Source organism: Miscanthus floridulus, chromosome 6 (assembly GCF_019320115.1).
Source record: "Miscanthus floridulus cultivar M001 chromosome 6, ASM1932011v1, whole genome shotgun sequence".
NCBI lineage: Eukaryota > Viridiplantae > Streptophyta > Magnoliopsida > Poales > Poaceae > Miscanthus > Miscanthus floridulus.
In genome coordinates this window covers 76,200,012-76,272,100 of record NC_089585.1, presented here as the reverse complement: position 1 = coordinate 76,272,100, position 72,089 = coordinate 76,200,012, and the positions used below count along the sequence as shown (strand labels likewise).

At 44.0% G+C, this 72,089-nt stretch overlaps 2 protein-coding genes across 4 annotated transcripts; both read right to left on the bottom strand.

Annotated features, from left to right (window-relative positions):
• Positions 1 to 4,871: 4,871 nt before the first annotated feature.
• Positions 4,872 to 6,499, bottom strand: LOC136458400 (1-aminocyclopropane-1-carboxylate oxidase 1-like). The gene is made up of 2 exons (XM_066458346.1): positions 6,048 to 6,499; positions 4,872 to 5,937 (listed from the first exon to the last, which is right to left on the bottom strand). Exons 1-2 carry the CDS (start codon positions 6,165 to 6,167, stop codon positions 5,104 to 5,106), a joined length of 954 nt encoding a protein of 317 aa, XP_066314443.1. The 5' UTR covers positions 6,168 to 6,499; the 3' UTR covers positions 4,872 to 5,103.
• A 34,684-nt stretch (positions 6,500 to 41,183) lies between these two features.
• Positions 41,184 to 47,303, bottom strand: LOC136456159 (beta-galactosidase 2-like). Of its 3 annotated transcripts, none has more exons than XM_066455938.1 (19): positions 46,626 to 47,303; positions 46,376 to 46,471; positions 46,177 to 46,289; positions 45,782 to 45,848; positions 45,586 to 45,678; positions 45,359 to 45,502; positions 45,078 to 45,166; positions 44,692 to 44,797; positions 44,516 to 44,603; positions 43,873 to 43,991; positions 43,615 to 43,779; positions 43,263 to 43,432; positions 43,074 to 43,183; positions 42,892 to 43,001; positions 42,688 to 42,798; positions 42,505 to 42,606; positions 42,214 to 42,419; positions 41,812 to 42,130; positions 41,184 to 41,713 (listed from the first exon to the last, which is right to left on the bottom strand). In XM_066455938.1, exons 1-19 carry the CDS (start codon positions 46,791 to 46,793, stop codon positions 41,603 to 41,605), a joined length of 2,487 nt encoding a protein of 828 aa, XP_066312035.1. In that variant the 5' UTR covers positions 46,794 to 47,303; the 3' UTR covers positions 41,184 to 41,602. The 3 variants fall into 3 exon arrangements, with proteins under 3 accessions (XP_066312035.1, XP_066312036.1, XP_066312034.1); XM_066455939.1 differs by having other exon boundaries at positions 42,892 to 42,980; XM_066455937.1 differs by having other exon boundaries at positions 42,892 to 43,183.
• Positions 47,304 to 72,089: the final 24,786 nt, after the last annotated feature.

The following is a 72,089-nucleotide window of genomic DNA, read 5'->3' as shown; positions in this document are numbered from 1 at the left end:
AACATCCCAATAAACACACTTGCAACATACGTCTGTGGGGGTATGACCCCCGGGATCCTCAAGACAATACATGGGCCGCACCATCAGAGGTGACCCGATCCATAAAATCAAGGCGTGCACGACGCTGATCGGCGTGCACCGCAAGACATTGTATAGTACAAAATAGGATACTTTACTTATAATCCTGTCTCTCCAGACTATATAAGGAGAGGCAGGGGTCCCCTAGCGGACAAGATCCATCAAGATCTATCTACTACATCTCAATACAATATACCAAAGACACAAGACGTAGGGTATTACGTCGATCAGACGGCCCGAACCTGTCTAAATCGCTGTCTCTGCACCTTGTGTCACCATCCGATTCTTTATCACGCGCACCCCCACCGACAAATCTACCATCGCGGGATACCCCTCGGTGGACTGCCGATGATATTCTGTCGACAGTTGGCGCGCCAGGTAGGAGTGTGCGCTTGATCCATGGCAAGCCAGATGGACCTCAACTCAACAGCGCGTTCTCGTCATCAATCTCGTGGAGATCCATGCTGGTCCACGACGACGATTCATCGCTGGCTACATCAGCACCTGCTACAGCAGATCCGATCTCGGAACCACCTCCGAGGTCACCTTCATCAACAACTCACCGCCCGCTTCCTCGCTACCAAAGGAGGCAAATCAACGACGACGATCTAATCATATCCATCGATCGGGTCGATCTGAAGTTCGTCGATTGCCTCTTCGTCGCTGAATCGGACCTGGACACTCTGGTTCAGCGCCGACCACCCTCCGATCCAGATCTATCGGAGGCTGCTCGGGAAACTCCAGGGGTTACGGCCCTACCCTTCGGGTTCACCAACGCCACCGCCGCTTACCAACATGCCCTGAGGGGCAGATTCATCGACCAGGTTGAAGACGTCCATCCTCTCACCGACCAGATAGCGCCATACGACCAGACGCTCCATCTAAAGCTAAATCACGCTTTAATATTCTTCTAAATATTCTTCAATCTCCGTATATCGTCATAATGTTTCTCTAAACTGTTTTCTCCATGTTTGCTCTCCAAACAATTTTCTGAACCCTCGAACAGTCCTATTGATGCTCGGACGCCTCCAGAGATAGCCCTATCTCTGGCTCCTCCCTACACGTGCACGAGCGTCTGCCCTCTGCGTTATGGGTGGTCGGCAGCGACTCCTTAGCGACGCCTGTTCCTCCTACACGTGCACGGGCTTCGCGCTCGACGTTATGGACTATAGGCTAGCTAGGGCTGGAGACTTAGCTACACATTAACTGTTCGGGCGATTTATATTAAATATAAATATATTTTCACGCCAACTGATTGCCGAACTGCATACGCCGTTTCATCACTATTGCTGATTTTTCTTCAGAGTTTATTTATTTGTGCGTCATGTAGTACCCGTTCTACATGTTTGCATTGCAGGATCATCGTCCAGGTGATCGAATCACCTGGTGCTCGAGCTTCCCCACCGATCAACTGGTCGGACCGCTCGGTTCATGGACTTCGTCGCCGACCAGTTGATCGGACCGTTTGCCGCTCATGCTTTATCGTCAGCTACGCCGGTTACTCCTCAGCGCTCGGATTCTTCATGCTCGAGGACTAAGTGGGCACACTTCACCGCACGGACGTCGTCAACTACGTCGGTGCTCAGACCTCGCCGCCTATGCCGGGGATTCCTCACTCCTCGGTGCTCGGTCATCGCCAGCGACGCCGGGGACTCCTCGCTCCTCGGTGCTCAGACATCGCCGCCTACGCCGGGGACTCCTTGCTCCTCGGTGCTCGGTCATCGCCAGCGACGGCGGGGACTCCTTGCTTCTCGGTGCTCGGTCATCGCCAACGATGTCTTGGACTCCTCGTTCCTTGGTGCTCGAACATCGCCGCCTACGCCGAGGACTCCTCGCTGCTCGGTCATTGCCAGTGACGCTGGGGACTCCTTGCTCCTCGGTGCTCGGTCATCGACAGCGATGCCGGGGACTCCTCGCTCCTCGGTGCTCGGTCATCGCCAGCGACACCGGGGACTCCTTGCTCCTCGATGCTCGGTCATCGCCAGCGACGCTGGGGACTCCTCGTTCTTGGGTGCTCGGACATCACCGCCTACGCCGGGGACTCCTCGCTGCTCGGTGCTCGGTCATCGCCAGCGACGCCGGGGACTCCTCACTCCTTGGTGCTCGGTCATCGCCAGCGACGCCGGGGACTCCTCACTCCTCGGTGCTCGGTCATCGCCAGCGACGCCGGGGACTCCTCGCTCCTCGGTGCTCGGTCATCGCTAGCAACGCCGGGGACTCCTCGCTCCTCGATGCTCGGTCTTCGCCAGCGACGCCGGGGACTCCTCCTTCCTCGATGCTCGGTCATCGCCAGCGACACCGGGGACTCCTCGCTCCTCGGTGCTCGGTCATCACCAGCGACGCCGGGGACTCCTCGCTCCTTAGTGCTTGGTCATCGCCAGCGACGCTGGGGACTCCTCCCTCCTCGGTGCTCGGTCATCGCCAGTGACGCCGGGGACTCCTCGCTCCTCGGTGCTCGGTCTTCGCCAGCGACGCTGGGGACTCCTCCCTCCTCGGTGCTCGGTCATCGCCAGCGATGCCGAGGACTCCTCGCTCCTCGGTGCTCGATCATCGCCAGCGACGCCGGGGACTCCTCGCTCCTCGATGCTCGGACATCACCAGCGACGCCGGTGACTCCTCACTCCTCGGTGCTCGGACATCGCCAGCGATGTCGGGACTCCTCGCTCCTCGGTGCATGGTCATCGCTAGTGACGCTGGGGACTCCTCTCTCCTCGGTGCTCGGTCATCGCCAGTGACGCCGGGGACTCCTCACTCCTCGGTGCTCGATCATCACCAGCGACGCCTGGGACTCCTTGCTCCTTATTGCTTGGTCATCGCCAGCGACGCCGAGGACTCCTCGCTCCTCGGTGCTCGGTCATCGCCAGCGACGCTGGGGACACCTCACTCCTCAGTGCTCGGTCATCACCAGCGACGCTAGGGACTCCTTACTCCCTTGGTGGTCGGACATCACCAGCGACGCCGAAGACTCCTCGTTCCTCGGTGGTCGGTCATCGCCAGTGACGTCGGGGACTCCTCGCTCCTCGGTGCTCGGTCATCGCCAGCGACGCTGGGGACTCCTCGCTCCTCGGTGCTCGGACATCACCAGCGACGTCGGGGACTCCTTGGTCCTTGGTGCTCGGTCATCGCCAGCGACGTCGGGGACTCCTCACTCCTCGGTGCTCGGTCATCGCCAGCAACGTCGGGGACTCCTCGGTGCTCCCTTGATGGTCGGATCTTGCTACGTCTCGTCAGGGTGCTATCAAGCTGCTCCATGTTGTTCAGATTAGGGTGCTGATCTTGGGCAGCACGTCTGGGGTCTTGATACACGCATGTCAAACGACGTCAGCAAGCTTTTAGACTTCTTTTTCTTTGATCCTGCTACAAGATTGATTCTTCATCTTTCAGTAGGCTCGAGGACTAAGTGGGCATACTTCACCTTGCGGTGAATGTGCTTGTTCTCATCTCGAGGCTACGCTCGGGGACTGGCTACCTGCTCGGCTGGTCTTCTACTTTCTGACCCTAGCGCCACGTGACTACGTCACCTATTGTCAGGCTCAGGGAATAGCTGTGGGGGTATGCCCCCCGGGATCCTCAAGACAAGACATGTGCCGCACCATCAGAGGTGGCCCCGCCCACAAGATCAAGGCGTGCATGGCGCTGCTCGGCGTGCACCGCAAGACATTGTATAGTACCAAATAGGATACTTGTAACCCTGTCCCTCCATACTATATAAGGAGAGGCAGAGGTCCCCTAGCGGACAAGATCCATCAAGATCTATCTACTACATCTCAATACAATACACCAAAGACGCAGGGTATTATGTCGATTAGACAACCCGAACCTGTCTAAATTGCTGTCTCTGCGCCTTGTGTCACCATCCGGTTCCTGATCACGCGCACCCCCACCGACAAATCTACCATCGTGGGATACCCCTCGATAGACTGCCGACGATATTCTGTCGACAACGTCTGAAAAACAGATGAAACATTTGGAACGGACGCTTGCAACATACGTGTACAACTATTGCAACATGCGCAACATTGGATCTAATTTTGCAACATTCATATAAAACACTTGCAACATACATATAAAACAACTGAAACATAGGCTTCGCAACATGCGCTTTTAGTACAACATCTCCTTACTGCTCGGGAGAATGGAGACTCGTGGACATGTGGAGTCCACCGGAGGCAGTGGGCCAACGACACTTGTAGGAGGCGGGCCAGCGGCGGCGACTGCTGCACGACACAGAACGGAGGCATCGGCCGCGCGACGTGGCGGGGAGGCAGCGGCCGCACAACTGGAAGAGAGCAGCCGCACGCCGCGCTAGGCAGGGCCGGCAGCCGAGCGCCGCGACTCGGAGGCGGGCGCACGTCGTGCCTGGCAGGACTAGCGACCGAGTGCTGCGCCTGGTAGGAGGCAAACAGATGGGAGTGATAAGAACGAGTGGATAGAAATGAGCGGGATAGGAGCGGTATGAACGAGAGGATAGGAATGAGTGGATGAACATATATTTTCTTTTGAGAAACTTAGGAGCAGGTGGTTGTTGGGTTAATGTCACGGCCCACTAACGGTGCGCCCGCCCGTCCGGGCGGGGCGCCCGCTTCCCAGCATTACCCATCTAGGTAAGCAGGAGATTCGCGTCTAATGGACACCGTTGCCAACTTGCCGTTAATGTGTGTTTTCCTTGATTTGCTAGTGATTTGTGACGTTGACTGTTGACTATAGACGTATCACCATCGAGGCACATCACACTGTGCTAGTGATTTGTGACGTTGGCTGAACAAAGCGGATCGTCGAATGGCATGTGCAAGTCCACCAAACGGGATGCGCCCTTAAGCTGCAACATTGTATATTCAACCTCAACCACAGCTGAATACGTAGTACCAGTAATGACTACGTAAAGATTTGCTAAATTTAAACACGCGATAATCCCAGTGCATACTACGCAGACAATGGATCAACAACAAGCAAGCTCGAAACTGAAACGCAATGCATAATCCACGAACTAAGCTAGCTGCCTGCTGGCAGCTGCTCAATGATCGCTTAACCGAGCAGCTTCTTGACGGCCTGGAACCTGGCGTCCTTGTCGCCGAACTTGGTGCCCTGGTAGTACTCGAGGTAGTCCCCGAACTTGTAGGGGCCGGGGTACGCCGCCGCCGCGGCGCCCTCCCTGGCCGCCGGCGCCACCACGGCGTCGGGGCCGGGGTTGTAGAACGTGGCGACGGACAGGCGGCGGCCCTGGTCCCCGGCCGCGACGCGGTGCACGATGCTCCGGTAGGCGCCGCCGCTGAGCACCTCGATCTGGTCCCCGATGTTGACGAAGAGCCTTCCGCCCCTGGTGGGTCCCACGGGGACCCAGTGGGTGCCGCCCCTGAGGAACTCGAGCCCGCCCACGACGTCGTCCTGGAGGAGCAGGATGATGCCGCCGGCGTCGGTGTGCGCGCGCAGGCCCCACACCCGCTCCGGGCGCGGGCACGACGGGTACATGGCGAACTTGGTGCCCACGAACGGCGGCGCGAAGGTGTCAGCGACGTGGCGGGCCGGGAGGCCCAGGTTCAGGCTCATGCACTCGCCCAGGCGCTCGGCGAGAGACACCATCTGGGCGATGTACGCGTCCAGCGTCTCCCTGCACGGCGGCGTGATCTCCGGGAAGTTGGCGACGTTGGTCTTGGGGCGGTGCTGGATGAAGTAGGTGGACTCCCAGTCCACCTTGTCGGAGGGCTCCTCAGCCTCGGCTTCGGGGCGGCCATCGTCGGTGTCGAGGCTCTTGGCGAGGTCGGAAGCGTAGAACTTGGCCTCGAGGTGCTCCTCGTAGTGGCCGTAGACGAAGCGCTTGACCTCGTCCATCAGCGGCGCGTCCACGCCGTGGTTCTCCACCTGCATGCGAGCGGCGCGGCGGCGACGCATGATGATTGATGATGAGAACGCATATAAAAAGAGAACTTGCCAATAGCTATGTATCATTCGGTGTTGCTTAATATAATTACCCAGAAGAAGCCCCAGTCCTTGCAGGCGTCGTGGAGCTCCGCCAAGGTCCGCGACCTCTCCTCCTCGCCGGCGTTGAGGCCGCCGAGATCGATCACCGGAATCTCCATCGGACCCGTCATTGCTTTGTTCTACTGCAAAGGTACGGCTACGGTTTCTGCTTCTGCCTTCCAAGTTCCGACACTACACTACGAATGTGTCTGCACTCTGTGTTGGCTGCATGAGAATCGAAGGAGGTATGGTAGCTGCGATTTATAGTGGAATTTGCAGCAACACACGCCTACGTGTCCCGTGAACGATCTAACTTGCAGGTGAATGAGTGAGTTGGATGGATGGATCCCACATTCCATGCATGTGGAATACATACAATTCTGCAGTTACTAGTAGCGAAACTTCGTCCCGCGGTTTCTGTGTTGCTTGGTTTGGAATAATGGTCGTTTCCCCGGGTGGACAGCGCGCCGGCCGGACGCGGCGTAGGTAGCGTCACTGATACTCTGATAAAGCCGGCCGGCCGGCCGGTCGATCGGCGCGCTGTGTTCCGTCCGGATTCGGTGATTATTCAATTCTTCTGGAGTCTGAAGCATCGAATCTGCCGGTGTGATCTATCTAGCACAGAAATGTCAGGACAGGGCAGATAGAGGGGAGATCCAATGGGCGGCTGACCCTGGCAAACGGATATTCCCATCAGATCCAGGCATGGATGGTGGATGGTGGCGTGGACCCGTGCAAGCGCGGCGGACGCGCGCAGGGAGGAGCGGAGCAGAGCACCATGCCATTGCCATGTGGAGCGATGCCAAGTAGACGGATCGGACTCGGTTTCGTACGCTGCACTCGACGCTGGTTCGCGCCGACCCAACGACCTGGCCGGCGGTCTGAATCAGGTGCAGGCTACGGCAGGCAGGCATCCGCTGCTCCATCCTGCCGGGCGTTGCGTTGCACTGTTACGACCAGCCGGCACCGGCAATGCCGTTGCTTTGGCTCCAAAGCATTTTCATTTCGTCGGCAATGCCGTTGTTGCTTGGATCCGCACGGATACCGCGGCGGCGGGTCTGCGCGGTTTCTCCATCGGCCCGCACGCTGAATTCGTCACCAAACCGGATTGCAGGATTCGACCTTGCTTTGTCTGCTGACATCCGACTCCAACGTGGTCAAAGCAGCAGCTCTGCAGCTTCTTTCTTTTTAGAGACGTGGAAAATCCCTCCTACTCCTAGTATAGGGACTAGGGAGTAGAGACCAGAGACCAGAGACCACACCAGACGACGACGACATGGAAAGCGATCGATTTCGGCCAACTCGACCGGGACCGGTTGCTGTTGCCTGGCGCCTTCAGTTGCATTGCATGCAGGTGTGGTTGTTGTTTTGGTCGAGCCTCCAGCCCACGGGTTAGTGGAAAACAGCGAGCGCGCGAGCACAGCCCCACAGCATCAGCACATGTTGCAAAACATCACACTAGCTAGAGCGCTTGCGTTCCTCATCAATCAATCAACGCCAACGGTCAGCAGCCCGCCAGCGCATTCAGGACCACGCAGAGTGACTTTTTGACTAGCCAGCTCTATCGTCAGTGCCACTTCCAGTAAGCGTGGTCCTGAATTCTTAAGACCAAGACACTCACCTCTATCACTAGCCAGCTCTATCAGTGCCTTCGTCATATGCAGATTTTTTTTTAATTTTAACCCTTTTTTGAATATAATTTTAAATCTAACGCTGTCGTTTTTTTTTAAAAAAACTAATATTTTTGGCCGTGCCTATTGTCCTGCCGCGGCCAAATGCTTGTGCTGCGCCATGCATGGTGGCGCGGCACAGGGCTGACGTGGCGTGGGCTGGCCGGGGGGCCGATGACGTGGCGGGTCCTACTGCGCCACCGACCTTGGCGCGGCAGTGCCGCGCCCTGAACCGTGGCGCGGCTGGACCAGATATATACCGCGTGCGAGCCCGCTCGCCCGCACGCACCCCTGCCTTGCCCCCCGCGCGAACGCTGCCGCCGCCGCCAGCCGCACGCGCCCCGCCGCCAGCGCCCTGCCTGTGGCCGCACGCGCCCGCGCCCGCCCGGCCTCGCCTTGCCCCGCCCTCGCCTGGCCACTCCCGCCGCGCAGCGCCCTAGCCGGCCACGCCATGAACGCCGGCGCGTCAAGGCCGTCCGCTCCTAAGGTACCTCCCTCTCGATTTCATATTTTTTTTATTATTATCTAGTATAGTTAGTATTTTTTGTATCCCTATGGTACCCCCACGTGCCCTCGCAATCCTCGAGCCGCCGGCGCAGAAGCAAAAGAGTTGATGATGGTCTGCTAGTGCTAGCATTTTTAGGAGCACGTAGGGGCATCGATGCTATTTTCATTGACTATTAATGTCTTTGCGATATCTTAGAACGACTATTGTTATGTGACGGAGGAAGTACCCCTTCCGTCCTAAATAAATGCACATCTCGCTTACTGAAGTTAAATTTTTTAAAAAATTTGACCAAATTTATATAATAACGTACTAATATTTATGATGCATAATAGATACTATTACATTAAGCATGGAGTATACTTTCGTAATAAACTTATTAGGAGATACAAATATTGATACCGTTTTTTTTAGTTTTGGTCAAACTTAAACATATTTGACTACTCGAGAAGCAAGATGTGTATTTATTTTGAGACGGAGAGATTACTTGTAATTTTAGAACCAAAGTTTTATATGGATTGATTATGTATTTATTATCTAGTATAGTTAGGATTTTTGGTTTAGGGATTTAGGCTAGTTAGGTTAGTAAATTTGTTTGTGATTTGTTTGTGAACTTACTAATGTTAACTTGAATTTTGTTAATTTGAATACTCTAACGCTTTGTTTATCAATTTATAATAGGATGGCCTCTCCCACGTAGCACCCGTTGTACCCCATTCTTGAGGTGGAGTACGACGACCAGCACCGAGCACACATCTTGAGTGACAACGACGCAGAGGTGTTATTGCCTCCTTTGAGGCCCCGCACTCACACCAGGACGCATCAGTGGGACGAGCGTTATACGCTGTACATACGGCGTGCCGGCTTTCTCGAGCTTATCCGTATTATCAACCACGGTCTTCCGCCCCTTGACCCAACACTACTTACTACAGCTGTAGACAGGTACGAGTGCATTCTTTGTACGTAAACTTTCTTGTAACAAATTAGAGGCAACTAACAGTCGTTCTATTCTTATAACAGGTAGAGGCCTGAGACCCACACGTTCTACCTACCTTGTGGCGAGATGACCTTGACGTTGTAGGACGTGAAGGCTATTTTCGGCCTTCGGTTGGAGGGACTTCCAGTGACAGGGATAGTTGACAACGATCACTGGAGGGAGCTGGTGGCTCAGTTTACTGGTTTTCTTCTACCGGACGACGATGCTTCCAAGAAAAATAAGTGAGTAATTCAAGCCTATTTAATACTTGCATTGCTTTACAGTTGGTATCGGGTCTCATTTTCTTTGATCAATTACAGGAAAAGTTCTGATGTTTCGTCGTCCTAGATCACAGAGCGCTTTAAGTACTTGGATCTACAAGCTAAGGAGGCACAGATCGACAGGTTCGCTCGAGTGTGGCTCTGGCACTTTCTTGATGCTTTCCTCTTTCCAGACGCCTTGGGCAACACCATCAGCTGGATCTTCCTTGACATACTTCGCCAGCTGTGGGAGAACATAGCGGGGTACAGCTGGGGCAGCGTAGTCCTGGCATGGACGTATCGACATCTATGCGTTGCCTGCCGTCGCACCTCAGGACATGCGAACCTTGGGGGTTGTCCTACCTATTCTAGGTTTGGTGTTGGGAACGATTACCCATTGGGAGGCCCCTTAATAATAGTTTACCGGTAAGTACTTTGGTTCATTATATTCTTCCAGGCAATTAGATATGATGAGATTATTTGTTGCTAATTCATTATCGTGTTCAATACAGCGATGGAACGGGCATGATACACTCCCTACAACTCTGTATATCTAGACGGAAGCACAGTTAGTTAGAGGGAATGCGTGGCGCAAGTACAGGGAGTATACGAATGGTCTCGACGTCTTGACACAGCACCAGGTTATGCTCTCTATACTATTGTAGCAGTGTCTTCTTCGATGTACACTATATCACAACCTAATACAATTACGAAATTTCAGGTATTTTGGTGTCCTTAGGATTCTCTGGAGCTCCAGGGCTATCTGAGTCCTATCACTAGGGATGAGTCACACGAGTATCGCTGCGATGTCCCTCTTATTTTCTTCCATGTGGTTGAGATTCACTTGCTCATCTAGGTCTGCAGATAGTTTGGAAGAATGACAGGCTGCCCACCACCGCTTTACTCCACCAATCAAGCATTGCACGGGTGCGTTATCGATTAATAACAATGCTACAATTCAGAGGTGTGTTTGGTACAACTAACAACGTTTTGTTGCCGGTTTGACCACAGGAAGAGGTATAAGACCAAGGATTGGCGCGTGACACATAGCTCGTACATCCATTTGTGGTAGACCAGGGTACCACATGCGGTCCTTGTGGGTCCTCCACACGATCAATACACCTTCGACGAGTACCTGCGGTGGCTTCATAGGTCTACAAGGACACATATCAAGCCCCCGTACACTGATGTGGCGATTGACGAGGACTTGGAGGAAGATGTCTTCGAAGATATGTACAACATTATCACTAGGGAGGACACACAACTACAGAGAGCTCCGCTTCAAAGATACGTGGTAAGATACTTGAGTGGTACAATTTGTTATCCTTTTGGTATTAAGTATGTATACTAAAATTGTCCAACCACATTTCTGTACCCAGGCGACACAATTGTCAAGGCTATCCAATGAAGCAGCGTTCTGGCTTCATGAGTCTAGAGGGTAGGGGCCAGGCGTTCTCGTGGCTTTTGTGGAGGTAAACATAAACCTGCCCGTTTCAAAAATATTTCTTTAGTGTATATGCGTTTGGGTAATGAACTAACTTTAATGTCTATTTATGCAGAAGGTGAAGAAGAGCTGTAGGAAGCTAGCTCAGAAGTTGAGCTGCATGGACACTCCTTATGAGGAACCGCCACTCCCCGCGCGGTCGGGTGGCACGTCTTCAGCCTCTTTGAGGACACCAGCCGGCTCTTCTCAGCCGATGATGTAGGGTGCCACTTTCACTATGCGTACACCACCACATCATAGTGCTGGGAAGAACCCTGCAACCGAGGACGAGGAGGGGGATGACGACGACGACGACGAACCCCCAGGCTTCCGCGGATAGCACAGCTAGTGGGATGAATGGTCGCAGCACGAGATCGGCATGTCTCAGCTAGGTGGAGCCTCACAGGTACTATCAAAGATAGTTTATTTAAATATGTAGGCTCCATGAACTAATGATCATAAAGAATTATAAGTAATCGTGCGTATCATATACCTACAGGGTACGAGCCGTACACACCGTCGATGCGACCATACCGACGTTGGCTACACTCCCAATGTGTTGCCAACAAATACGAAGAGGCAGAGGCGTCTGAGGGATCCTTACACTCCTGGGTCTTAGTTTGTTAGGTCAAACGAATATTGGCATCCAAAACTTGCAGGGTTATTTGGTTATGTTATCTCTAACTTATGTCAAGACAATGAATATGTTATGTGGCACCTTGTCAACTTACTTCTTATTTGTTTCTTTGAGTCGCGGCAGCACTGCCGGCGAGATTAAGTACCTTGCGTTCGGGAACCGACAGTACCGGCGTATCTGGACGCCGGTGGTAATTTTTTGTAATTGATTAGTTAAAATGGTGCATAACCGTATTATGAAAGACAAAAAACTAATCATTGGCTTATCAAATTCTCTATTCGGCCGTGAAAAAAACTCAACAAAATACGAGCACGGCGCGTTTTGATTCTACCATCTAGGTAGCCTAGGCCGGCGACAGGCACAGCGGCCAGGTGGTGTGGCTGCTCGTGCGGTATATTTGGTCCAGCCATGCCACGCATTGTGGCGTGGCACTACCGCGCCAGGGTCGGTGGCGCGGTAGGACCTGCCATGTCATCGGTCCCCCAGGCCAGCCCATGCCACGTCAGCCCTCTGCCATGCCACCACGCATGGCGCGACACAGGCATTTGGCCACGCCAGGGCAATAGGCGCGGCCAAAAGTGTTAGTTTAAAAAAAACCGACAGTGTTAGATTTAAAATTATATTCAAAAAAGGGTTAAAATTAAAAAAAATCGCTATGCACATCCAAAACCCTCTAAACACTTGGCTCCTAAGTTCTTCTGAAAAGCAATCTATCAGAGTAACAAGTTTTCTAGTTTCCAACTCAAAAAACCAAAGCAGGAACACCGGTAGCACTCAAAGCTAACACTCAAATTTCACTTGATAATCTGTCAAGGTCACACAGTCCTTCGTACACTACCCCAGATCTGAACATCATTGTCGGTTCAAAAACCCCCTTCACTGCCGGATTTTAAACCGATAGTGGCATACCGGCAGTGATGGAGGGTTGACATCACTGTCGGTTCTTAAAAACTAACACTGATCTATAGGAAACAGTGTCGGTTTCTGGCTCCACCCGACAGTGTCTAGTTGAACAACACTGCCGATTTGTAGTCCTAACTGACAATGATGGTTGCTTCAAGAGTGTCGGTTCTTGGCTCAAGCCAACAGTGTTGAGCAAGCCTACACTGTCGGTTCATGGTTCAAGCCGGCACTGTTGAGCTAGCCAACACTGTCGGTTGATGGTTCAAACCGGCAGTGTTGAGCAAGACAACACTGTCGGTTCATGGCTCAAGCCGGTAGTGTTTTGCAAGACAACACTGTCGGTTTGTTGATAATTGGCAGTGTTTTGCAAGACAACACTGTCGGTTCGTTGCTAACCGACAGTTATGGCCCATTCGCATTTTATTGTTTTATAATTAATTTTAATTTATATTTTTTCGTGGAATTGGGTTTCGCTTTATATACGCTACGTAGACGACAGATCCATCAATATTAAACATTACAAATGTTACGGTTACAGTTCAAATGTTGTTATCCAGATCTTGATCCCTCAAAATAAAAAAAAAATGTTCTCAGACTTCACAGATTGTGCAATGCTTCTCGGACTTCTTACAATAATCTGGCAAGCCACTCAAGGCCATACTGGTCCTTGTACCTCATGGATTGTGCAATGGAAAATACTCCATCTTTTTCTAATACCTCGGCTAAGATGAATTTTGCGAGCTCTGATTGTAGTGCGACGATCTTCATGTCTAACAGCCTTTGGTGGTTATATTTCTTGCGCTGTTGTTTAAAAAAGATGATATCCAAAGAGGAACAGTAAATCATTTTTTTGAATTATTAACAGACATAAATGAAATGGGGATTATACACACCAACTTATCAGTTTCTTCTGATTTCCCGCTGATGTAGCGAAGCATTGCCCACATTACATAAAATCTGCATTCATTGTTTTTCATCGGCTATGACAGGTACTTCCCCTCCATTTCGACAACCTTGAATGGGACCGGCGTCCCACCGATATGTCTTCTTCGGACACTGAGCAACATTAAAGGGAGAAACATTAGAAAGTGGTATGTGTGATTAGAAAATAATATGTTATTAGGATCGCTTACTAATTCAACACTGCCACCAGTGCATCCAGATGATGAAATGGTTTTTTCTTCGAGTCCCACACCTTGATCAGATTTTTGGCAAGATTGACATAAATGAAGACAAAATGGTTGCTACAATCATAGAATCCTAATTATTGAATAATCTTAACGAAAAAGAAGCATAAAATTAAAAGCCGAGAACACATACTCGTAGTTGTAGGCTAGAAGTATGTGGGTTTTCTTCATCATCATGAATTCATTGAAAGCAACAATCAATCTCTGTTTTAGGTCTTTCACGTCACATCCATTGAGGCCTAGACATGTCTTCTCATTGACTCGCAAGGGGTCCAAGAAGCCTATGTAATCCCATTTGCTTTTTAGAATGCAAAATTTTGCTATACACCTACATAAAATCATGGGAAGTGCTCAAAAGTTAACAATTTGTCTCGAGAGAGTAGTTAATTGTAATATTGTGCATGTAGGGTACTTACATAGTCCATAGTGTCAACATTTGAATATCGAGAGAGCGTTTCTGGTATAGCTGGAACAAGCACTCCCGCTCAACATCAAACTTCTCTTCTTCAGGATAATGGAAAACATGTGGCGAACGAATAATAACCTCAAAACCAAAGTTGTCTGTCTCTGTTGCTTGAGCCATGTAATATTTATGCAACTGGCGCATATATGTTGTCAAATTTTTATACTCGTCATCGGGAACCAAAAGATTGCCCCTTTCATACTTCATTACCGGTGTTCCCGTCCCTTATACATTATAATAGATGTTCGTGACCTCTTCCATGGTTAATCCTGGATTGTCTTTGACGTACTTCTATATGTTCCTTAAATCTTTATTGTGTATTTCTTCGTCTCTTGTTGTAGCGTATTTATTCTATGTTTGCCTTTTGAATTTGGACTTCAACAAATACGAAGGCTGTGAGGCACAGAGATTGAAGAAACTAACACAATCTTTCTTCAAGATGTGTGCTATAAATTTTTCTTTCATCAAGGTTGTAACACTGCCACTGAACAACCTTTTTCTTTTCTATTGGTCCACTTTGGAAGCATTAGCGACTGAATCCAAGGACCTTTTATGCGACTGTGAGGATGTCCTTGATCTTGTTTTAGGCTGAGGTGGAGGAGGAGGATGACGACGAGAATTATATTTTCCCAGTGCTGATCAAGATGGAGGAGGAGGAGGAGGAGGAGTCTCTTTGCTTAGAGCTAATGAAGATGGAGTCAGATGAGGAGGAATAGAAGGAGACCTCTGTCTTCTCGGGGGTGATGGCTTCGGATGAGGAGGGGAGTGATCTCTGTTGGGAGATGGTGAGTGATCATCATGGGTGGGCAAAGACTCGTAGTCGTCCTCATCATTAGAGGACAATTGATGGTCAAGCTTAATGAAGCGCTTGCGCCAGGCCACTTGAGAGCCCTTGTTTTGACCAAGTTTTAGCCTGTCTTCCGCTATGGGGTACTCAATGGGTATCTTGTTAAACTTCTTATCAAGTATTTTGTCAATGGTGATGTGAGCGTACCGCTGTGGAATTGGATGGCCATTAATTGTCCCATCTCCCATAGGTCAGGCTTGGCCAAGCGCCACCTTGTCCTTTGTCCATTCCCGATGGATGTACAACTTGACATTGACAGGTTCAGTGATGCCATCCACTAGATGAGGCACATTCACCTCTTCTTCGTCGAGCGGGGTTGATCTACAGCTGCTGCGACCCCTAAACTGTGGGCTAAAGGCAGTAGGAGTAGGGTTTTGTGGTACTCCTGACCCCTTGGACAATAAAATTTGCTTGACTCGTGCTTCAACAGTCGCCTCAATCCGTGCTTCCATTCTGTCTTCCATCTCTTTTAGTCACCTCAAATACTCTGCCTCCTATTCCGCTCTACCCCTTGAGCTGCTCCGGTAAGTGTTAGATTCTTGGGGGAATGCTAGTTTTTAAGGAACAACACTAGTTCCTCTAGTGCGACTAGGGTGCTCCTTGGTTCTGAGTGCTTGGGTGAGCACGTCTTTCTCCCTATTAGAAGTGCGAGTCCCTTGGCTCACCACCTTAGTTACTTGGGAGATCCTCTGGATGAGTTCGCTCATGGGTTCATTTGTGGAGCTAAAGCTCTCGTCCTCGGCGTGCCGGACATTCCTCCCCATTGAAAGCTCTAGTTTGGTTTTGGTGAATTGATAAAACCCTAAGTGCTAACCTAGTTTATCAAGTGATCATGATATAGGTAGCACACTCCAAGTTGCAAAGCAAACAAAGATCATAGCATAATGAAGATGATGCCATGGTGATGATCAAGTGCTTGGACTTGGAAAGAAGAAAGAGAAAAACAAAAAGCTCAAGGCAAAGGTATAAACCATAGGAGCTATTTTGTTTTAGTGATCAAGACACTTAGAGAGTGTGATCACATTTAGGATTGATAGCCGTACTATTAAGAGGGGTGAAACTCGTATCGGAATGCGGTTATCAAAGTGCCACTAGATGCTATAACTCATTGCATATGCATTTAGGATCTAGTGGAGTGCTGACACCCTTGAAAATGTTTGTGAAAATATGGTAACACATATGCACAAGGTGATACACTTGGTGGTTGGCACATTTAAGCAAGGGTGGAGAAGTTAGAAGTGAAATAGAGTTGGTCGCAATGATGCTAGCATCGGTCAACTGACCAGATGCTGGGTCACTCTACAACCTGACACTGAAGGGCTACGTCTGGTTGTGTTGTCGGTCGGCATAGTGATTAGGGTTAAGCACCGAATGCTGGGCTGTGTCTGGTCAAGCATGACCGGACGCGTCTGGTCAGCAAAAACATGTTTTGGACCCTTACTATAAATGACCGGACGCTGAGGGTCCAGCGTTCGGTCAGCTCTGTCGGAGCGTCCGGTCAACATTTTGACCATTGAGATCAAACGATCACCGTTGAACGCAAGAGACATGTGGCCGCCATCGGGCGACTGAACGCTGAGGAGCAGCATTCGGTCAGCCCGTGTTATGCCCAGTGAAGGGGTATAACGGCTCTATTTCATGGGGGCTTCTATTTAAGCCCCATGGCCGGCTATAGCTCATAACCTTTGGCCATTTTCATTGACATAGCAACCTTGTGAGCTTAGCCAAAGACCTCCCACTCATCTCCATCATTGATTCATCATCTTTGTGAGATTGGGAGAGAATCCAAGAGCATTGCTTAAGTGTTTGCATCTAGAGGCACTTGGTGTTTGTGTTTCGCTACGGATTTTGCTTGTTACTCTTAGTAGTTGCTGCCACCTAGACGGCTTGGAGCAACGAGGATTGTTGAGCAGAGTTTGGTGATTGTCTCTGGCTCTGATCGTGGTGATTGTGAGGGGTTCTTGACCTTTCTCCGGTGGAGTGCCAAAAGATACTCTAGTGGATTGCTCGTGGCTTGTGTAATCCTCATCTTGTGTTGGTTGTGCGGCACCCTATCGAGGGTTTGGCGTGTGAAGCCAATTAGCACATGAACCTCCAAGTGAGTGAATCGCCACAACAAGGACTAGCTTGCTGGCAAGCAAGTGAACCTCGGTAAAAAATCATTGTGTTTATCATTGATTCTGAGGTGATTGGTCTTCATTGTTATTCATCCTTGTGATTGATTGGTTCTTTCATCTATAAGGCGGTATAACCTTCTTGATCACTCTCTTTACTTTATCGTAAACTAGTTGACAAGCTCTTTAGTGTAGCTAGTTGTGAGAGCTTGCTTGCTTAGTTAGTGTGGCTCTTTAGTTAGACTTTGAGAGCACACTAACATAGGGTAGTGTCATAGTTCTTGTGTGAATCAACACTATCTAAACTAGAATTGTGGTAGGTGGCTTGCATTTTGAGTAGGCTAGCACAACACTTGCTTCGCCTCATAATTGTCTAACTATTTTGTTAAGTGTTGTTGTAGAAATTTTATTAGGCTATTCACCCCCCCCTCTAGCCATTTGGACCTTACAAGTGGTATTAGAGCCGAGGTCACCGTTATTTGAGGCTTAACAACCTTCAGTATTAAAATGGCTCAAATCAACAACACCAAGAAGCCACCCCAATTTGATGGTACAAATTATCCTTTTTGGAAGTCAAAGATGACCACACACATCAAGTCAATCAATAGAAAAGTGTGGAAGGTGGTAGAAACCAAAATTGAGATTGGTGATCCGGAGAATCCCACCGTGGCTGAAGAAGTACTTCTCCAAAACAATGACATTGCTCTAAGTGCTATTCATGATGCAATTGATGAGAGAACATTTGAGCAAATCAAGAATATTGATGGCTCATGAGGCTTGGAAGAAGTTGGAAGAATCATTTAAGGGCACTCAAGTGGTGAAGGGTGCAAAGGCTTACATTCTCATGGAGAAGTTTGCAAGCTTCAAGATGAAGGAGGATGAGAGTGTGCCAGAGATGTTCCATAGGCTTCAAGTGCTTGTCAATTATCTCAAAGCACTTGGAGAAGAGGTGAAGGACAAGGACTTCTCCCACAAGTTCTTGAGATGCTTGCCTTCAAGATTTGGTACATTGGTCACCATTCTAGTGAGAAGCAGTTTGGACACCATGACACCAAACCAAGTGTTGGGAGATATAATGACCGATGATACATATAGAGATGATGATGAGAAGGAAGAAAAGAAGGAGAAGAAAGATGAGAAGAAGGATGAGAAGAAGAAGAGTGTGGCATTCAAAGCCACATCATCCAAGGGCAAAGCTAAGCAAGAAACATCAAGTGAAGAAGATGAATCTTGGGATGATGATGATGATGAGAAGATGGCTCTCTTTGTCAAGAGATTTGGCAAGTTCATGGTGAAGAAGGGCTACCATGCTAGAAGAAAGAAGTCTTCATCCAAGAACAAAGAAGAGTCAAGAAGGTGCTTCAAGTGTGGAAGCAAAGATCTTCTTGTTACTTAATGCCCATACAATAGTGACAATGATGATGATGATAACAAGAAGAACAAGAAGAAGGACAAGAAAGAAAAGAAAGAGAAGAAGGACAAGATGGCATTCAAAAAGAAGAAAGGTGGTTCATATGTAGTCACTTGGGATAGTGATGCCTCCTCAAGTGATGATCATGATGATAGTGATGATAACAAGACCACCAAGAAGAAGGTTCTTGCAAGCATTGCCATCAATGAGAAGCCTTCTCTCTTCGAATCTTCATCATGCTTCATGGCTAAGGCCACTAAGGTACAATCTTGTGATGATGAAAGTGATAAAGAACATGATGATGAAAATGAACATGAAAATAAAAATGATAGTGATAGTGATAATGATGAACCCACTAAAGATGAATTAATTGACATGCTAGAAGATGCTAGAGAACACTTTGACATCAAAAGAAGGGAATGCAAAAGCTTGCATAAGGAACTAAAAGACCTTAAGCAAGCCTTTAATGAGCTCAATGCATCTCATGAGAGGCTAGAGAAAGCCAATAAGAAGCTTGGCAAAGCTCACAAAAAGCTTGAAAAGGCTCATTCCTCTTTGCTTGATGAGCAAAATAAAAAGAAGCATGTTGAAACTTGCAATATAGGTTTAACTTGTGATATAATTGATGAATCACTATCTATGCCTATCATTGTTGCTCCTACTAACCCTTCTTATAGCACTTCCACTTCTACCTCATCTAGTAGTGATGGTCTCACTTGTGATGCCTCACTAGTGGTTGAGAATGAGAACCTCAAGAAGGAGGTCACTAAGCTCACTCACACCTTAGCTAAGGCTTATGGTGGTGAGGACTGCTTGCTTATGTGCTTGGATAGCCAAAGAGCTTCTCTCTACAAAGAGGGATTGGGCTATACCCCCAAGAAAGGCAAGGCGGCCTTTACTCCTCACAAGACTAGTTTTATGAAGAACAATGGTCGATTTTGCACTAGTTGCAAGCAAGTGGGTCACAAAGAGCAAGAATACAAAAACAAGAGCAAAAATGCTAATGTATCCTCCATTAAGCTTGGATCATGCTATATGCTTACTAAGGGTACAAATGGTGTGAAGGCTAAGTTAATTGGTAAACCATGGATGGGCTCAAAGAAGAAAGCCATTTGGGTACCAAAGAGCTTAGTGACTAACCTTCAAGGACCCAAGCAAGTTTCGGTATCTAAAAAGAATTGATCTTCTTTTGTAGGTTAATTACAAAGCCAGAGGAAGACATTGGGTTCTTGATAGTGGGTGCACTCAATACATGACCGGTGATGCAAGAATGTTCAACTCAATCAACACCAATGGCAATGATGGTTATGATAGTATCACATTTGGTGACAATGGCAAAGGCAAGGTCAAAGGGCTTGGTAAGATTGCAATATCCAATGACATGAACATATCTAATGTGTTGCAAGTAGAGAGCTTGAACTTTAATTTGCTATCCATGGCACAATTGTGTGATCTTGGATTCAAATGCATATTTGGGGTAGATGATGTAGAGATCATAAGTGTAGATGGCTCTAACTTGATCTTCAAAGGCTTTAGATATGAGAATCTATACTTGGTTGATTTCAATGATAGTGAAGCTAAATTATCTACATGCTTGTTCACTAAGTCTAGCATGGGTTGGTTATGGCATAGAAGGCTTGGTTATGTTGGAATGAAACAATTGAATAGATTGGTTAAGCATGACTTGGTTAGAGGCTTGAAAGATGTTGTGTTTGAAAAAGATAAGCTTTGTAGCTCTTGTCAAGCCAGCAAACAAGTTGGAAACACCCATCCTAAGAAAAGCATGATGAGCACTAGTAAAGCATTTGAGTTATTGCACATGGATTTGTTTGGGCCAACACAATACACTACTATCGGTGGAAACAAATATGGCTTTGTGATAGTGGATGACTACACTAGATACACATGGGTATTCTTTCTAGTGGATAAAAGTGATGTGTTTGCAATATTCAAATCATTTGTCAAGGGCATTCACAATGAGTTTGAAACAACCATCAAGAGAGTTAGAAGTGACAATGGTACTGAGTTCAAGAACACTAGAATTGATGAGTTGTGTGATGAATTTGGAATTAGATATCAATTCTCAGCCAAATACACACCTTAATCAAATGGCCTTGTTGAGAGGAAGAATAGAACACTCATCGATATGGCAAGGTCTATGCTTAGTGAGTACAATGTGAGTCAATCTTTTTGGGCTGAAGCTATCAACATGGCTTGCTATTGTAGCAACCGCCTCTATTGTCTCCGATTGAAAGAAAAGACACCATATGAGCTCTTGAATGGTAGAAAGCCCAACATTGCATATTTTCGGGTTTTTGGTTGCAAATGTTATATATTGAAGAAAGGCACAAGATTGGGCAAGTTTGACAAGAAATGTGATGAAGGATTCCTACTTGGTTATTTCACTACAAGCAAAGCATATAGAGTTTGGAATTTGGATAGTGGTACTTTTGAGGAAGTTCATGATGTTGAATTTGATGAAACCAAGGGTTCACAAGTAGAAGATGAGAACTTGGAAGATGTTAGAGGCATTCAACTTTCAAATGCCATGAAGAACATGGATATTGATGAATTGAGGCCTAGACAAGTGAATGATGATGAAGATGATCAAGTGCAAGTGCTCTCTAACTCAAATGTGCAAGATGATACAAATCAAGTTAGTACAAGTGGATCTCATGATAATGAACAAGATCAAGTGGCTAGTACATCATCTCAACCCAATGATCAAGCAAGTGCAAGCAATCAAGTTCCAATCCTCCAACCAACCAATGTTGCAAGAGATCATCCATTGGACACTATCATTGGTGATATTTCAAGTGGTGTACAAACAAGATCAAGATTGGCATCATTTTGTGAACACTTCTCATTTGTGTCATCCATTGAACCTAAGAAGATAGATGAAGCATTGAAGGATGTTGATTGGATAAATGCTATGCATGAAGAATTGAATAACTTCACAAGAAATCAAGTATGGGAGTTGATAGAAAGACCAAAGGGACACAATGTGATTGGAACCAAATGGGTCTTTAGAAACAAGCAAGATCAAGATGGGATAGTAGTAAGGAACAAGGCAAGATTGGTAGCACAAGGATATACACAAGTTGAAGGTCTTGACTTTGGAGAAACATATGCCCCGGTTGCTAGATTGGAAGCAATTAGAATCTTGCTAGCCTATGCTTGTTCCCACAACATAAAGCTCTATCAAATGGATGTTAAGAGTGCATTTCTCAATGGCTACATCAATGAAGAAGTATATGTTGAGCAACCTCTCGGTTTTGAAGATGACAAGAAGCCCAACCATGTGTACAAGTTGAAGAAAGCATTGTATGGCTTGAAGCAAGTACCTAGAGCATGGTATGAGAGATTGAGAGATTTCCTACTCTCTAAAGGGTTCACAATGGGCAAGGTTGACACCACTCTTTTCATCAAGAAGATTGGAAAAGATCTATTTGTGTTGCAAATATATGTTGATGACATCATATTTGGATCAACCAATCAAGACTTTTGTGATGAGTTTGGTAAGATGATGGCTAATGAGTTTGAAATGTCCATGATTAGAGAATTGAGTTACTTCCTTGGTCTTTAAATCAAGCAATTGAAGAATGGTACATTTATGAGTCAAGGCAAGTACATCAAGGACATGATCAAGAAGTTTGGCATGTGTGATAGCAAAGTCATTAGCACACCAATGGGAACCAATGGCAACTTGCATAGTGATGAAAGTGGAAATATGGTGGTTCAAAAATTGTATCGGTCTATGATTGGAAGCCTACTCTATGTGACCACATCAAGGCCGGATGTCATGTTTAGTGTATGCATATGTGCAAGATTTCAAGCCTCACCAAGAGAAAGTCATTTGAAGGCTACAAAGAGGATATTGAGGTACTTGAAGCATACACCAAATGTTGGTTTGTGGTATCCCAAAGGAGCAAAGTTTGAGCTAGTTGGTTACTCCAACTCAGATTATGCGGGATGCAAGGTTGAAAGGAAGAGCACCTCGGGCACATGTCAATTGTTAGGAAGGTCACTTGTTTCATGGTCATCAAAGAAGTAAAATAGTGTTACATTATCAACCACTGAAGCCAAATACATATCCGCCGGTAGTTGTTGTGCACAAGTACTTTGGATGAAGGCCACTTTGAGTGACTTTGGAATCAAGTTCAAGAAAGTGCCATTGCTATGTGACAATGAGAGTGCAATCAAGCTAACCAACAATCCGATTCAACATGCAAGAGCAAAGCACATTGATGTCCACTACCATTTCATAAGAGATCACCAACAAAAAGGGGACATTTGCATTGAGAGTGTAGGCACCGAAGATCAACTTGTCGATATATTCACCAAGCCATTGGATGAGAAAAGGTTTTGCAAGCTAAGGAATGAGTTGAACATATTGGATTTCTCAAATATGTGTTGATGCACTCCCCACTCATATGACACACCTCTCCTTCGAGCAAACCAAGGTAAAAGTTGATTGGCATGACATACATCTTTGCTAAGGACATGATTAGTGCATCTAGTCACATTTTCAATTTTATTATGACCTTTCAAGTGATTCTATTTTATTAGGCTCATTCATGAAAATCAAATGATTTTGATGTCTATATGGTATCACTATTGCTTCTATGCTTGACTTGATCTAGTGGTAGCATATGACATGTTTATGGGCTTGTAAACCTAGTGTTTGATCTAAAAAATGAGCTCTAAGTATTTAACTCAACATGGTACAAGATAACCCTTATTTGGAGGTGTGAAGAAGCTTGTCCTTAGATCAAACTGAGTTAAATATCTTTGGCAAATGATCGACCAAATTTGGGAAAATGGTCCTCACCCCATTGATTGATATTGAAAATCTCGACCCTACAAGTAATACTATCTATATTTAGAACCTTTGTGGTCATTGATGACAAAGGGGGAGAGAAACAAAGATAGTAGTAAAAATAGTGAAAAGGTGAGAAATATCATAAAGGGAGAGAAACATAAAGATATACTTGATATATGACATAGGGGGAGAAAAGTGAAAAAGGAAAGGGATCAATTAAAATTTTGAGCACACAAGTAGGGGGAGCAAGCTCATGAACTTGTATGGTGCATTTGAATGTGCATTTCATATGTTTGCTTGCATGGCACAAGTTTTAAATTTCGATATCCATGCTTGTGTGGTGTATGCTAGTTGTAGATTTGAATGATGAAATAAAAAACTAGCATGCATAGGTTATATAGTGATTTCATCTTCAAAATGTAGTTTCCAAGTGGTATCAAGCTAACCACGATGCCAAGGATGGTATATTGGTGTACTCTAATTGGTATCACGCTTCAAAGGTCCATCTTTTATACCTTAGCATCATTTGGTAGACATTGACTCCTATATTTCCTATCTAAGCATATGTGCAAGCTACAATCCAAACTCTAAGCACATATGTAGGGGGAGCAATTGCTACCATTTGGAGTTCATGAAACTTGTCCATATCCTTTTACACATGGTAAATATGCTTGGGCAAGCAACATGGATTCAATTGAATTTTAAATCATATCTTTGTACAAGGGTTGTCATCAATTACCAAAAAGGGGGAGATTGAAAGCTCTAGTTTGGTTTTGGTGAATTGATGAAACCCTAAGTGCTAACCTAGTTTATCAAGTGATCATGATATAGGTAGCACACTCCAAGTTGCGAAGCAAACAAAGATCATAGCATGATAAAGATGATGCCATGGTGATGATCAAGTGCTTGGACTTGGAAAGAAGAAAGAGAAACAAAAAGCTCAAGGCAAAGGTATAAACCATAGGAGCTATTTTGTTTTGGTGATCAAGACACTTAGAGAGTGTGATCACATTTAGGATTGATAGCCGTACTATTAAGAGGGGTGAAACTCGTATCGAAATGCGGTTATCAAAGTGCCACTAGATGCTCTAACTCATTGCATATGCATTTAGGATCTAGTGGAGTGCTAACACCCTTGAAAATGTTTGTGAAAATATGCTAACACATGTGCACAAGGTGATACACTTGGTGGTTGGCACATTTAAGCAAGGGTGGAGAAGTTAGAAGTGAAATGGAGTTGGTCACAATGATGCTAGCGTCAGTCAACTGACTGGACGCTGAAGGGCTACGTCCGGTTGTGTTGTCGGTCGGCATAGTGATTAGGGTTAAGAATCGGACGCAGGGCTATGTCCGATCAAGCATGACCGGACGTGTTCGATCGGCAAAACCATGTTTTGGACCCTTACTGTAAACGACCGGGTGCTGAGGGTCCAGCATCCGGTCAGCTCTGTCGGAGCGTCCGATCAACATTTTGACCGTTGAGATCAAACGATCACCGTTGAACGCAAGAGACACGTGGCCGCCATCGGGCGACCGAACACTGAGGAGCAGCGTTCGGTCAGTTGGACCGGAGCGTCCGGTCAGTCCATGTTATGCCCAGTGAAGGGGTATAACGGCTCTATTTCATGGGGGCTTCTATTTAAGTCCCATAGCCGGCTATAGCTCATAACCTTTGGCCATTTTTATTGACATAGCAACCTTGTGAGCTTAGCCAAAGACCTCCCGCTCATCTCCATCATTAATTCATCATCTTTGTGAGATTGGGAGAGAATCCAAGTGCATTGCTTGAGTGTTTGCATCTAGAGGCACTTGGTGTTCGTGTTTCGCTATGGATTTCGCTTGTTACTCTTGGTGGTTGCTGCCACCTAGATGGCTTGGAGCAGCGAGGATCATTGAGCAGAGTTTGGTGAATGTCTCTAGCTCCGATCGTGGTGATTATGAGGGGTTCTTGACCTTTCTCCGATGGAGCACCAAAAGGTACTCTAGTGGATTGCTCGTGGCTTGTGTGATCCTCATCTTGTGTTGGTTGTGTGGCACCCTATCGAGGGTTTGGCGTGTGAAGCCAATTAGCGCGTGAACCTCCAAGTGAGTGAATCGCCACAATGAGTTCTAGCTTGCCGGCAAGCAAGTGAACCTCGGTAAAAAATTATTATGTTCATCATTGATTCTGAGGTGATTGGTCTTCATTGTTATTCATCCTTGTGATTGATTGGTTCTTTCATCTACAAGGCAGTATAACCTTCTTGATTACTCTCTTTACTTTACCGCAAACTAGTTGACAAGCTCTTTAGTGTAGCTAGTTGTGAGAGCTTGCTTGCTTAGTTAGTGTGGCTCTTTAGTTAGCCTTTGAGAGCACACTAACATAGGGTAGTGTCATAGTTCTTGTGTGAATCGACACTATCTAAACTAGAATTGTGGTAGGTGGCTTGCATTTTGAGTAGGCTAGCGCAACACTTGCTTCGCCTCATAATTGTCTAACTATTTTGTTAAGTGTTGTTGTAGAAATTTTATTAGGCTATTCACCCCCCTCTAGCCATTAGGACCTTACACCCATATAGTATAATACCGATCTGGGCTCCCAATCGGCTGTCTCAACTTGAATGCCTTCCTCAGCAAGGCGATCCATCTTTTGAAGTTCTGCTTCAAATTCTAGCATCTTTTTGGCGTAGCCACGAGAGCCGAGATGATGAGGATTCGTCGCTTTCTACGAGTTCTCCTTATTCTTCTTGCTCAGTGCTAAGTACTTCTCGGATAACCTGTATTCCTTGAAATGCTGCCAGAAGTCCTTCTGCTTGCTAAACTATCTACCATCGAAATCTGGTTCTTTATTTTGGAGGACAAAATTCTTGTACAATGTCCCCTTAAAATTCTTAAAGCATGTCCCCATGATTTCTTTTGCTTTTTTCTTGACTAACTCCCTATCATACTTGGTTGGGAAAGTGAAATACTCTGGGATCTTGACATGCCATATGTAATCCTTCTCACTTTTGGGAACCCTCCACGGATCATCATCTTTCCCAATCCACTTCCTGTACCTAATCGGGACGAAGTCCCTAACAAGTAACCCGAGGATAGTCTTGTATTTGGTCAAACCTATAGGCGGTGAGAGTGAATCCCTGAATTCATCGAACTTAGTAATGTGCCAGTGTGCATTCCTACCAATAGGAATCTTTGACATGCCTCGCTTGGAGCTAGCCTTCCTGCTACCTGAACCCTCTGGCTCCTCGGCCGGCGGAGGCTCCTGCTAGAGACACTAAGTAAGCTATGACCCTCTTAATTGATTAGCGTGTGTGGCTACATAGTCACATGATACCAAAGTTACCTAACCATCTTGGTCATTTTGACCTAGATCGAGTAGGCCGGACGGGGTCCATGGCTGCTCATTCTCACCGACCTGATTGACACCATCACCGTTTGTCGGATCATGCAGCTCTCCCATCCCAACGATATCAGCCGCTTCTTGTTGCCGATCTGTTCTTCGGCGATGGGGTAATAGGCGATGATGAGTCATGGCTGTGACATGATCATGGTTAGTTTTGGCCATGGACAACTACTAATAGCATATGTTCATATATATAATATGTTTAATGCAAAGTCTAATAATAAGTCCACATACAACAAAGTCAAATAATAGCATATGTTCACCTAGAACAAATTCATTGTTTGATTGACCACATACAACAAAGTCCACCTACTGTTCTATGAAACTAAGCCTACATCAACATCCAAATAAGAAAAGTGATGACCATAGCCATAAATAAAAGCATGACATCTTTCCAAGACCAAGGTGCATTTCTCCTAATCTTCACATCTCCGATGGGTGGCTTCTCTTCGATCTCCAGTGCTAGTAGATGGCCATGATTTGTATTCATTAGACCATAGTAGGCCGGTTGCCCATGGTTTGCAAGGTAGGCCGGATGACTATAGTAGGCCCTGAAAGCTTTAGCTTCTGTATTGTATTTTTTATGCAAATTACTAGGGTAGCGATTGACTTGAGCATAGCAATCTTCCCAGGTTCGATAAATCCCAGGCATATGACCAACATGCACTACATACCATGCCATGGTTGCCTATACATTTAAGTAAATTAGGTTGTCATTCAAACATGATGTATTCTTATACAATTTAATATATTTACGAATAACACACAACCATTGCATAAATAGGAGTGTTTGGAAAATAGCTATTCACGTGCCTTAGTAATAGTTGTTAGATGTAGGAAAGATATAAAGAATATTTTTTATTCATTAAAAACCAAATGATGATTTAGAGAGCTAGTTGAAGACTTTTGGATATACTCCTAGAGATGTCTCAGAGTCTTCAGTCTCACTATAAATCCCCCAACCATCTGCGCAAGATTCTTTCACTAGTATCAGTGCAGGTAAGCATCTTTCCAAATTAGTGATACTTTGATCTAAAACTTACATGGTTGGTAGGGGCAAATATGCATCTCATACTATCCCAGGAAAGTGACATGCAAAAACTCATAATAAGATAGGATTGTTGGAAAATATTCCCAGTTTAATGCACAAGGCTACATAACTATGTATTACTTGTAATCTTGCATAAGTTAATAATTATGCATCTTTATGCTGATAGCATGGAGAATTCCATGACAAGTTTGGACATATATTAGTTCTATAGGTCTAAAGTATATATACTCCATCCTCACATCCAAAAACATTGAGCATTGGTGGCATAGTTCCAAAAACATTGAGTATCCGCCAGATAGGAGCGCAGTTGCAATTGCAAGCTATGAGGTGAGGCCAGCCATTGGTTTCATATATGTATCCAGCCAAGCTGCAATGATGCACAAGATGGTTTCATAGAGAAAATGTAAGTTTGTTTCACAGAGAAAATGCAAGTACTCCAAAAACAAACTACCATTAACATTCAGAGAGCAATTTCTGTCAAGTATTACGAGTCCCTGCTATGTTTATCCTGGTAACCAAAAATAAAATTACGCTTTTGTTCTTTTCAGTATACTGATGAATAGAGCTGAGCAACGTGCTACTAAGTAACAATGTACTACTTACTAGCAATGCGTCTAGATACACAAAGAAACAGACAGCACACACTGTGTGGCAAACCAAGGTTCTAGCATTCACAGCTGCATGATCAAACTGTATGACAGCACACACTGCATGATCAAACTAATTCAAGTAAGCAGCTGTGGGACATTTCATTAGACACGTAGCAGGTAGTGAGCCACACACTCACTGTGGGGGTGGGAAAGCAGCTATCCACGTGCTCCTAAAGGCCTCGGCGGTGGGACGGATGGCGCAGTGCTTTGGCTTGGCATGGACAACGTGGTGCTCCGACTTGGGGTAGTGCTCCAGCGTGGGGTGGTGCTCTGGCGTGAGGCGGTGGACGGCGTGGGGCGGTGCTCCAGCGTGGAGTGGTGCTCCGACGGCGCGGGGGGAGAGGTTGGCGCGGGGTTGAAATGAATTGGGATAACAACCCGTGCCACTTTTATAGCAGTAGCTCATCACTGCCGATTCTACTTATAAACCGATAGTGATGGGGCACATCACTATCGGGTCACTATCCAAACCAGCAGCGATGTGCTGTAGCAGTTATGTGTTAAGTTAGGTGTCAAGTAGGATAAGTTTCCATTTTCTTTCGAACTCCTCCTACTAGCGCAAAGGTTAAGACCCCTCAACTTAGCCCTCGAGACCTGTGTTTGAGTCCCAGGTGGGCCAAATTTTTTTATTCTATTTTATAAATTATTAATTTATTTCGGAAAATAGCTCATCACTATTGGTTCTCCTTGTAAACCGATAGTGATGGGGCACATCACTGCCGGGTCACTCCCCAAACCGACAATGATGTTGTATAGCAGTTAGGTGTTAACTTAGGTGTTAAGTAGGATAAGTTTTCATTTTCTATCAAACTCCTACTGGCGCAACGGTTAAGACCCCTCAAATTAGCCTCCGAGACCCGTGTTCGAGTTCTAGGCGGCCCAAATTTTTTTGTTCTATTTTATAATTTTTTAAGTGGACTAAAGGTCAAAAGAAAAAAAAAGTAAATAAGCTATAGCACATATCCTATACTAGCGCAGCGGTTAAGTCTCTAAACTCTGCAGCCTGAGACCCGTGCTCGAACCCGAGGATCGGCATAATTTTTTTAATTTTTTATATATCACTGCTAGTTTTCAAAAATAAACCGATAGTGATAATAAGTATCACTGTCGGTTTATTCTCATCAATGCTGGTTTTTTGAAACCGATAGTGATGTTTATATATATTAAAAAATTTCGTTTATATACTGAATAAATAGAAGCATATGTATTCTTATGTCGAAATGGCTTGAAATTTTTTTGGCAAGCTTGTACATCCAAATTAAGACCCCACATAGGATCTTAGGTTTTTCTGATCAGTTTTTTTATTTATTATATTTTTTTGTGTGCTGAATGAGACAAAAGAGGGTGAATTTCATCTTGGACCCAACAGATTTTTTCATCTACCTCCACAAAATTCTTATCCCTAGGGCACATTAGAGACTGTGTAAAAGTTTGGCACCATTTTAGATCTTTTCGTAGGTAGACTCAGTTCAACCTATAATTAATCAGTGTTGTCGCGTGGAAATTCAATTAAGCCTCAGAAAGTAGCAAACCATCTCCAGAAAATCTCAAACTTGGTGTTTCCTTCACACGTGGCACGTGCAAGCCTAAAAAAAAGTTTGAAACAAATACAACACTGAAATGCCTATGAACCATAGAAACATTGATAACCTATGTATATAGTCATGGTTCAATGAAAGGGCACGTGTACCTCTGTGAAGCATGTATACTTCGCCTATGTCAAAATGGCTTGAATTTATTTTAACAAGCATGTACACCCAAATTAAGACCCCACACAGGATCTGAGGTTTTTCTGATCTTTTTTTTATTTTTTATATTTTTCTCTATGACGAATGAGACAAACGAGGGTGAATTTCATCTTGGATCCAATAGATTTTTTCATCCACCTCCACAAAATTCTTATCCCTAGGGCACATTAGAGCCTATGTAAAAGTTTGGCATCATTCTAGATCTTTTCGTGGGTAGACTCAGTTGAACCTATAATTAAACAGTGTCGTCACGCGAAAATTCAATTAAACCTCAGAAAGTAGCAAACCATCTCCAAAAAATCCCAAACTTGGTGTTTCCTTCACACGTAGCACGTGCAAGCCTGAGAATAATTTTGAGACCAATACGACACCGGAATGTATATTTCTAGTTGCCCAACAAATATTACACGAATTACATGCATGACAATAATTAAACACACAAAGGCGTACATATTAAAATTAGAACCCAATTAAACTACGACCTTGAAAGCCTAGCTAAATAAACATTAATTACTATCAGAATCACTGCTAGGATCGATCGGGCCACGCACACTAACATGCCTCTGTAGTTATATATGGTCATTGATGTCACAGATTACGTATCCGCTTGTATCGATGAAGTCCAATGCCCGTATGAGTGCACTCTTTCGTGCCTCACAATACCGAAAGAATGGTCGGCCATAGATGTAACCTATTGAACGATCACTGCCCCTGTTAGTAATCCTTATGCAATACTAACGTCCTTCTATAGTGAGCTGGCTGAGATTATCTTTGCAGAAGTCCCAATCGTACCCGAGTTGCTCCGTAGCTTGGTCTAGAATGGCCCATAAGCCACATGCAGCATAGGTAAGGTCCTAGAGCGCAATCTGCATGTGGAGAAAAATAAAAAAATATAGAATATTATTACAATAATAAACAACAAATAACCATGACTCAGGTATAAGTGACTATTTTACCACATCCACATGGTTGTAGCTCGCAAACCATTCGCTTGCTTGTGGGATGGGGATATCACCAGCATTCAAAGCAAGTGCCTTGAAGTGCGAGAAATCAGGCACATCATAGCAAATACATCGAAGTGCCTCTAAACAGATGCGCACGACACTTAATTGGGCGCTTATCATGTCCGGGATCTCTATTCCCGTCCTATGATATGATTCCGATGATTTGAACCCCTCATAGGGATGGAAAAACTGAGTTCACATATCCATAGCCAACCACTTGCATTAGATGCTGTGTTCTCGATGATGTCCGAGATAAAGAACCAGCTAAGTGTTGTTCGCAGCCAATCTATTGGGGATATAGTCTGCGACATATATGCATACAACAATGATATTAAACTAATTACACTTATTTGTTCGCATAAAAAACAAAAGATGTTGGAAAATATTTCAAACAATAGCTAGAACAGGAAACTGTGGAATGGCCACATGAGGAGCGAATGGCTCATCGCCAGGGTGGAAACCTGGTTCTTATGGTGGGGGAGGTCCGTTGTCCATACCACCTGATCGATAAAATGCAAAAAAAATATGAACATAAAATATATGCACAAAAAATTCTTTCAAGTAAAATGTGGCAACATAATTAAATATAGATCAAATGAAAGGAATAAGAATATATATAAATGTAGAATGCAAAGAAACATGAATATAAATATAGATCAAATGAATATAGATAGAATATTGGAGAAGACAACATATCAATAGCATTAAAAAATGCAGGAGCCATGACCAAATCACGTAGAGAGAGAGTGGATGTCTTGAGAAGTGAGAGTGAAACATGAGAAATGAGACTAAGAGAGTTTATGGGTGGGTAGGATAGATGTATGTGGTCGGCAATTTGTTTTATATAGGGGGCATGGACATCACCGTCGGTTTGTTGTGAGAGGAAAACATTGAATCATGGCTGATAAGGCCTGGCTGAAACCAATATGCATGGAGAGGCTAGCTCCTGGCCGAGGGCCATTTTATAGGGGTTAGCAATCGTGGTATATTTTTATTTCTGAACTAAAGTTGTCGGGGTAGGTGGGAGCAGTGTTCCAACTATTATGGTCATGGGAGCACTGTTGGCATGTGAGGAGCATCTACATATCACTATCGATATCACTGTCGGTTTTAGTTTAAAAACCGACGGTGAATTGGGCCTTCTGTGTTGGTTTGTGCAACCGACTATGATAGAAGCTATCACTGCCGATTTTAAAACCAAAACCAGCAGTGAAGGGCCCTGCTGTCATTTTTTAGTAAAAAAATATAAAAAAGTTTGGCCCGCCTGAGATTCGAGTGTGGGTTGCGGGGTCGAGAGTGCGCGGCCTTAACCGCTGAGTTAGGATAGGGAGTTCGGTTAGAATGGTTTTATTTTTTTTCTTTTATCCCATCATAATACACTACTAAATAATAAATGAAAAATCAAAAAAGTTTGGCCCGCCTGGGATTCGAGCGCGGGTCTCAGAGTACAGAGTGCGCGGCCTTAACAATTGAGCTAGGATAGGGAGTTCGGTTTGTTTGCTTTTCTTTATTTATTTATTAATAGAAATAATATAGTTAGTTTATATTCTAAAATAACACAAAAATTTGTGTCTTGATTATTTAATTGTATGATAATTAATTAATGGTCTATGATTATCAAATAATAGTGTTTGTGAACATTATCTTAATATTTGATTACATAGTCAATAATTAAATTATAGAGATGCGCACAAAATATAAATTAAATATTCAGTGCGAATTACTGATATAATGTCTACATAATGATTACATAGTTAACAATAATCTAACTATCTTTAGGTGCATCAACAATGAGGGCCTCATTGTGATCAATTCGTGCGTAAGCATGTTCGTCACCCTCTTGAAGGATAGGTAGGGGTACGTTCGTCCTGAATGGATGCATTTCCTGATAGCCCCTGTAGTCTTCTTCGTCCGTCACTTCATCGACACCGACAATCTTCCTTTTTCCTTCTAGGACTACTTTTAGCCTTCCTTTTGTCTTGTTGTCCCTTGCATAGAAGACTTTTATAACATCTCTTGCAAGGACAAAGAGGTCGTCTCTATATGCGGTCTTAGTGAGATCAACTATAGTGAACCCTTCGCTGTCAGTGTTGATTTCCTTGAGCCGGACCCACTGGCAGCGAAAAAGAGCTACCTTCAGCGAACCATAGGTTAGCTCCATATCTCCTTTATGAAACCATAGTATATCACCAGCACGTTGTCATTTTCATTGTGAGCATTAAAACAAACACCACAATTTTGGTATGTGCTCTTTCCATCTTGCTTTTTTATGTAAAATGTGAATCCATTGATCTCATACCCTTGGTACTTAAGATATGTACTCGAAGGCCCCTTGGCTAAGGCATCCAGTTGATTACCCAACTTTATTCCAAGCAAGTGACGTCACAACCAGCTGACAAATTCCTCCTTATGTTTTTTATCCAGCCAAGCCTATGACCTGCTTGGATACAGAGTTTGAAGCGATTACCTATGCTCATCAATGTATGGCATCACACCCATGGCTTGCTAGAAAACAACCAACTATGCCTGTCTGAAATAAATAGGGTCGTCTACTGTAATAGATTTCTTCCCGATCGTTCCTTTGCCATATAGTCTTCCCTCGTGATGAGATTCTAGAACTCCGACCCTTTTGATGTCTAGATAATATGTGCAGAACTCAATGGCCTCCTCCATTGACCATCGTTCAACCATGCCCCTTCTGGCCTGAATCTATTCCTAACATACCTCCTAAAAACTTTCATCAATCTTTCGAAAGGAAACATCTGATGCAGGTACATTGGGCCAAGGGCTCTAATTTGGTCAACAAGATAAATGAGCAGATGCAGCGAGATATCAAAGTAAGTCAGTGAGAAATGCATCTCAAGCCTAATGAGAGTTTCGGCTATGTCCCGCTGCAGCTGCTCTAGCGTGGACACATCAATGGCCTTTTTTGAGATTGTGTTGAAGAACGAGCAAAGCTTTATGATTAGGGCGTGAACCTTTGGGGCGAGGCTACCACGTAGGGCAACAGGGAGCAGCTGAGTCATAATGACATGACAGTCATGGGCCTTCATAGGGCCATAGTTAAACTTGAGTTCTCTCATGTTCACTAGCCTCTTCGGGTTCGCACAGTAGCCCATTGGGACTTTGAGTTCATTGAAGAAAGAAATAAGCGCACGTTTTTCTTCCTTCTTCAATGTCCATGACACAACTGAAAGTTCTAACTGGCCATTCTCTAGCTCTATGGGATGCAGCTCCTTCCTAATTCCCAAGTGTTGTATGTCTAGGCGTGTGGCTAGTGAATCCTTCGATGTCCCCCCGGTGTCCATCAAGGTGTTAAGAGTGTTAGCTCACATGTTTTTAGTGATGTGCATGGGACCAAGACAGTGGCGTACACTCAGAAATAGCCAGTAAGGTAGTTTCTAGAAAACCAATTTTTTTTCCAAACGCTCCCATCAGGCGCTGCTACTGCATTGTCCCCCTTCCCAAAGACAACCTCTAGTTTGTTGAGTTCTCGAAGTATCATAGGCCCGTCTTGATATTTTGGAGCTAAGTGTTTCTCAATAGTACTGTTGAAATCTTTTCTATTTCTACGGTAAGGGTGATCCTTAGGTAGGAACCTATGGTGTCTCATATAAACTATCTTTGAATTATTTGGTAGATTTACTACATTGGTGTCGTTCAAGCACTCGACACATCCAGTATAGCCTTTTGCCTTCTCTTCGGACAACGAACCTCGACCTGGCAGGTCGGTGATTGTAGCTATAAGTACTCCCTTGATCGTGACATGTTCCTTTTTGTACTCGTCCCAAACATCCGGCACACCCTTTTCAAACATCTCCACTAGTTCATCAATCACTGGTTCCAGAAACACATCGATGTCATTCCTAGGTTGTCTTGGCCCTTGGATCAGTAGTGGCATCTGGATGTACGACCGCTTCATACAGACCCAAGGTGGAAGGTTGTATATATAGAGCGTCACTGGCCAGGTGCTATGATTGCTTCTAACCTGGTCAAAAGGATTTATCCCATCTGTGCTCAAAGAAAACCAAAGGTGCCTTACCTCTCCACCGATGTCCTTATAGAACATAGTATTGACAATCCTCTAGTCATGCCCATCGGTGGAGTGTCTCATCATTGTACCTTTCTTATGCTCTTCGCCATGCCAGCACAACAGCTTGGCTGACTTTGCACATGCAAACAACCTATGCACCTGGGGAGCTGTAGGGAAATACCAAATGACCTTTATGAGACCTCCTCTGGTCTTGGTACCCTCATTTGACGGCCCTTCCTTGTACCATGGACCTCCACACTTGGGGCACTTGTCCAAGTGTTTGTATTTTTCTCCACGGTACAATATGCAATCATTGGAACATGCGTGGATTTTATCAACCTCGAGGCCGATGGGGCAGATCATTTGCTTGGCCAAGTATGTCTTTTCTGGCAACTCATTTTTTTCTGGGAGCATTTTCCTTATTATACCTAACAACTGATCGAAGCCTTTATCGCTCAATCCGTTTGTCAATTTGAACTCTAACAGCATGATGTCGGCTTCCAGTTTGCACATTGGACAATCCCTATACAATGGTGTTTTGCCATCTTGTCTCATTTTTTCTAGCTTTCTCAGCTGTCTTTCACTAAGACATCCGGTCTCTACATTACATAGCAGCTGAGAAATGCCATCGTTATCCTCGGTGTCGTCAGCTAGCGTGTTCCTAAACACATTATTAACTGTGGGCATAGGTTCTGTGTTGACACCGGGTTCCTCGTCACCATCGTGGATGGCTACGTCAGGCATGTCCACATCATCATCATTTTCTTGCAAAACATTCCCACCAACCTCGCCATGCATAGTCCATATCGTATAGTTTAGCATGAATCCCCTGGTAATCAAGTGCGATCGTATAGACTCAATTTGATAAAAGTTCCTTTGATTCTTGCAATCTTTGCATGGGCAGAAGACAGGGTTCCCATTCCCAGCATGGGCTTCATGGTGAAGAGCAGCCACAACAATAGAGGGAAGGGCCCAAACGTGCATCTCTGTTCTCGGGATGGAAGAGAGGAGGAAGAAGAGGACGGTTGCAGCCTTTTTGTGCTGTAGGCTTATCACCATCGGTTCTTGGCTAGAACCGACAGTGATAGAGCCTAATCACTGCCGATTTGTGGCTTCAACCGGCAGTGATGAGTGGCCACCAAAATACTACCGGTTCAAGCCACAAACCGACAGTGATGTGGTGTTTCATTACTGGTTTTAACCCAGCTCCAATCATTTTCTCATTTTCGAGCTCATAACCGACAGTGAAGGTACATCACTGTCGGTTCTCACAAATCCGACAGTGATGAGGCCAGCAGTGATGTCCAAATCTGGCATAGTGGTAGATCATATGACACACCATAGTGAGCTAGGCAATGAGTCACTATGTCAAGCTTGGCTTCACCGGATGGTCCATTACACAATCCTCCGCCAGATCATATGGTGCTCGCGTGGTCACCGGGTTATGTCTATTTTGCCCTAGAAACAACATCACCAGACAATCCAATGGGGTCAACCCTATCGTCTGGTGCATGTTTCAATGTATTTTTAGTCCATTTTAAGTCCAATCTCGATCAATCCAACTTATTTGAGATCCTTGGCTTGAAACCATCTCAATGGAGCCACTTACCATCATCAACTTGAGCCTCTTGTGCATCGCATGCTCTTGCTTTGACTCTCACATGATGAACACCTTGAACCCCCTTATAATAGTATGACCAAAGAAAAAACAAAGCCCTGATACATACTACTAGTGAATGTCCCCATACACGCAACCTATATTCGCTCTAGAGTGTTCTTAGTCTTCTCAATCATCCTTTGCGCCATACATTGATGATCACCAAGTCTTGGGGCCAAGTCACTTATGGCCATTCACATTGTGACTAACTCAATTGCATTAACCTCTATAAAATACGTTAGTCACAATACTTGTGCTTATCAATCATCAAAACCACATAATCACCACAGTTGGGCCTAGATGCGCGTTCAAAACCAAAACACCGGGACAAGACTCGCTACTAGAAGTGAGTTGGAAGGCTCTTATGTCTTGTTCTAAATTTTCTTTGATTTGTTCACTACCGGAATGCCCAGCTTTGCCGTGTATCCACGGCACACGGCGAAGCCCAAAAAACACTCGGCAAAGCTTTTGCCGAGTGTTACACTCGGTAAACGGCACTCGACGTACACAGTGCTGGCAAAGGTTTCTTTGCCGAGTGTTTTCTATCGTGCATTCGGCAAAGACTTTGCCGAATGCTAAAACCGACACTCGGCAAAAAAATTTTAAAAAATATAAAAAAGCCGCCCACCTCGCACGCGGCTCGGCCGCGCCTCCCGCCTGTGGCTCGCCACCGCCACCATGCCGCCCGCTGCCACCAGGACACCACCACGCCGCCACCAGCACGCCCGCCGCCACCACCACGTCTGCCACCACCACACCACTAGCACCACCACACCGCCACCACCACGCCCGCCGCCGCCATCAGGCCCACCACCACCACGTCCGCCGCCACCACGCCCGCCACCACCACGTTCACCCTCTCCCACCGGATCTGGCCTGCGGCCACCGAGATCTACCCTCTTTCGCTAGGATCCAGCCTTCGGTGCGCGTGAGAGAGAGAGTGCTGCACCGCCCGCCGAAGAGAGCCACACTGCCCGCCGTGGTGGCGTTGGGAGAGGGAGGGGAGCGAGGGGAGGGGGCGGCGCTGGGAGAGGGAGGGGAGGGAGGGGTGGGGCGGCGCCGGGAGAGGGAGGGGAGGGTGGGAGGGAGGGAGGGGGCGGCGGTCGGGTGCTTTTATAACGTGTCGAGTTTGTCGAGTGTCGGATCGAGGACACTCGGCAAAGCTGGCTTTGCCGAGTGTCAGATCACAGCACTCGGCAAACTAATCTTTGCCGAGTGTCTAGGGTTTGGGGCACTCGGCAAATATATTATTTATTTTTTTATTTCCTTGTTTTCCATAACGTGTTTTTCCATTTTTGTTCGATGTACTTTGAAAATACCTTGTCAAATGGACTCAACAATATATATATATATATATGATTTTTCTACAAATATGATTCCATTATTTTATGCAGTTACAACTCAAATTTAATTTATATCAATTAAAATTCTATAGTTGCACTTAATAAATTAAAATTATCAAACGGATCCAAAAAATTATCAATTTTTCACATGAAACAGTCTATGTTCTCTATTGCCTATACAAAAAGTTTTGAAGTCAAACCCTAATTCGACCACCACTTTGACTTCAAATCTTACCGATTCCCTCTCAACGCTACGATTCTTCTTCTGTGATACTTCGGTTTGTAAACATCGTACGTGACAAATTGTGCGAAACCTTCTCAATTTTTTACCACAGCCTCCACGTATGATATCATCACATCATGACAAATCTCATGATTTTCAGACTTCGTTTGCTTTTTTTAGAATTTAAAAACCATTTGGCCACATGTTCGTGGTCGTGTTTCCTGAACAAGATGTTCGAAATTTCTTTTTATTTCCCGGGTGACGCCTCACACTGGACTCAATAACATGAATATCATTTTGCTACTCATTTTATTCTATTATTTGAATCACTTACAGTTCAAATTTGACTTATACGAAAAAAATTCCTAGAAATACAATAAATTAATTAAATATAGCAACCAGATCCACAAATATACCAAATTTTAACATGGAATACCACATGTTGTATGTTGAGAGTAGAAAAAGTTTCAAGGTCAGAAGAGAGAAAAAAATAAAATTATTTGCCGAGTGCCAAATAGTTACACTCGGCAAACACATTTCTTTGCCGAGTGCTAGACAATTACACTCGGTAAACATATTTCTTTACCGAGTGCCTAGTTTTGCCGGGTGTTTTTTCTAGTTTGCCGAGTGTCGAACTTTGCCGGGTGCTTTTTGCATCGTTTGCCGAGTGATAGCCGGTTTCCGGTAGTGGCTTGGCCACCTGAATGACAGTAGAGTATTGATTCATTGTGGTCAATCTTTAGAATCCATCAACAATCTTCTCACCTCTTGTGTATTTGCCCGTGAATTTTGGTTCAAGTTGCTAGAGAGAGTTGACCTCCAAGAGTTTGCCCCACAACCTGAAGTTCTTTCTTTTGAATATTGGTGGGAAAGTTTCTTAATGGAGTTAGAATAAGCTAAAGAAAGGGGTTTAATTCGCTTATGATCCTAGGAGCCTGGACCTTATGGAAACATCATAATAGGTGTGTGTTGGATGGTGCATCTCCATGTTTAGCTAGAGCTTTATTGCTGGCTAGTGAGGAATTGCCCAGGGAATGGCTAGAGCAAGAGATATTTCTTATCTTTTTGTTCTACAACTAGTTGACAACTGAGGTATAGTGGTGATCGGGGTCGGGTTTCTCTACTGTAATAGGCGCATATGTCTACCTAGTTCTTTGGTAGTATGGGAGTGAGTGTTTTATAAGGGTTCTTGTCCCTTCTTCTTAATATAATGATACGCAACTCTTATGCGTGTTCAAGAAAAAGAAAGTAGAATATTGAATATTCTGTTATTGTGTTCTTTCTACAAGCTCTTATGCGTGTTCTTTCTGTTGAAGACACATTATTTATCTTTATGATCAAAGTCAGTGCCGTTCCCCACCAATCGGCTATGTTATCATAGGTTGCATGGTGAGCAGGCTGGAGGTTACCCAAATTCTCCTAGGTCATAACATGGTTCCAGAACCACCTGGGTGAAGCGGCATCTGAGGGAGAGATGGTTTCCTGTTTCTAGCAGGCTATAGCAGAGGACACACGTCTTGGTACAGTCATCCCTGGAGTGATAAATCGTCTGTCGTAAGAATTTATTTTGAATTAGAACCAAGGCAAAGAGTTTGCACTTGTGTTTAATGTATGCTCGCCAAATGTTGTTGGTTTTATGTTTCTGATATGAGCTGACGAATTGTGCATGGGGTTTGGCGCTATATTGCTCACCTTTGGTTGATTTCCATTTGATTAGTCTTTGCTATATTGCCTTCCTCCCTAGGCGTCGGGTCTCTCCAACTATTTCAGAGACTACGCAACATGTCTCTATCTAGAAGATTGCAAGGTGAGGCCACTACCAACCTGTGCCGCCGGGAGTCTCATGTTCCCTCACCGAACTAGACCACGTTACTCGCCGTCGGCGATAGCCAAGATGCTGTCTCCACTGCTGACATGTTAGAGGTCCGTGTGTTCGTAGAGGTGAGGGATCTCTCACTTTGTAGTAGAGCTGGTGGGAGTTGGGTGCTCGACGCTCCCAATGGTCACCGACGAATTAATGCGAGGCCGAGGATTGGGGCGGTTCACCAGTTCAGCCAATCCTTTCCTTGTATTCATTATTATCGTTTAGTGGCAGAAAACATGTCTCTTGACAACAATATCTCTATAGTTGGTGACTTTTCATCCATCTAAAGATACGTGAGCCTAGTCTCTACTCTCATATGTGCTAATATGCGTAGGATACTTGGGTCTAGTCTCTACTCTCATACGTCTAGAATATGTTTCATTAAAAAAACCCAACCTTTCTATTAACTGGAGCAAAAAAAAAAAAAAGATCGTTCAGTCAAATATTTGAAGAGGGTTAGCTAACTTATAAGCATCTTATGTTTGGAGGCTAAATATACATTGTTAATACCTAAAGATGGTAGGATATCTTTGTGTGTCTAGAATATGTTTCGCTTTTTTTTAAAAAAATCTTTCTATTAACTGGAGCAAAAAAACAGATTGTTCGGTCAAATATTTGATGAGGTTTAGCTAACTTTTCGACCAAACCGGTAACCCTATTATTTTCAGCCGCCTTGCTTGGCCGGTCAAAACCGAATTTTTATATCCCTGACCGCAACTTGCAGGAGCAAACCAAGTACTACTGCATCTTGCATGATCATGATTTGTTTCTGATGTAAGCAACTGAAGTATTCAGCAAGATGACATTCACGTAAACCATGCCCAACAAAACACCGAGTCAGGCAAATGTAAGACAACTGCTATTTATAATCTGAACCAATATTTTCTTTACTGTTTCAATACTTGCTAGGAAAATTCATGAATGATGGGCCCTGAGCGTTTACATTGCACCCTCCAATGACCAAAAATGAATAATCAGATAATGCAAAGCCAATTGCTGGCTTTTTGGCAATCTCAAACCCAAGAGCCACCGCGCACATGGACTCAGGTATAAGCAGAGTCTCATCTGCGCGTCACTGCCCTGGCAGACCAATTTACACTTGTCTAGAGACCCACAACACTTAATTTCTCACAGCTAGGGTCCTAACAATTTCTTCCATGCAAATCTTATGTAGCCTAAGTTACATACAGATATCAATGCTTAAATCTAACATACAACTAATTCCTGTAACTCCTGACAATCCGTGCGTCACAGTTGCCGCGACTTTCACCCCTTGCCAGGTTGATAGGGTAACATTATTGTAGAAACCAATATGCTATATGGATTATATGACTCAACCGCATATAGCCTCAACAACGGCTCTTTTCATAGTCCCAGGGCATGGATCCCCACCAAATACATCTGGAACCACGCTTACCCCACAGCGCTCTTGACCAATGCAGTTCTGCAAGAAACACCAATTTTAATTGTAGCTAAACAGTAAACACAAATACGACTTCAATGTTGTTGGCTTTACTTGACCAGTGTTTGCAGATCCTTTACCTTCCAAAATATGTCGTATGACTTGTGTGCATGACAGCCACCTTCAAAGTAGCTCCCACAGGAGCCCTGTGGTGTGCCAAAGCTGGCGAACTTTATGTCAGTCATCTTCCGTCCATGATCACACTGGAGGTGGATCTTGGCTTTCTCATAGTCTTTTGTACGCCAGTTCGTCATTGATGGTTGCCATTCAGAGACATCAGCACAGATACTCCCTGTTGTTCTTTTCACCATCGAGATTCCAGTAGGATCACCACCCCACTCCTCAAATATAACCAAAAGGTTCCCCGTCGGATTAAGCCATGAACGTGGAACATGGTACCTGAACAAGCATGACATGAATATAAAGAGCTCCAAATGTAAACTTTCCATGGATATTTCTGCATAAGTATACAAAGTGCCTACCATCTCTGAGAAGTGTCACCACAGTTGGTTTGGCACTTCTTTTCATCATACTCTCCACGGTAATCACAGATTCCACAGGTTCCAGAAGCTTTGTAGCCAGGCCAATACCTTCCAATACCTTGTCCGTTTATCCAGATTTGACCTTTACCCATGCTACTCATATCCAAAGCTAATGGCTCATCCCCGTCAGGTGCATTGAAGAAAGCCTGCACAGGATACAGTAAACGATTTTTTTTAAAAATAAAACGTTTTTTCCACATGGAAAGCAATTAAACTTATGATCTTCCATACCTTGTACCATGTCAGAGGCTGCTTCTGCATGGGTTCTCCCCACTCTACTGAAGAGCTACCACTAAGTGAATGAAGACTCAAATCCTCACCTTTCAGACCAACCTGGACAAGTAGAGTTATTAGGGTTCACGTGTTTAACACATCATACATAAGGTTAAGGTTCATAACAATGGCAGAAGTAACCTTATAGGTCCATTTCTGCCACGTGAGATCTCTTCTTCCCTCATTTAGGCCATCGAGTGTCACAGGACCTAGAATTCCAGCATTCCAAGTCTCAAAATGTTCTCCCACATTCTGCAGCAAAGGTTAATGGAATGAATCTGGAAAGGTTGACACAGCTCAAAGCCAAGAGTACTATCTGCTGTTGAAAAAAACTGGTGCACTTACCGGGAGACCAACTGCTATACTTAAGCATGAAATAGTGTTACTGCCTGGCCAAAGTTTCACATTTCCACGATATGTCAATCTTGGATCATCTACACTTCCATACACAGTTCCTGCCAATGAATTAGAGAGCATGATGAAAATCAAGAGAGAGAGAGAGAGAGAGAGAGAGCCCTTTGTTTTACCAGTTAGTTGTCCATTAACGAAAATATGCAAAGCATGACCAGCCGACATAACAGTTAGCATTGGATTCTTCCCATTACTGAGAAACTGCTCATCCTGAGCAACATCAACGCTGAAAGTGAAACCTTTAGCATCTTCGAAATGTAAAAGCTATTATTAGATTTTCTAAGTTAGGGACTTAGGGTACTCACTATGTTGTATACCATAAGTAGTCTGTGTTATCCCTTGTCATATTTATCTGTTCCAGTAACCCTACTGTTGCAAATGATTCATCACCCAAGGAGTTTATATCCTCATTGTATGATTGCCATGTGAATCCTCCAGCCCATTCCATTTTCATTTGTGAAATCTGACTTCCAACCTGTATAAACATATCAGTATAAAAAGTTTTTCACCAAGAATTATAAGGTACAGTAGCACCAAGGAAATGTTGTGTGAACTCAATATTAGGAAAACCATCCAATTTAAGAAAGTAACTCAATTAGAGTAAGAACAAAAGGAAGTTGTAGAATGAAAAAAAAAGACTCAGGTGCCCAATCTCACCCTGGCAGTGTTGTAAACTGTTGTTTTGCAGTCTGGGAGAATACTTATGGACCAGGGAGGTAGATTATAATGCATTCCATTGAATGATACCCTACCATAAGATACTTTATCCTTGTTCTCAAGGAAGGCCACACAAGCATCAGTGCTTGATCTAAAAACAGATGCCTAAAGAGGAAATTACCAAGAAGTCAGTCCTGTACAAAATATTATTGCATTCAAGAGCAGAAGAATGAACTTAATGCTGTACTAATTAACAACCTGCTGAGCATTGCCAAGTGAAGTTACAATTGGGTCTCCTGCAACCAATGCTGGTTCACAAAGCTTGATAGCTTTATGCAACTCCTTCAAGTGACCCCATTTTGGTTCTCTCAGTAAGCCTGAGGAAGTGAAGGGGAGGAACTCAGATCAACTTGATCAACATAAGGGATTATTTGATTATGAAATGATTGAAATATAATCACTTGCTATTTTGCACCAAATGCCCCAATGTACTCACTCCATCAAAGTAATAAAACAATGCTAGATGCATTTGCTTTTGATTGCAGAAACAATGTCTGACCCAATCAAGTATTTTAATAATCAAGGATATTAGAGGTTACATTTATCTTTATCCAACAATTTTAATAATTAAAACCTTGTAGTCTCACATACTAGGGACTGTGGATGTCAATATTAGTGTGTCATGCTGTTGCCACTGCTGACAGGAAAAACATATCACAAAATACATACAGTTTCATTCAGGATGACTGGAGTAATATTAAATCAACCTTATAGCATCTATGGAATCACATATAGATGTTGCTTTAGGGGAAATTATGTAGCAGTAATCCTTACATGAGAGGAGATTGATGAAAACTGTATAATACGTGCCTTTTACCAAAGTAGAATGTGTTCAACTCACCATATTCATCAATAGGAGCATCATAGTCGTAGCTAGTTGCAATGAATGGACCACCAGCTGTGCGCCCAAAATTTGTTCCTCCATGATACTGCAAAGTGGTGTCATAAGTCATAATTTTGCTCATTCAATAATTTGGTAATAAGCTTCAGCTGCATAGCATGAATCATGGGAGTTACCATGTAATAATTAACAAAAGAGCCACCCTTCTGAATAAACTTGGCAACACCATATGCTAGATCCTCTACTGGTCTATGTGGGACTGGAATACCAAATCCTGTATACCTGCATTCAAGAGAGAAAAAGGGATACATCAGGAGAAATATTTAAAAAAAAAACTACAAGTGTCTGGTTTCTTTTTTTTTATTGAGGAAGCATTTATTAACTCAAGAAATTATATCAAGTTGATAAAACCATGTTGTCCGACTTCTGCATAAAAGCACACAGCCTATAGAAAGTTCTTTTCTTGAAAGATACAGACACACTAGTGACTATTCATCCGTAGACTTGAAAAATTACAAGTTCCTGATTTCTTAGGTTAAGAAAAGAAAGCAAACTAAATTACCAAGATGTCCAAGCCTCAGTCCACATGGTAGGCTTGTGAGGTTTGTTTGGGGCGAACCAGTCACAATAAAATCCGTTGCAAGTATTAATCTGCAACCATTAGATCAAAGTAAGTTCTTGATGAATGAAAAAGGAGAGGAAGAAAATAGCAAACCATCCAACATAGGAGTATGACCAATCATTAGTTTCCTATCTTGGAAGATGGACACAAGTTCAGACCCCAGCACATTAAAGAAATCCTGCCCAAGATGCACACTTAAATAAAGGGAGTACAGGACATACAATTGGATCCGGGGCATCATCTTCTTTGCACATGACCCATGGAACACTTGTGTTGAGTGCAACTGCCATGTTAGCTGCCCATGATGCGTAGGCCTTGGCAGGCTCTCCCTGATCCCACTCCAAGGGCCCAAACTCATTCTCAATCTGCAAGGACAATCAGAATCCAATGGTGGGTTGCATTCAAAAGGATGGCATCAATACATATCAAAGGAGAGTTGCAAACATACCTGGGAGAGGATTATTGGCCCTCCCTGCCATTCAAAGAGCCCTTCGGACTTCATCATGTCAACGATCTTCGTGGTGAATTTCTGCATCTCAGCCTGTTCAAGATTGAACCCAGGGTTAAAAAAAAACTTATCGAGTTTTGCAGTAATTTTAGAAAGGAGAAACACATGAAAAGCAGAGCCACAAATCAATTCTTACCTTGAACGGTTCATTATCGGTCCTAAAGCTGATGCCCGGGACATACTTGAGCCAAACAGGGAAACCACTGAAACCAAAAGTGGGAAGAGAAGCATAGTTTAGCATACTTCACATCACCTTGACATCAATGGATCTGTGTTAATTATTCCTCACTAGCCAAATTTAAAGCACAGGAATACAGGACTGAGTTGTTACAAGCGAACACTCACTGTCAACTACAAGAGCATGAAAACGACTTCAGTAAACCAAATTAACTACCAAATCTCCGCATGATTTTTTTTTCTCAAGAAGAAACTCATACACACCACAAGAAACCAATGGACACAGCAAGAACATCAATGTCGCCCTAAACAATTCGTACAAACATAGAGCAAAACCAAGAAAGTTCCGCTTACCCAAAATTCCACTCGGCGCAGACGTAGGGGCCAATGCGGAGGTGCACGTAGAGTCCGGCCTGCTTCACCAGCTTGATGAAGTGCACCAGATCATACCGCCCCTCGAAGTAGTACTGCGCATGGGCAACCAACCACCACATCAAGAACAGCAGAGGAAGGGGGCAAAGAAACCGACATTTTTACCAGCGTCGGTAACTACCTGTCCACGGGAGGGCTCATGGCCGTTCCAGAAGACGTAGGTCTGCACGACGTCGAGGCCGCCGTCCTTGGCCTTCTGTATCAGATCCGGCCACATCTGCGCGCCAGAAGAAACAAACACGCAACAACCAAGAGGGTCAGACACACTACACCAACCGCAGCGGCGGGCCAGCTAGCCCGCATTTCGGGGGAGAGGAGAAGGACGCCACGCTCCGAAGGAGCAAGACGAGGAGCAAGAGAGCGTCACGCACCTCGGGGACACTCCTTGGGTAGTGGATGGAGCCGGACATCAGGATCCGGCGCTGGCCATTCACCACCACGGCCTTGCGGTCGTAGGTGACGGCCGCCGACACCGCGGCGGCGAGCACGGCAACCGCGACCACGACGGCGGCGAGGCCCGCCGGCGCCGCGGGGGCCATGGAGCGGGGAGGAGGAGAGGAAAGGGAGGGAAGTGAAAAGAAGGGGCAAGCAAAGCGAGAAAAAAGGCCGCGCCTTTCGGTGCTTTCCCTCCACTGGACTGGAACTCTGGAAGCAGGTCGGGCCACCGGACGGACGGAGTGAAGCGCCGCTCACTGTCACTGAGGGCACAAGATGACACTCAGGGAGGTCCGGAGGTATCACACCGATATATCAGTATCACTCTCTCTCTCTCCTCTTCTATGGTGCTTCGCAATCGCAGCGCTTCTCTCTCTGGAGATCTTGCTTATATTTGGCCTTTGGGATTGGAGAAGCGACTAGCAAGTGCTGATTAACCACCAGCCCCTCGCTTTATTGGAATAAAAAATGTGTGCCCACAAGAAAGGGTCGCGAGGATCTAGGAGGGGTATGAGAGCGTGATGGCACGGGACTATGGGAGTCCAGCTAATAGCGTTGTTAATTAGAGAGAGAAGAAGCACAAGAAAGGGAGACTGCATTGATGGACTGGTGTCGTCAAGATGACAGGAGAGAAGACTTTGGCGCGGGGAGGGGAGGGAGGCGTGAATTTATAGAGGGGTCAAATCTTGTTGGGGGTTGCCTTGCCGGTTCGTGGGATTGCACCCAATTGGCCTTTCTCCGTTCTTTGCCGTGCCTTCGGGTGGGCCACTCTTGCAAGCGTGGAACCGTAGACTGAGTTCCTATTTTTATCATGACTTTAGCGGTACTTTTAAACAAAGAAACTATATTTTTCTTTTATAATAAATTAGCATAAGCAGCAATAGCTAAATTTTAGCGAAATGAATGGGGTCTTATTGCTGTTCAGAAGAAACACATTGCCGTATAGTTGAGGGGAAGAAAACGTTCTCTGCTTGAAACTAACCACCAAGGAGATTTTCTCAAAATGAAATTCTTGTTCCATATACATAAGTATTATATCGTCGCTAAGAGTAAGAATAATAAAAAGTTGCAAGTGGACTTTTTTTTAAACGAGTGGATTTTATATTAAGGTGGAGAAGAGAGAAGAGAAGTTGGATTTAAGTTTACATCTAGCCGATAAACAAGCTCTAAGAAATTGTAGGAGAGCAAAAAGTGGACCATGTATTTATAATGAAGTATATGCTAGTAGTAGTAGCCAACTATTATATAGGTGAACTGATTGATTGGTTGTAAATATAAATACACTAGTTGTGCTTTATTAAATGAAACTGTTGGCGTTTGGATGTCTGATCGGATACCCATCCGTCGGATGGTACGTGGCCCGTGTCGATTCGTTTCCCCACGCCTGCACTCCGCACTCATGCCAGCACGCCCTCGCCCGTGTCTGCGTTTCACACGCACACATGGGGCATGCACCACCCGGACATCGCCCACGTCGCGTCCTCTCTCGCTTCCCATGCGCATCCCATGTGAAACACTCCAATCAACTTTTGAAATACCCAAATGCTACGCTTGCAACATACATCTGAAGGCAAATGAAACACCTGAAACATATGTATGAAACACTTGCAAAAACATCTGAAAAACACTTGAAAACCTTTGAAAACGTACGCAACATCTAGATAAAACACGTGCAACATGTGTGTGAAACATATGCAACATCCAGATAAACACACTTGCAACATACATAAAAAAATAGATAAAATATTAGGGATAGACGCTTGCAACATACGTGTACAAAACCATTACAACATATGCACCATCTCGATCCACTTTTGCACCATCCGTATAGAACACTTACTAAAAGTGCAATCAAGCCCTAATTGTAGGTTTTGGTAATAATGACCACGCAATTATAGAACTAATGAGATTTATCAAGATGACAAGCAGTGAATTCATATTCGAGGATGCTACATGAAACGGAGGATCCTCCAATTACAAATGTAGATGGCTTTAAACTCAAAGGAGGTTCAAATTCTTTTATATTTTAAATTTGAGTATAGAAAAAGCCGTACTATAAAGGGGGACACAATGCTTAAGCTAATATATGATACCAAGTGCTCAAACATACACATGCATCCTCATATTCATAATCAAGACAGTCTACACTTCACTCTTACTCTTGTTGTCTTGCGTGGTGCGGCACTGCCACACTTGAAGAGAGGCACTGCCACGACTCAAGTGACCGTTGGGGGCTGGGGGGTATTTATACCATTGCCCTTCCTTCCCAACGGTACTATGCCTCTTCTTCCTCACTCCAGCTCACCCAAAACAGAGCAGGAGCTCTCTCTCTCTCTCTCTTCCACCATTGTTGACCTCAAGCCCCCAAGCAAATTCATTGATTTTTCCATCAATCCTTGAGGGAAAAGGGTCCAAAACTCAATTAGAGAGCAGCTCCATTGATTCCCCAACTCTAAAGAGCACTTGGTTTACGTTTTGGTCGACTATTGTGTTTGTTACTCTTGGAGTTTGGCTCCTAGCCGGCTAGAGCATCGCCCGTGGAGCTTGCCAACTTGTGTGGCAGTTCTGGGAGGTTTATAACCATCTCTTGAAGCTAGTAAACCCACCTCTCATCTCAAGAGTTAAGTCTCTTGACTTAAGAACGAGTAAGGGTTGGAAAGCCCTAAGCCTTAGTGGCTAACCTCAACAACGTGGAGGTAGGCAAGCCTTGGTGGCGAGCCGAACCATGGGATAAATCATTATGTCATTTGTGCTTGATTTACATTACTTACATGACATATTATGGTTGAGGTGATTTCTAGGGTTTCTAGTCAATCTACTTGTGTGTGGTGTTTCTACTACTTTTAGCTCTTGATCTGTGATTGTCATACCTATAGTAAGCTAGGAAATTTCTCTGATCTAAGTTTTTGTTCATGGATTTTGAACTGTGACTCAAAGTTATCTATAGGTGCGGCAGTGCCGTAGTTCGGTAGTACCGCCCTCTAGAGCAGCAGTGCCATAGGATAAATTTGATAAAAGTTTGAGTGTTTTTTGATAGGACTATTCAACACCCTTTACGTCAACCAAAGATCCTACGAGTGGTATCAGAGCAGGTTACCTCATATACGCTTTACCGCGTGAGGTATGAAGCCCAGAGAGGAACTAGTAGCGTGAAGTGGGTGGATGTCGACACAGACAGCAGTGAGCTGAGCGTGTTGACAGCAAGCAACACCACACTACCACATCTTGAGGCTACCGATGCCGAAAGGGCTCTCGATGATAATGAGAGAAGAAGAAGGAATAAGGCAAGAAAGTTAAAAAGAGAAGCAAGAGAGAAAAAGGAGGAGGAACAACAGTTAGAGGAGAAGAAGCAAAGGAAAGAAGAAAAGAGGCTTAAGAGAGAAGCAAGAAGAAAAAGAAGAGAAGCTAGGAAGAAGAAGGAAGAAGAAAAGAAGGCAACAAGTGCATCATCAAGCATATCAAGTAGTTCCGAAGATGGAGATGATTTCGGAAGGAAACAAGAAGGAAAAGAAAGGAAAGGGCAAGGCCAACAACAACAAATATGCCGCCGTATCCTTTAACTACTCTTCTATTCCTATGACTAACCATGATCGAAGGTCTTTCATCAATGTGCCCATGGGCAAGTTACCTTATTTCAATAGAACTAACTTTGCCAAGTGGAAGCACTTGATGAGAGCCTATCTTATAGGGCTTCACCCCAACATTTGGGAGATTGTTTGCAATGGATTTGAGCCACCGGTTGACCCCAAGAACCCAACACTAGAAGAGATGAGAATCATTCACCTCAATGGTCAAGCCACAAGTGTGTTGCTTAGTGCCTTGGATGGTGATGAGTACAATAGAGTGATTAGAGTTGATGTTGCCAAGCAGATATGGAACACTTTGCACCTAGCACATGAAGGGGTTGACAAAGTGAGAAAGGCAAGAATTGACTTATTGATGTCAAAGCTCAACCGATTTATAATCTTAGATGGAGAGGGGCCACAAGAGATGTTTGATAGGTTGATGATGATGGTAGGCAAGATTAGAGGCTATGGTTGTGATGAGCTAGATGATCACAAAGTTGTCAAGATTAAGTTGGAAGCTTATTCACCTAGAAATGAGACCATGGTCACTCTAATTAGAGACAAGAAGAAGTTTGAGTATTTCACACCAAATGATATACTTGGGAGGATCTTGACCTTTGACATGCAAAGAGAAGAAGCACATGAGAGGAAGAAACTTGGAGAATTACAAGCAAAGTTAGAGGACATCAAGATCAAAGATGTAGCTCTCAAGGCCAAAAAATCAAGCAAGCAAGGCTCTATAAGCAAGTCCAAGATCAACCAACAAGCTTCAACTAGCAAGCCCAAAGCAAGCAAGCAAGTTCAAGAAAGAGTAGTGACCACATCATCTTCAAGTGAAAGTGAAAATGATGATCATCAATATGAGAAAGTTGATGATGTTGCTCTCTTTATGAAGAGGTATCACAAGGGGCTAAAGAAGCAAGGCTACAAGGTAGTGAAGAGAAGCTTTCCAAACAAGAAAAAGAGGACATGGTACAATTGTGGAAGCACTGATCACTTCATTGCCAAGTGTCCATATAAGATCAAGGACAACAAATACAAGAAGGATAAGAAAGAGGAGAAGGCCGACCGTAAAAAGAGCAAGAAGTACATGGGAGAGGCTCACATTGAGCATGAATAGGACTCAACTAAAGAGAGTACAAGTGAAGAGGATGAAAAGGTTGCAACTATTGCTATTCACAAGTCATCCCCTACACCAAGGCCCTTCAACGACATATCCGATGATTACTACTACTCCCTGAAAGCTCTAGTTTGGTTTTGGTGAATTGATGAAACCCTAAGTGCTAACCTAGTTTATCAAGTGATTATGACATAGGTAGCACACTTCAAGTAGAAGAAGCTAATGAAGATCATAGCATGACAATGGTGATGGCATGGCAATGATCAAGGGCTTAAACTTGAAGAGAAGAAAGAGAAAAACAAAAAGCTCAAGGCAAAGGTATAACTTGTAGGAGCTATTTTGTTTTAGTGATCAGGACACTTAGAGAGTGTGATCACATTTAGGTTTGATAGCCGTACTATTAAGAGGGGTGAAACTCGTATCGGAATGCGGTTATCAAAGTGCCACTAGATGCTCTAACTCATTGCATATGCATTTAGGATCTAGTGGAGTGATAACACCCTTGATAATATTTGTGAAAATATGCTAACACATGTGCACAAGGTGTGTGCAGGGTTGAGATGGGTTTGGGTCCCTCTCTCCCTCCCGCCGAGCTTGCGAGGCGGGATTCGGCGCTTTCGGGAAAATGAAATGTCTATTTTCTATTGCACCGGATACAAAATTCTTGGTGGTTGGCACACTTGAGCAAGGGTGAAGAAGTTAGAGTTGAAATGGAGTTGATCGAAGTGATGCTGGCATCGGTCTACTGACCAGACACTGGGTCACTCAGCGACCGGACGCTGAAGGGCTACGTCTAGTCGAGCTGTCAGACGGCATAGTGGGTAGGGTTGAGCACCAGACGCTAGTCTGCGTCCGGTCAAGGTGGACCGGATGCGTCCGGTCAAAAAAACATGCCTCGGGGAGCTTACTGGCAACGACCGAATGCTGGGGCTTCAGCGTCCGGTCAGTTTTGACCGGAGCGTCCGGTCAGCTTCGTAGCCGTTGGAATCTGATGAACAACGTTTGAAGCTGGTGACGCGTGGCGTCCATCGGGCGACCGGACGCTGAGGGCCAGCATCCGGTCAGTATGACCAGAGCGTCCGGTCAGAGCGCATTTTGCCCAGTGAAGGGGTATAACGGCTCTATTTGATTGGGGCTCTATTTATAGTCCCATGGCCGGCTCAAGGGAGCCCTCTTGCACATTTTCATTGACATAGCAACCTTGTGAGCCTAGCCAAAGGACTCCCACTCATCTACATCATTGATTCATCATCATAGTGAGATTGGGAGTGATCCAAGTGCATTGCTTGAGTGATTGCATCTAGAGGCACTTAGTGATCGTGTTTCGCTACGGATTTCGCTTGTTACTCTTGGTGGTTGCTGCCACCTAGACGGCTTGGAGCAGCAAGGATCGTCGAGCGGAGGTGGTGATTGTCTCCGGCTCCAATCGTGGTGATTGTGAGGGGTTCTTGACCTTTCCCCGGCGGAGCGCCAAAAGGTACTCTAGTGGATTGCTCGTGGCTTGTGTGATCCTCATCTTGTGTTGGTTGTGCGGCACCCTATTGAGGGTTTGGCGTGTGAAGCCAATTAGCGCGTGAACCTCCAAGTGAGTGAATCGCCACAACGAGGACTAGCTTGCCGGCAAGCAAGTGAACCTCGGTAAAAATCATTGTGTTCATCATTGATTCTGAGGTGATTGGTCATCATTGTTATTCATCTTTGTGATTGATTGGTACTTCATCTACACGGCGGTATAACTATCCTAATCACTCTCTTTACTTTATCACAAACTAGTTGACAAGCTCTTTAGTATAGCTAGTTGTGAGAGCTTGCTTGGTTGGTTGGTGTGGCTCTTTAGTTAGTCCTTGAGAGCACACTAACATAGAATAGTATCTTTGCTATTGTGTGAATTGACACTATCTAAACTAGAATTGTGGTAGGTGGCTTGTATTTTAAGTAGGCTAGCGCAACACTTGCTTCGCCTCATAATTGTCTAACCACTTTGTTAAGTGTTGTTGTAGAAATTTTATTAGGCTATTCACCCCCCCTCTAGCCATTAGGACCTTTCACTCCCCTCACATTTGTCTCATGGCAAAGGGTGAGAAGGTAAAATCAAAATCGAAGGCCAAATCTTCTCCACCTCCTAGTAATATCTCTAGTAGTGATATTAGTGATAGCTCTAGTGATGATGAATCTAGTGATGAAGAAATAAACATGATAACTAAAAATTTAGATGGAAAGACCAAATTATTCATCACTAAGCTAATAGAGGATTTAGAGAATGTTCAAGCCGAGCTAGAATCTAGAGAAGAGACTCTTATCCAACAAGAGGATCTCTACATTGCTAGTAAAGAAGCTCTTGCATTAGAGAGAAGTGAGGTGGAATCCTTGCATAAGGCTTTGGCCAAAGAGCAAGAGGACCATGCTATTACAAAGAAAGTAAATAAAGCTCTCAAGAAAAGTATTGTGACTTGGATGAAATGCATAAAGAACTTGAGATTCAATATGACATTCTTTGGGATAGCAACTCACATCTCCCTACGGCAAAGGAAACCTCTACTCCCTCCGCTAGTCAAGGTTGTGGAAAATATTTTAATCTTGATTTGAATGCCTATTCCACTAACCTTGCAAACATGGAGGCTATGAGAAAGAAAATTGCTAGGCTCAATGAAGTCATTGGAAAATGGTGGATAGGTAAGATCTAGTCCAATGACAAGAAGAATGATGAATCAAAAGGGCCACAATTCAAGTAAGGAAGGCATCCCTCAATCAAGCATGGGCTTGACACACAAAAGGAGCCAAGACAAATGGAAGAAGGATAGTGAATGTCTATGAGTGTGTATAGTTTGAAAGGAAGGGCAAAATTGGTACAGATCAGCCTGCACAAACCGCGATAGTGCAACATCCCTGAGCGGCAGTGCCACGCCCCACAAAAATGGGAAGGCTACAAATTCTGCTCCTGATCAAACTAAGCCCAAGAAGAAGGTGTACCAGGAGAAATAGTTTTTCAGAAGCCTAAGGAATCAGTGTGGGCCACCAAGAATAAGTATGCCTGTCAACCGAAGACTTATGCACCTCGACAAAGCTTGACATCATGCTTTGTTTTGAGGAATAACAACAGTGGGAAAGTGGTTGCAAAATATATTGGAAAGGAAACCAACATATTTAGAATACTTCTATTTGGATTCCTAAGATTCTTGTGACTAACATGCAAGGCCCCAAGTCAAATTGGGGACCTAAATCTAGCAACTAAACTTGTTTTGTAGGCATATTCCTCCGGTGGATCAAGTTGGGTGCTTGATAGTGGATGTACAAATCATATGACCAGAGAAAAGAGTATGTTCTCATCATATTCCCTGATGACGCACTCAAACAAAAATATTGTCTTTGGAGACAATTCAAAGGGGGATGTGATTGGTCTCGGTAAAGTTGCTATAACCCTTGAACATTCAATTATAAATGTATTACATGTTGATTCGTTGAGTTATAATTTGTTGTCCGTTTCTCAATTGTATGATATGGGCTACAATTGTCTCTTTTCGGATAAGGGTGTGGAAGTCTTTAGAAGGGAGGATTTCTCTATTATCTTTATGGGTCAATTAAAGAGCAAGCTTTACTTAGTTGATTTCAACAAAAATAAAACTAAGCTTGAGACTTGTTTAGTGGCAAAATCTAGCATGGGTTGGCTTTGGCATCGCCGACTAGCCCATGTTGGGATAAGAAACTTGGCCAAACTTCTAAAAGATGAATGCATCCTTGGACTAACAAATGTTCACTTTGAGAATAATAGGATTTGTAGCACTTGTCAAGCTGAAAAGCAAGTTGGAGCACCTCACCCACCAAAGAGTATCATGACCACCAAGCAACCATTAGATCTAATACATATGGATCTCATTGGACCGATCACCTACCTAAGTATCTAGGGTAACAAATATGGTCTTGTTATTGTTGATGATTATTCCCATTTTACTTGGGTATTTTTCTTGCATGACAAGTGCCAAGTTGAAGATAAGGTGAAGATATTTGTTCGAAGAGCACAAAAGGAGTTCGGTCTTCCCATCAAGAAAGTGAGAAGCGATAATAGGACTAAATTCAAGAATACTCTAGTTGAGGAGTTTATTGATGAAGAGGGCATCAAGCATGAGTTTTCAACTCCATACACCCCTCAACAAAATGGTATAGTAGAGAGGAAGAACCGTACACTCATTGACATGGTAAGGACAATGCTAGATGGGAACAAGACGCTGGACATCTTTTGGTGTGACGCCATCAACACCGCTTGCCATGCCATCAACTGCCTCTACCTACACAAGAAGTTGAAGAAAACTTCATATGAGCATCTAATCGGTAACAAGCCTAACGTGTCTTACTTTAGAGTGTTTGGGTGCAAGTGTTTTATACTTAACAAGAAACTCAAAACCTATAAGTTTGCACCTAAAGTTGATGAAGGTTTTCTTCTTGGTTATGAATCAAATGAGCATGCCTACCGTGTCTTCAACAAAACCTCTGGGAGAGTTGAGATTACGGTAGACGAGACATTTGATGAATTTAATGGCTCTCAAGTGCAGCAAGTTGATTCAAGTATTGTAAGAAAGGAGGATCCACCATGTGAAGCAATCAAGCAATTGGCTATTGTGATATTAGACCATAAGAAGAAGAAGTCACTGAAGTGGAGGTTCCTCAAGTTGCTGCTGCACCTATTTCCACTAACGTACCTGATGCTACACTGCAGCAAGCATCTGCTGCAACTCTAGAGCACGGCAGTGCCGCACTTGAGGGCGGCAGTGCCGCACGTACACAGTTAGTGTAACACCCCTGGTGTTATGAGCTTATTTAGCACCGCGATTTAGGCCTAAGTCAAATTTTCGAAACGAGTTTCTCGGATTTTTGATTTAAAACGTGTTCAACGCGATACGCGAATCCTGTGTGACTTAGTTTCATGGACTCAAGTAAACACTCAAGTTAAATCACGCCGGGGGTAGAAATATTTAGGAATATCGAACGACAATTCTGTCCAATCGATAGCAAACGGTTCATTCTATTAGATTAAGCATGAAAAGCAACGTTTATAAATAAAATAAAATCCATTAATAAATAGAACGATATACATATATATATATAGCTTTTGAATTAAATTTAAATTCGAGCTTGCTGAAATTTTCTGTGCTTAGACGTTGCAAATTGACTAAAGTAGTAAACCGTTATATATATATACACACACAACAATAGCTCGAAATCAAAGAAACGTGTAACAGTGGCGATAGTGCTGCGGTAAACGTCCCTGTCAGTGCTCTGTGTGTGTGTGCTCTCTGCAAGGCTGTGCAAGTTGACCGACCTCTTGCTTCCTCTTTCTTTTCTCCGTTGTCTGCCTCTGTGGATTGTCTTGCCTGCCGGGTTCTGTCTTGTCTGTCTGCCCCTACTGCTCCTATTTTCTTTATCGCTTAAGCTAGGCACGCACGCACTGCTCCTGATGGTGGATGATCTGAAGATGCAGATACTAACTTTTAATATATCTTACCCAGGCAAGCTCCGGTGCATAACCCCTACTTCCTGTAGTTTAAATTATAATTGTGCATTAAGTTTTAAGGAGTTGAGTGAAACCCACTTGCATATACCTATCTTTATCCTATGAGTCTTACTAATATGATAGGATCATGTAGAATGCTATGCTATAGGACTCCGGTAGAAGTCAAGTGATTGTCTGTCACTCATGAGAGATAGAAAATATATTACTGTATTATTATCACTTGGAAAAATATAAATGGTGGGAAGGTAAAATGGTGACCAAGCAGGGATATGGTTTGGGTATTGGTGGGTGTAAGAAGTTGTGTCACCACAGATGCGGGTCATAGCTTGGTTACACCAGTTTTCCCCTGTCTGGTCGGTTAAGGACCGATCATTGCATAAGACTCTAGGCAGGTCACAAACTTATTATCCCGAGAACATACTTATGTATGGGCGCTTGGAAGACTTGTTGCTCTCTTGTCATGGATCCGGCTCTTTTCGGACCGACTGTTAGGGTTTTATTTTGGTGGAGGAGGTCCTTGCACCGCACTGAGTCCAGGGACTCAGGGGCAGGGGCTCGGAGTCCCAGTTTAGACGGGGACCTAGACACCTAGGACAAGAGAGTGATGGGTTGGTCTTGCTTGTGCCTGGGATACAAGTGGGGCGTGTGTTTTCGAGGGTACCCAGCTGGGGGCATTGATTCGCGAATCGTCGGGCAATCCGATATGGCTTGTCTACGATTTAGCATCGTAGTAAGAACTGAAAGATAAAAGATAAAAGATGGAAGATGGACAAAGGAAATCTGATTGCTTACCACCTGCTTGAAAGTAGCACAGGTGCTTACATAGAATGGTTAGTTAATAAACCAATGCGGCTATTAATAAAAACCGAATATAAGGACGCACGCTTAGTAATGCTTCCTGCAAATGCAATAAACCCACAAGCCAGATAGCCTTGCATATCATTGGAGTCTTTTCTTTCCTCCTATCGGGTAAGTCTTACTGAGTACAATTGAGTACTCAGGGTTTTATTCCCCCTGTTGTAGGTAACAGATGGATGCCAAAGCTGACTCTTGTGTGTGGATTCCTCCTAGTGGGCTCAGCGAGGATTCCTTTATGCCTGCGATTGTAGTTTTTACTTACAACTCTCACCAAATGTTTTTATAAATGGAAGTTGATAATCTATTGTCATAGTTTATTTATCAAGGCTTCGTCATGCCATGAATAGCTAATTATTTTTCCACTGTAACTCTGATCACATGTTTATGTTCCATTGTTCAATTAAATTATTCATACTCTGATAATATGATTTCATTCCACTGTCATAACAATAAATGTTATACTCTGATGCACATGTAAAGTGATGTAAGAAATGGTTAAGAATGATGTAGGCTTTATTCTCTTATTTATGATCCTGATAACAAAAATGTGGATTTTCAGGTTCTCCCTTGGGGTGTGCCCGATGGAACCAAGTAATTTAGTGTTCTCCCTCGAGTGCTTAGTGTCTAATGGAAGACAAGCACTCCTGTGAGGCATTAGATTAGGCGAATCTGCCACAGTCAGCAGTAGCTGATTTGACTCTAGCTTGAGGACAAAACCTACAACCCATATTTGAGCAAGATGGTGATGAAGATCTAGAAGATGAACAAGAAGCCATTGAGCTTCCAAGGCTAAGGCAAACAATTCAATGGGATCATCCCATTGACAACATCCTTGGGAGTCTTTAAAAGGGGGTAACAACTCATTCACATTTAACAAACGTTTACCAATTTTACTCATTTCTTTCCTCTTTGGAGCCTCTTAAGGTAGAACAAGCACTTGAAAACCCGGATTGGGTGATGGCCATGCAAGAAGAGCTAAACAACTTTGAAAGAAACCAAGTGTGGACTTTGGTGGAACGACCCAATACCAATGTCATTGGCATCGAGTGGGTCTTCTGCAACAAGCAAGATGAGAATGGAGTTGTGATAAGGAACAAGGCAAGGTTGGTTGCTCATGGTTTCACTCAAGTAGAGGGCTTGGACTTTGAAGAAACATATGCACCGGTGGCAAGACTTGAAGCAATTCAAATTCTTCTAGCCTATGGCGCTCATCACAACTTCAAGCTATATCAAATGGATGTGAAGAGTGCATTTCTCAACAGCCCTATTTAAGAACTTGTTTATGTTGAGTAACCATCGGGCTTTGAAGATCACAAGTTTCCCAACCATGTCTACAAACTCCAAAAGACGCTCTATGGGCTTAAGCAAGCACCAAGAACATGATATGTAATTCTTGCTTAAACAAGGCTTTGAAATAGGCAAAGCCGATCCTACCATTTTCACTCATAAAGTTGGCAAAGATATATTTGTGTGCCAAATATATGTCAATGACATAATATTTGGTAGTACTAATCATTCTTTTTGTGAGAAATTTAGTAGGATCATGACCAAGAGATTTGAGATGTCCATGATGGGTGAATTGAAGTTCTTCCTTGGATTTTAAATTAAGCAAGTGAAGGATGGAACTTTTATTAGCCAAACGAAGTACACCCATGATATGCTCAAGAAGTTTGGCATGGTGAATGCCAAGCCTATCAAAACTCCCATGCTAACCAATGGACATCTAGATATCAATGATGAAGGAAAAGTTGTGGATACTAAGCTATATCACTCCATGATCGGCTCTCTACTTTATTTGTGCGTATCTAGGCCCGATATTATGCTTAGTGTGTGCATGTGTACTAGATTTCAAGCTAAACCAAAAGAGTATCACTTAGTGTCCGTTAAGAGAATCTTGAGATATTTAGTACACACTCCTAACCTTGGCTTGTGGTATCCTAAGGGCTCTAGGTTTGATCTACTTGGGTATTCGGATTCCGATTACATTGGTTGCAAAGTAGATCAAAAAAGCACTTTGAGGACATGTTAATTCCTTGGACAGTCCCTAGTGTCTTGGAGTTCTAAAAAGTAAAATTATGTAGCCCTTTCCACCTCTGAGGCTGAGTATGTTGCAGCCGGTGCATGTTATGCTCAACTACTTTGGATGAAGCAAACCCTTCAAGATTTTGGATGTTACTTCATAAAAATCCCACTCTTGTGTGACAATGAAAGTGCCATAAAGTTAGCCAACAATCCTCTAAGTCACTCAAGAACTAAGCACATAGACATCCGACATCATTTCTTGAGAGACCACAAAGCCAAAGGAGATATCAAAATTCGCCATGTGAGCAACGAAAAGCAACTAGCCGATATCTTCACTAAGCCTCTTGATGAGTCAAGGTTTTGTGCTTTGCGTAGTGAGCTAAATATTCTTGATTCTTATAATGTGGTTTGAACTATAGCACACCTTGATTGATGAACTAGCATGGATAGGAGAAATGAATTGCAAAGTATAAATATTATGCTTAAAATATTTTATCATAAGAAACAAGTGCATTATGATCATTGTTTGTATTGATTATTTGTTGCTAATCATAGAGTGCTTGAGATATGTGTCCATATCCTATATATATAGAGGTATTTAGTTAGTAGCTAAATTTGCTATACAGGGGAGTGCGGCTGTGCTGCACTATTGCAGTGCTGCACTTTGAATTTTAACTAGAAATTCGGCCTATATCAGTTGTTACCATGGGGGCCCACATCTTATCTCTTATTTACCTAGCCCCTAGGGTAACCCCTCACCTCTTTCCTCAGTAGCCAACGCTGTCGTCTCTTTTCTCCTCCACGCGCGCACAACCAGCCACCGCCGTCTCCTTGCTGCCGCGCCACCGCTCCGGCTAGTGCCGCGGCCTGCTGCTACTCTTCCTTGGTGACAGCAGCAGTAGCTCTAGCTCGTGGATGGCGACATTCTTTTCCTTTCATCCTTAATCCACATGAATCAAGGTGAAACCCTAACCTAATCCTGATCTATGCCATGGAGTTCTATATTTGTTGGAAGATGGTTTTTAGTGACTGTATGATTAGGGTAGAAACTAGTTTGATGGATGAATTGAAAAAATGATGATTCGTTGGTTGAGCCTCATCTTATACCCATGGCAGTGCTGCATAGTCATGCTGGGTGCGGCAGTGCCTGCACTCAACAGATTGAACTTGTAAATGCAGATGTTGTTTCATCGATGACTCTCTGTTTTGATTGGATTTGTGCACCAGATTTGTTTCTATCTTAAACATGTAGCCACTTTACCTATAATTATAGACAACTCCATGTATTTTTTAGGTCTGCTCATTCTGAGATTGTCTAGTGGTTTAGGAGAATGTCTAAGAAATAGTCTAAATAGTTGAGAAGAATTGAATCATGGGAGAAGTGAAGCACTAGGTGTGGCAGTGCCAGCTCCTAGGGTGCGATAGTACCAGCACCCTCTGACCTGATTAGTTCAGAGTGCTCTCCTAACTCGAGATTTGAATCATTTCATCTATCTAGAGTGTTTTACAAGTGTTCTTTAATACCCCTTATGTACAGTTTCTTATTTGGGCCTATATTTGTTTGCATAGATGTCCTCCTAGAGGTGATGATAACTAGAGGGGGAAGAGGAAGATGACAGAGCCTTGGGATAAGTAGATGCCTCAGTCAGTGGTCGTGGTAGGACCATAGGGGGCAGTAGCAGTGCAGCAGGCAGAGATGTTGCTAGAGATAGGAGGAGGAGAGATCAGATGATCTAGGATGAGAAGAACTTGGAGAGGGCTAGCCGCACTATTCCTCCTAGGTGCTTGCCTAGATACTCCACCTCATCTTGAGGAGTTTAACAGGAGCTACATCAGAGAGTATTTTGAGGATGTAGTCATGAGGCGTCCTATTGACACACATGCTCATCCTATGCTCAACTATGCAGGAAAGCTGAAGATGGTGGAGGAAGCACGTGAGAACAATCCCTATGAGTAGCCAAAGGATTTGGAGATAGACTATAGGTTTTGGAATGAGTCTCATTCCAACTTGTATACATCTATGAACTTCAACTCCTAAGAAATCCAAAGTTGTCAAGATACAATATGTTGATTGGGAGGAGATGAAGCAAAGAATGAGCCAGAATTCAATAAGATAATCAAGGCTTGTGAGTTGTTTAGTCCTCACTGATATTATGAGCTTTATATATAATTGGAATGAGGAAGTGCTAGCCTAGTTCCATACCACTTTCTTCTATAGTATCTACACTGATGAGATTCACTAGATGACTGAGGAACTGGCATTCTAGAGTTGATTTTGTGACTTTTAGCCAGATCCTTGGTTTTGGAGAGGAGGAGCGGGGCTTCACTTACATTCATGATGAGGCTAGAGCTGAGATCCGCAATATTGCATATATGTGGATTGACAGGAGAAGTGCAGATGGGAAGGTCAGTGGCCTGAAGAGCTATTATTACATTCTGAACAATTTGATCAGGCATGAAGGTGGACCATGATGCCTAAGAGGGGGGGAGGTGAATTAGGCAACTTAAAAATCTACTTCTTAACTATGGCCTTTTTCTAACCTTAGCAAAAACCTATGCAAAAGATAAACTATCTAAATATGCAACTATGGTTTTGCTAGTGTGTTGCTATCTCTACCGCAAAAGGAGTAATACAATCAATGTAAATGCGGAAGCTAAAGAGCAAGGTAGAGATATGCAAACTCCCGTCGATAACTCCTGGTATTTTTACTGAGGTATCGAGAAGCGCGCAAGCTCCCCCTAGTCCTCGTTGGAGCCCCTCATAAGGAATCCCTCACGAGGGCCAAGCTCCTGGTCGGGTAACTCCGTGGATAGCCTCGAGCCTTCCTCAGTGCGCAAGTGGGTCTCTGATGTGCCTTCCGGCAAGCCACTCCTAGATGCTCCCCGTCGTCTTCACTATCAAGCTTCCAGCCGAAACGTCGTGGGCCTTGTTCCCTCTGGTACATAGTGGCGGCCACACCACAAACGCTGGTTGGTGTGATCTTGCAAGACTACAAGCCCCTCCAATGTACAACAATGATGCTCGTAAGCACTGAGTGGTAAGAGGTATGCAAACCTCACTAAACACTAGGCCTAAACCTAGAGCAAGCCCATAAGCTGGTGGTCTAATCAACCTAAGCACTTCGCAAAGCACCTACGCTAATCACCTAATAAAACACTAAGCACTATCCAAGTGGAGATCACTAAAATGGTGTATCAACACCCTTGGTATGTTTCCTTAGCTCTACTCATACCAAATGGCCGGTTGGGGTTGTATTTATAAGCCCCACTGAGAAAGTAGCCGTTGGGAACGAAATCTCGCTTTTTTGCTACTGACCGGACACTGGAGTCGTCCTGATCAGACACGTTCGGTCGTCCTGACCATTGGAGCCATGAACAACTGATCGGACGCTACCAGCATCCGGTCACTTGCCACCGGACATGTCCGGTCGCAATTTCGCCGCTCTAGAACCTCTCTATACTCGATCGGACGCTGCTGTCCTTTGTTCGGTTGATTTGCTGCCAGCGTCTGGTCAATGCTGAGTGTGTTATCGGGCTGATGAACAGTGTCATTAGTGCATCTGGTCGATTTACTTGTTCAGCATCCGGTCACTGCTGTTGACGCCTGCTGTTGCCGAGCCACTGATCGGAGCATTCGGCCAGTTTCCTCTAGCATCCGGTCCAGCGTCTGGTCACTTCTGTGAGCTCATTTCTTCATGATCTTGCATACGGCTTGGTTCCTATCTTCGTGCTTGGACTTTGTTTGATATCTTGGGTCTTCTTTTGTGCTCCTAAGGTCTTGCTTGTGGTGTTGATCATCGGATCATCACGTCGCCTTCATCCAAGTTACGTCTTGCACTCTATTGAACTACAAAACAAACACTTGCAAATTCATTAGTCCAATTTGGTTGTGTTGGTCATCAAACACCAAAATCCAAAGTAAATGGGCCTAGGGTCCATTTTCCTTACAATCTCCCACTTTTTGGTGATTGATGACAACACGACCAAAACAAGCAAATAATAGAATTTTGAAATTTAAAAACTACCTACTTGCTAGGATGCAATGCAAGGGGCAAGATTATACGATGCTAAAAGATACTACTTGTAAGATTACATAAAAACTTATCTTGCCCTTTCAAATGTCCCCATGTGGTATTATAGATTTAAGCCTTGCTTCCTACAAATTTTCCCCATTACATAGGCTAATCCATAATCCACTATCCTCTCTTTCTCGGACCATCATCACTTGTAGACACCACTTGTAGACCATTACCACTTGTAAATGATCTACCTTTTGGTCCTACTTATTAATGCTTGCTTTTGGTCCTCTAAATTCTCCCCCTTTGGAATCAAACACCAAAAAGAAAGACATTAGTAGCACAAGGGAGGGTCAAACTTTGTGATCCTTTGAGTGTAGAGTGAAGTAGATCACAAAATTTGACTCTCACATTATATAGACTAAGCTCCCCTTAAATATATGCATACATATGATAGAAGGCAAAGCATATGCATAATTGGCAAAGTATTACACAAGGGAATTTAATCTATATAATGCATGGAGAAAGCATATAAATATCAAAATGAAATCAACATGATGATATCGGTTTAGAAATACCACATGTGGAAACCAATTTGAATTCTACCACTTGCAATAGGTGGTGGATATTTGAAGTATGATGCTTAACTTCGGGGACTCCATTTTCCTTGCAATAAGACTACTACACATGATAAACTTGAAAAAGGTGTTAGCCTCAAAGCATCCAACTTGTAGAGTGACCTCCCTCTAAATTTGTGCACACAAGTATGGAATACTTGTAGGTAATATGCACATTGATTTTAGAATAAAAAATATCACTTGAAAGATGACATCATAAACATGAGAGTCATTTCGAAGGCGATATTTGGGAGAAATTATCTACAATCTAGATTTTGGCACATATTAGATGAACAATTGAAGGACAAGCTATGTGCCATGCTCCTGAATAATTTTAAACCTTGTAGGATTACTCCAAGGAATAAGAATGAAGCCTGAGCATGCGTACCATATGAAATACCTAGTGTATGCATGACAAAAGATATAAGCATGCAAATGCAAACCTAGGACATGAAGAGTAACTAGATGCCTAAAGATACCAATTGTAGGAAAATTTAAATCTAATACCAATTAAAGTAAATTGAATCTAGTTACCTAACATGGGAAGGGAAATTTGGGTTCATAGTATTCACTAACCCACTTGGCAATGATTTTGTCTATCATGATGCACCCCATGAAATGCACCCATACTTTTGCCAAGTCTCCAAATTCCCCGACGTCCATAGGACTTCTCACTTCCCTTTCGGGATCCAAACCTTTTTGGTGCTCTTCATGTTGGAGATGATTTCCTTTGGCACCCAAAAGCGTTTGAACCCATTGTTGGCTTGCTTGTACACCTTGATGGCCACCACCTTGTCATTTTTCTTTTTTTTCAAGAGATAAGGTGTGGAGGCCTTCTTGTCCACCTTGTTGGTGTAGGTGTTGGAGAGCTTACTTGTTTGCTTCTTCTCTTTCTTCTTTGCTCCTCCCCCATTCTTCACCTTGCACTTATAGGACTTGTGACATTCCTTGTGGCACACGTAGCAAACCACGGTTTGTCCTTCATCGAGCTTCTTTACTCCCTTGAGGATGTTATCTTGATGAAGTTGGGCCTTGCTTTGCCTTGCCTTTCACTTGAGTCAAGTCCTTGGTGAGGCGAAGCTACTTCTTGCTTGAGTTGCTCATTCTCCTTTGCAACTTCCTGTGTGCATGTATCTACAACAACTTTCTCAACACAAACTTGGTTACACAAAGGTGAGTCTAAAAATAAATCATTACAAGAAGTAGAGGCATCCTTTTTAGACATGTTAATGATAGAACTTTTCTTTTTAGATGCTTTGTGGGGGTTGTGCTAACTGGCTTCAAGATTAGCAACTTTATTAGTTAGCTCATCACAATGTTTGCACATGGTTTCCATTTTAGCAAGCAAACTTTTATAAGCATCTTGTGAGCTAGCTAACTTTTCTTTTAATTTTTCATTTTTTTCTTTACAAGTTGCTCATCATTGATTGTGCATGCATTTGTTGTTGCACTAGCCTCAAGTTGCTCAATTTTAATAGATAGTTGAACATTAAGATTAGCAAAATTCTCATATTGTTCAAGCAAAGTTTTGTATGATTTTTGTGAACTATCTAGCTTTTCTTTTATTTTCCCGAGCTTCTTTTGTTAACTAGTGCAAACTTTAGCATAATTAATATTTTGTTGCACAATTTCTTTATAAGAAGGTATTTCATCATCACTATCACTCTCACTAGAGGATGAGCTTTTGTTACCTCATGCCATAAGGCACACACGTGAAGAGCTTGATGATGAGTGCTTGCGTCCTCGCCTCTTGTGATGCTATTCTTCTTCACTTGAAGAATCATCCCATGACCTTATTGATGTGAGGGCTTGGTTCTTGTATGCCTTCTTCTTTGTCTTGGGTGTGGGCTTGTTTGGACAAACTTCCACAAAGTGCCCCTAACTCACCGCATCCATAGCATCCTCTCTTTCTTTGCTCATTTCTTTGATTGGTGAAAATGAGATCTTGGATTTGGATGGGCACACCCTTGACATTGAGCTTTTGTATCATCTTCTCTACCTTGTTGATTAGTTTGATTGATTCTTCATCAAGATCGGAGGTGGAGGAAGATTGATCATCATCACTTGAATCTTCATCATCATCATCATCCTCATCTTCTTCTTCTTCTTCACTTGAGGAGCTTGAGCTTGAGCTTGAGCTTGTCTCAACTTGCTTGCTCTTCATCTTCTTCTTGCCACATGCAAGAGCTTTGCCTTTGCTTGATGAAGAGGCTTCTTCTTGACCCATCTTCCATGACATTTCAAATGCCACTATCTTGCCAATGACTATGGCCGGGGTTATGGTGCTCAAGTCCTCCATGTTGTGAAGGATGGTGATGATGCTTGCATATTTCTTTTGTGGTAGCACGGAGATGATCTTCCTCATGATGTCCGCATCATCTAGCTTTGTTAATCCTATAGAATGGAGCTCATTGATAATTAGATTTAAACGAGAATACATATCATGAACAAGCTCACTATTATTCATTTCGAGGGAATCATAATTTTGTTTAGCTAGACAATGTTTTTGCTCATGGACATTACTTGTGTCATCATGGAGCTCTTGGAGTTTTAACCATATTTCATTTGCCATATTTAAGGTGAATACTTGGTTAAATACATCCATGCTAAAAGATTCAAACAAGTAATTTTTTGCTCTAGCATTGAAATAAATTTCTTTTTCATCATTCTTCGTGGGTTTATCAGGATTTTTAATGGGGTTTCATCCCGTCACAAGTGACTCTCCAAACTCCCAAGTCAACCGCCTCAAGGTAGCAAGCCATTCTAGCTCTATAATAGGGGAAGTTAGTGTTGTCAAAGTGCGGAGGCCTAAAGGTATCCATCCCAACCACTCTAAATAGCGTCAGCTCAATGGCGGTTAAGCCAAAGGTCCAAATTGAGCCAACCGGCTCTGATACCAATTGAAGGTGGACCGTGACTGCCTAAGAGGGGGGGGGTGAATTAGGCAACTTAAAAATCTACTTCTTAACTATAGCCTCTTTTTCTAACCTTAGCAAAACCTATACAAAAGATAAATTATCTAAATGTGCAACTATAGTTTTGCTAGTGTGTTGCTATCTCTACCGCAAAAGGAGTGATACAATCAATGTAAATGTGGAAGCTAAAGAGCAAGGTAGAGATATGCAAACTCCCATCGACGACTCCGGTATTTTTACCAAGGTATTGAGAAGCGCACAAGCTTCCCCCTAGTCCTCGTTGGAGCCCCTCAGCAAGGAATCCCTCGCAAGGGCTAAGCTCCCGATAGGGTAACTCTATGGATAGCCTCGAACCTTCCCCATGCACAAGTGGGTCTCCAACATGCCTTCCTGGTAAGCCTCTCCTAGATGCTCCCCATCGTCTTCACTATCAAGCTTCCGACCAAAACGCCAGTGGGCCTTGTTTCCTTCGGTACACGGTGGCAGCCACACTACAAACGCGGTCGGTGTGATCTCGCAAGACTACAAGCCCCTTCGATGTACAACAATGATGCTCGCAAGCACCGAGTGGTAAGAGGTGTGCAAACCTCACTAAACACTAGGTCTAAACCTAGAGCAAGCTGCATAAGCGGTGATCTAATCAACCTAAGCATTTTGCAAAGCACCTACGCTAATCACCTAATAAAACACTAAGCACTATCCAAGTGGAGATCACTAAAATGGTGTATCAATACCCTTGGTATGTTTCCTCAGCTCCACTCATACCAAATGGCCGGTTGGGGGTTGTATTTATAAGCCTCACTGAGAAAGTAGCCATTAGGGGACGAAATCTCGCTTTTCTGCTACTGACCGGACGCTGGAGTCGTCCTGATTGAACGTGTTCGGTTGTCCTAATCGTTGGAGCTATGAACAACTGATCGGACACTGCCAGCGTCCGGTCACTTGCCACCAGGACATGTTCGGTCATAATTTCACCACTCTAGAACCTCTCTGTACTCGATCGGACGCTATTGTGCTGCGTCCGGTCGATTTGCCGCTAGCGCCCAGGTCAATGTTGAGTGTGTTGCTGGGCTAATGAATAGTGCCATCAGTGCATCCGGTCGATTTACTTGTTCAGCGTTCGATCACTGCTGCTGACTGCCTGCTGTTGTCGAGCCACTGATCGGAGCATCCTGGTCACTTTCCTCTAGCGTCCGGTCTAGTGTCCGGTCACTTATGTGAGCTTGTTTATTTGCGATCTTGCAGTGCGGCTTGGTTCCTATCTTCGTGCTTGGACTTTGCTTGATATCTTGGGTCTTCTCTTGTGCTCCTAAGGTCTTGCTTGTGGTGTTGATCATTGGATCATCATGTCACCTTCATCCAAGTTACATCTTGCACTCTACTAAACTATAAAACAAACACTTGCAAATTCATTAGTCCAATTTGGTTGTGTTGGTCATCAAACACCAAAATCCAAAGTAAATGGGCCTAGGGTCCATTTTCCTTACAAGGCACACTATCAATCTCAAGGATGGAGAAGCTTCTGATCTCAATGGATATGTGAGGAATGTGCTTGCTAGATTTGCTCCTAGAGGTGATAGGTTTAATGTCCCTCGCTTCATGTGGTGTGAGCTAAGGAACACCATGGAGGATGGGAGAAAGGGGATACCCTATGCCCCTATCTCATGTTTATGATTGAGAGGGTCTTTGGCTACAAATTTGAGAAAGATGGTCTTCACACCGTCTACAAAATTGAGAAGACCTGAGGAGCAGGTGCTAGCAGGGCAGTGAGACACTCTCCATCAGTTGAGGACATGACTGAGTCGTCCTGATCTAGGCCTCGTAGGGAAAAGAAGATGGAGAAGTTTGGGAGATGGATTAAGGCCATCTTCACCACATGCACTTATGCAGCTAGGACATAGAATGCCCTTATGTAGAGAGAACATGGATTTGAGAAAGATACTTACCACACATAGAATGCCGGGAACAAGAAAGAGAGTATCACTATTGATATTCGATCCTCATGTCCACATACCAAAGAATCTAAACTAATAGTTCAACATATCTTATATTTGCAACACATTGCAAAAAGTCTACCAAATGCATTTACTTGTCATAAAGTTGTCACCAAATCCTGATTCCCGTTAAATGTGCTAGAAAGAGTGGATGTACCTAATAAAACCACTCAACTCCTAAATCTAAATAAGAGGGGGAGAAGTATGGCCACATGGGGATACAACTTCTTGCAAGCATTCTCGGATTACGGGGAGATAATTCTCCAATACAGTACATGCATATCAACATCTAGTTGATAGACACTATGGATATTTACTATCCAAAGCCCATAGATGTTTAACATCCAAAAGCCTAGCACAACTTGTGCACAAATTCAAGGCGCTGGATCATTGGAATGCTACTCTGTTATTATGGGAATGACATGGAGTTTAAAGGGTATACATTTGCACATGCTTAATTGGTTCCACTAAATCAATCACACAAAAGCTACAAATTGTCGACATACTCCTCAAAGTTGCCATGCACCTTATCTAGATCCAGACCAAAAGTCCTAGTGAAAGGACCTAGGATGCCGTCTAGAGGGGGGTGAATAGGTGTTTCTAAAAATGAACACATTTAAATGACGGAAACAATTAGAAAAGGGAGTTTCCAAAATGGAAACTCTAAATTAAGAGTAATACCACCCCTCACAAGTTAGCCATAGAGTAAACAAGGTATAAAGAATATATCTAGAAGCTACAACCCTGCAACACAAAGTTAGAACAGAGATCAAATAATATTCAGCACTGAGCTCTAATACCGGACGTGTCCGGTATACATGATTTCTGTAGAGCAGCCCTGAACTTGCTTCTTTCGATTTCTATCTTCAAACCAAACTGCAAGGCACCTACTAGAGATGACAATATACACAGAGAACCTGCACAAGAGCTGGAGCAATACAAATATCAAATGAAATGCAAATTGAGACATGATATTTATTTTACCAAAGTTCGGACTCGTTTGAGTCCTACTCTCCGTTGAGGGGGCTACGGGTGACCCAACAAAGGTCAGCCCTAGAGGGTACCATGAAGGTCACTCTAGCCAGAGTCTTTTCCAACTCCTTTTCCTCCATCCACTAGTTGATTCTGAGGTGGCGGAATTGACCGTTACAAAGTTTTGAGGCACACCACAATCTCTCGGGTGCTCTCCGACGACGCCTAACCGTCTAGGACTGAAGAGTCCAAGAGTAACAAATGTGAATCATGAGATTGACAATATGCATAAGTGCTCAAGTGGTGGCTTGCTCTCTTTTTCAAATTCTCTCTTAACCCACAAATGGATTTTGTGATTTGGATCACACACTGACTAAGAGAGGGTTTAGGAGAGTTGACAAGGCTCAAAAACTGTGTATGTGTATCAGCAGAATCAGCAGCCTCCACCTCTAAAGGTGGAGGCTTGGGGGTATTTATAGCCCCCTTGGAAAAACTAGCTTGTTTTATAGCCGTTGCCAACCGGACATGTCCGGTACTACCCTAACGGTAACTAAGTTATAGTGACAATATGAGGCGTCGGAACTCCCGATGAATGCCGGAACTTCTGACCAGTCGGAACTCCTGACTCATGTCAGAACTCCCAATCCCTCAGCATATTTGAAAACTAAGTAACTGGGTTGAAGTTTGTGAGGTGTCGGAACTCCCGACCCTCAAGGCATTTGAAAAACTAGCAGTTGGCCTCTGGTCATCCATACCGGACACGTCCAGTATGAATACCGGACACGTTCAGTATGACTAGGACACTGAACCATCTAAGTCTGTTAAGCGTGAGATGTTCGGAACTCTTGACTATTATCGGAACTCCTAATCGTCGAAAACTTTCGACTCATGTCAGGAACTCCCGACGAACCAACTCGAGAACAACAAGAATTTTATCATGGATGGGCACATACTGGACACGTCCGGTATTGCCAGATTAGCAAAACATAGGTTAGCTCTTTTGTCTCTCAAACACTCAAAACTCACATGGGTTGGCTTGAGCACTTATGAAACAATATCTATCAACATGATGCATCCCTCTTAATAGTACGATATTCCTATTAACTCAAATTTAAAAGTATAATGAATTTAAACCTTTTGAGTTGATCTCTTTCAACCGAAGCCGTGTATTCCAATCTTCATCAAGTGAGGGTGCCAACATGTCAACTTTGATCATTTTCACTTGAGCATAGCCATCTTGAGCACGTGACTTGATTCCATTCATCAAATTTTGAATAATCCCAAATGTATCAAGTCACTTCCATCAAACACTTTCAATAGTGATTTGATCCTTCACATTAACATAACCATCATAGCTTGATTAGTACCTCAACTAAATGCAAGTACTTCCTTCTTCACCCTAGCTAGGTTCTTCAGCCACCAAGCCGTCGCTTGCCCTTCACCCTTGCTTAGTACCTCGAAGCCTTTCCTTGCTATCTTCACCATCTCAAGCTATCAAGTCATATATTGTGTTAAATCATCCATTCATTTGTATTGTTATCTTTTTCATTTCAATTTAGCAAGCTTCAAATATGAGACCTATTACATATGCAATCCCTCATGTCTCATTAATTAATTCTTATGAGCTTGCTTTCACACAGTACATGGAAATCCCACAATAAATAAGCCTTTGCATGAATTCCATTTGCATTATTGTCTTGTGCTTGAACTAGATTGTTTATACAATAACACATCATTTTGGCTTTCATTAAGTACCTGTGAGATAACCTATTACCTGTCCACACATAGCAAATGGGTTAGACCTTTAATCACGT

What these genes read in the sequence shown, in the direction of transcription:
- LOC136456159 (XM_066455937.1), bottom strand. Translation starts at nt 46,793, where the DNA reads ATGGCCCCCGCGGCGCCGGCGGGCCTCGCCGCCGTCGTGGTCGCGGTT. An exon ending in CACTTGGCAATGCTCAGCAG is followed by an intron (nt 43,780 to 43,872) that starts GTTGTTAATTAG and finishes TTTCCTCTTTAG; the next exon opens with GCATCTGTTTTTAGATCAAG. An exon ending in GTATAGCAGTTGGTCTCCCG is followed by an intron (nt 42,799 to 42,891) that starts GTAAGTGCACCA and finishes CCTTTGCTGCAG; the next exon opens with AATGTGGGAGAACATTTTGA.
- LOC136458400 (XM_066458346.1), bottom strand. Translation starts at nt 6,167, where the DNA reads ATGACGGGTCCGATGGAGATTCCGGTGATCGATCTCGGCGGCCTCAAC. An exon ending in AGGACTGGGGCTTCTTCTGG is followed by an intron (nt 5,938 to 6,047) that starts GTAATTATATTA and finishes GCTCGCATGCAG; the next exon opens with GTGGAGAACCACGGCGTGGA.